The 72,089-nt window shown below is 47.1% G+C and overlaps 2 protein-coding genes and 1 pseudogene across 2 annotated transcripts; 1 reads left to right on the top strand and 2 right to left on the bottom strand.

The window, feature by feature from the left end:
• Positions 1-5,539: 5,539 nt before the first annotated feature.
• Positions 5,540-6,537, bottom strand: LOC149325797 (uncharacterized; annotated as a pseudogene).
• Positions 6,538-16,017: 9,480 nt separating this feature from the next.
• On the bottom strand, positions 16,018-44,184 carry LOC149325798 (putative transporter B0285.6). The gene is made up of 5 exons (XM_089564388.1): positions 44,156-44,184; positions 39,123-39,306; positions 38,514-38,681; positions 29,783-29,917; positions 16,018-16,173 (listed from the first exon to the last, which is right to left on the bottom strand). The coding sequence occupies exons 1-5, from the start codon at positions 44,182-44,184 to the stop codon at positions 16,018-16,020; spliced, it is 672 nt and encodes a 223-aa protein (XP_089420514.1).
• A 13,300-nt stretch (positions 44,185-57,484) lies between these two features.
• Positions 57,485-58,348, top strand: LOC149325799 (uncharacterized). The gene has a single exon (XM_089564389.1). It carries the CDS (start codon positions 57,485-57,487, stop codon positions 58,346-58,348), a length of 864 nt encoding a protein of 287 aa, XP_089420515.1.
• Positions 58,349-72,089: the final 13,741 nt, after the last annotated feature.

Consider the following 72,089-nt stretch of genomic DNA (forward strand, 5'->3'; position numbering starts at 1 on the left):
TACTTTTACGACCCAAAACAGTGTTTATTCCTTTCCATGCAGCATCCGGGCGTTGTCGAGCGTAATCTGCAAATAACTGCTCATAGTATAAAGATTTGGCTCTCCGAAGCTCAGCGTTTAGCTTATTCCGCAATATTTTAAATTCCTTAGAGTTTCTTTTGAACGTGTACGCAAGAAAGAATGAAAGTGACGATTTTTATTTTTGATCATTTGTAAGTGTTCTCGAGTGACCCATGATTTCTTAGTCTTTTTTGTTGGCACGATAGTTTGCAAAGGGAAATATTTAGCATAGATGCACACAAAACGATTAATGAATTCGTTATACGCGTCATTCGCATCCACATTCTTTAGCACGGCGGACCAATTTTGGTTCATGATTTCATTCTTGAACGAGTATAGCTTTCCTTCGGTAAAGCGCTGAACAAAAAATGTTTCCCTTTTCACATTCCTGTCCAGTGAATCAATGCGATATGTTAAGAAAGTAGGACAGTGATCACTAACGTCGCAGGCAACTGTGCCTGCATTGTAAATTTCAGTGTCAAAATTTGTAACAATGAGATCTAGCATGGATGATGTAGAACATGTAATTCGAGTTGGTGTGTTAATCACATTTATGAAACCAGATGAAACGAGTTTTGTGCTGAAGTAACGAACACAATTACTTTCTTCTAACATATTTATGTTAAAATCACCACGACTGATGAACCTAAGGTTGTTTTTAGAAATAAATTCCAAGAAGCCTTCATAAAATTCTAACAAACGTGCAGCATTCCCAGTTGGTGGACGATACAAGACAGAATTTATTTCTTGTTTATTTTTCAGCGTTAAGATTTCATAATCCACAGTGGTCTTACTGAATTCCGGCAAAATTTCATATTTCTTGTGCTTTGCAACTAGAATTGCGACGCCACCACCCCTGAAATTTTTACGATTAAGAAAGAAGTTATTTTAACCATCTAGTTCCAACATTTTGCTGCTGTTTGTATACGAAGTTTCCGACAGCATTAGGACAGAAAATTGAGAGCAAAATTGCTGCAGTAAAAGGACAATGTCATCTTCTTTACAGTTCACTGAACGTGCATTGATATGCATAACTGATTCGCATGATAAATAGTCAAACTTCACATCAGATGGCAGAGTAAGCTCCTGATAATCCATCTTTCAAGGCTTAGAAAACACGAAGCAGATAGGCAGATGAGCACAATATCGGCAATCACACGTTATCGGCATCACGAGCTGTGTCGCCCGCTTGAGTAGAAAAAATCTTGTCGACAACGCCCTCACCTGTCACATGCACAGTGGGCGTGTTATCTGCCTGCTTGGCAAAGATTTTCCCGTTGTAGGACCACACCGATTTCCAGTTGCACTCGTATTTTTTTTCACAGCCATTGAGTAGTTCCTTCAATTCGGGACCGAGGTGCTCATTAACATATATTGCATCTGATTTGTCTAGGCCGATGTCTTTGCTTGTCAGCCGTGTTTTTTTCGCCTTTGTCAGGACAATGTCTCGCTTCATGCGGGATTTGAATTGGACGAGGATGTGCGATTTCTCAGCAGTTCGCTTCGGCACGCGATGGCAGACTTCAATGTCCGCTTCTTCTATCGTTTCTGGGATGGTGTTGGCAATTTTAGAGAGAATGTCACTCAGGGATTCGCCTTCAGTCTCTGCTATTCCTTGTATTTCAATGTTACACTTCTTTGAATATTGTTCAGCATGAGTAAGCCTGCTTTCTGCATTTTGCAATTTACTCTCGAGAGATGTGCATCTGGCACACAGAGCCTCATTATCAGTTGATAGTTGCACTTTTTGGAAACCTCATCATCCAGTTGTTTTTTGATGTCCTCTATTGTTCCATGCGCGAACTCAATGCTCTCGGTCAAGCTTTTTTGCTCGTTTTTTAGCTCACGAATTTCGTTTCGCAAGTCTCTTTCCATAGCCTCTAGAAAGGCCTTCAGTTCATGTTTTACTTCGTCTTTAAGTTTAAGAAATTCAGCCCACATTTCTTCCTTCAGCTTATTTAATTCTTTAGACATTTGAAAGCAAGCAGCCTTTCGGGTGCAACAAGATGATGATAGAGCACTGCAGCTTGAGACAACACACAAGCACAAGTCCAAACCAGGCAGCAGCAACGACACACAATACAGGAGATAAGTCAAGGAATCGGTCCGGCGATAACACTAACCTGTGACAAGAGCGTAAAACTGTTAACACAGTGCGCACGTGAAACGTCGCTGCTGCCAAGTGAGGCTAGCTGCGGTGATGTGGCTCCTTTTGTAGCTCCTGGCGCTGGCGTAGGGCAGCGCAGTAGTTCTGCGCAGCTGACGATCAAAGTCAAAGTGTTTATTTAGACAACTCAATGGTACAGTTGCCTAGGGCGCAGACTAAAAGGCAAAAGGATGCCTGACAAAGAGTCCACGCCCTTCTTGCTCCCATTCGAGAGCACAAGACATTCAGCGCATAAAATAGACACAAAAACGAAATGGAAATACAGAAAGGATTGGTTAACAGTGAACTGCAGTAATTTTATCTTGAACATTTATCTACAGTTGGAGAAATACTATGAGAGACAACAGAATAAAAAAAAGAAAAAAAAAGAGTGGTTATGCCTGGAGTGACAATAGATACATGGTGATGCAATTTTTGAAAGCTTTCAATGATTTGCTTTCTTGAATAATGTTTACAGCAGGATGGTGATCGTTTAAAAAACTGGAAATTCTGTAGCTAAGTTTCTGGGCGCCGTAGTTAGTACGTATTTTTTCCTTATTATAACTTATGTGCCGTATGTTGTAGCTGTGTGGTTTCGTAAGATACTTATGACAAAAGGCGGCAGGATCAGAATGCATTTGTTGGTAAGTGGCTAACGCTATCTTTTTGTTTATAACATTCCACAGTGTAAGCAATTGGTGTTTTCTAAACAATGGGGCAGTGTGGCTAAGGTATGGTGCATTATCCATTAGTCGCAGAAATTTCTTTTGTAATAAGTATATGTTTTCTATGCTTGTTTTAGGTGCTGTGCCCCAAACAAGAAGACAATAGTGGAAACGCGAATGTACCAGTGTATAGTATAGTTGTTTCTTTAGACACATAGGCAAAAGGTCCTCTAATTTATACATGATACCAATGGACCTAGAGATACCTGTGCGAACTTTTTCAATGTGAGGGGACCAGTCGAGATGTTCGTGAAATATGAAGCCAAGAAATTTATGAGATATTGCACGTTCAATAGATTCATCACAAAATTGAATCAGTATTTATTGTTTAATGCAATTGTTACGTGCGCGGAATATAATGTACTTAGTTTTTTTAGTGTTTAACTGCAGTTCGTTAGTGCGGAGCCATGTGAATAAGTTTTGGAGCCATATATTGGTTTCTACTTGGAGGGCTTCCAGATCTTGTCCGCAGAATAATACATTGGTATCGTCAGCGTACAGTACTATTTCTGGTGTAGAGGGCACGTTAATTACATCATTTATATAAAGAAGAAATAACAGCGGCCCAAGGATTGATCCTTGCGGAACTCCATAATGTATCAGACCTAAGCTGGACTTCGCATTCGGAATGTTCGTGTACTGTTGACGATTTGAGAGGTAATTCTTCATTAATGTGAGATCCGTTCCTCTAATGCCATATTTATATAACTTGTACAACAATATCGGGTGCTTGATAGAATCGAATGCCTTCCTAAAGTCAAGAAAAACACCTATTGTATATATTTTCTGCTCAAAATTGTCTATTATCTTATCCTTATTTTTTATTAGCGCCATTTCAGTAGATTTCTCTTTCTGAAATCCATATTGCTGTTCTGCGATGATATCGTTTCGCTTGCAGAAGTTTAGTAGTCTGATGTTTATAACCTGTTCAACTACTTTCGAGAGGACTGGTAGTACCGAAATTGGCCTATAGTTATTTATATCATTTCTATCGCCTCCCTTGTGTATGACGGAGACTTTTGCAATTTTTAGTTTGCCTGGAAATATTCCGCTACTCAAAATCAGGTTGCATATATGCGTAAGTGGCTCACTAATCATGTGACTAACGGATTTTATAGGTTGAACTTTAATATCATCAGCACCACATGCACTGCTACTTTTTAAGTTTTTGATTACTGTGCAGATTTCCAATTCTGTAGTTGGAAACATGAACATTGAGCTTTCGATGTTGGATGTGAGATACGATGTAAAATCACAGTTACTTGCCTGAGATTTACTTGAAGCCCCTGATATGAGAAAATGCTCATTAAGTTTGTCAGCCAGCGACGCCCCTGTGTAAGGCACACCATTTATAACGAGTTCAGAGATGCCGTCTCTTTCATTTTTGGACATTAGCGTGTTTACGGTATTCCATACCTGTTTAGGGTTGTTGCAGATATCAGTAAACTTATGTTCGTAATAACTGGTCCTGGCTTTTTTAATATCAGAGCTTAACTTGTTACGAATTCGTTTATACTCAATCAAACTGTCTATATTTTTCGTTCTGATAAAAGAGGCAAATAGTCTGCCACGATTTCTAATTATTTTCAGAAGTTCAGCATTTATCCATGGTTTTCTGGCTTTATCACACTTTTTGAATTGCACTGTAGGAAAGGCTTGATTATAGAGCTCGGTAACTGTTTTAATAAAGATGTCATATGCTGTAACGGGGTCAGATAGTTGAAAAACCTCTGCCCAACTTGTTTCTGCTACTAAGTTTCTAAATATTGTGGTGTTTGCTTCATTAATGATTCTATATGTAATCGGTGCACTGATTTGGGAATGACTCTGTGTTGTAAAGTATGGTTTAAATGACATGAAAATCGGCAAATGGTCACTAACATCAGCTATCAGTACACCTGCTTGCACATCATCCTTTTTGTAGCTTGTGAAGCACACATCTAGTAAAGTACGGCACATATCAGTCACTCTAGTTGGCAGATGTATCACATTTTCACAACCAAACGAGAAAAAAATATCAAGCATCCTTTGCTGATTAGATTCAGGCAATAAGAGATCGATATTGAAATCACCACAAAAAACTACAGGCGACTTAAACTGCATGCACTGTTCTAACATATTTTCAAGAAATACTAAAAACATTGCCTGTGATCCAGAAGGCGGCCTGTATATAACGGCAAATATGGTACCAACACATTTTAACATGACACACTCAAAGTGCTGATCTATGACACAGAAATCTTCAATGGTGACATAGTTTAGGTAGTTCATTACATAAATGGCCACACCTCCCCCTCTCTTATTACTCCATGAAACTGATGCGCATTTGTATCCTGGAAATTGTATGACATCATAATCATTGGTAAACCAAGTTTCAGTGAAAGCTAAAAACTCAAATTTATGGTCTAGTGCATTTAGGAGGGTTTCTACAGAATCCTGTTTATTCCGAAGGCTTTGCGCATTGAGATGGAGTAAGGAAAGTTGATTTTTTTCTCGTAGACGCTTGGAATGTTTAAACGAATCAGCATCATGATAAGAATATGCGAACGGGGCTGTCATTTTCAAGGGTGCTGCTATCAGTTACCGTGGTGTGCATCCGGCCTGTTACTCAACGTATCTTATCCAGATCGTTAGTCGTCCTAATCCCGATAACTCGGCTGCGGGGGCCACGACGAACAAACATTTTTCCATTCTCCAACCAGGCAAACTCATACTCTTTTTCTTTGGCCGTTTTTTTCATTTTCCAAAAGAGCGCCCTGTTCTGTGCTGTCAGGTTTTCATTGAAGAAGATTTTAGATTTCGCTTCCTTTAGCTGTCCCTTTTTTGCAAGCCATGCGTCTCTGGTTGAACGGGATACGAAGCGTACAAGAACAGGTGTAACCTTCTTAGAACTCTCCCCGACCTCACTGTCACTACTAGCACTCGCTTTGTTAGTGCTCTCCTTGATAGACCGTGAGGGCAATCGATGAACAGCCTCAACATCTGCCTCGGAAAGCAGCGGAAGTTCGAGATCAATGGCCAAGACATTAAGCTTTTCCAGTAGGTTTTCATTTTCATGATGGGGCAGCCCAAGTATTTCTAAATTTTGGCGTCTGCTGTACTGCTCTAGTTCGTTAACTTGTTGCCTTAATTCCTGGTTTTCTTGTTCTGCTACCAGAACCTCGAGTTTTTCCACTCGCTTTCCGAGGGCAGATATATCTGCATCCTCTTGCTTCATTTTCGACAAAACTTCGTCGTATTTTGTGGAAATTTCCTCCATAAACTGCTCAATACCATCCACAGTGGCCTTTATCTCTCCTAGTGCGTCGATTTTCGATTTGATCTCAAGTACTTCTGTGAGCACTAGACGAACATCTGTAATTTCACTTGCAAGATTCATTTCCGGTTCCTCGCTTGTTTTCTTGCCACTATGGTTGCTTCGAGCCTTAGCTGTTTTGCATGTTGGGCATTTCCATGCTTTTTTGCAGTTTATGCCTTTTTCTTGTATGTGGCTTCACTTACCCCAGAACATGTGCCAAGATGATACACATAACAACACTCTGAGCATGTCAGAAACGCTTCATCCTCAGAAAGCTGTTCGTTGCATGCAAGACATGTGTCAGCCATTTTTCACTTGTCACGACAGACCGAGCAGTCAGCAGCAGCGGCTACCAGAAAAAAAATAGCTAAAGTTGCATTTCAAGGGGAAAAGGAGGAAAAAAAACCAACCTGTAAATTAAGGTGATGTTTTTAGGGCACGGATAGTAGGTCCTGCGGTGCCACTGCTGCTGAATGCTTGTGAAGCATTCCTGGTACACCTTGCGGAAAATCCGGCGTAACAATCTGAAGTCTGGCGCAGAGAGCTGACTTGGTCCGGTACGGGCGCTGAGTGCAGCCAGACTGTTGGTGCCTGTGACAAGAGCGTACAACTGTTAACACAGTGCGCACGTGGCACGTCGCTGCTGCCAAGTGAGGCTAGCTGCGATGATGTGGCTCCTTTTTTAGAAGAACTTGTTGTTGGGCTAGTTGGTAGTTATTCATAATTAAATTCAAAGGCGCCAAACCATAAGCACACACACACACAGGTGAAGAAAGACGAGACAGAGCGCCACTCACAACTGATTTAATGTGCATTTTTAGCTCCTGGCACTGGCGTAGGGCAGCGCAGTAGTTCTGCGCAGCTGACGGTCACGCCTCCTGGTACACCTTGCGGAAAATCCGGCGTAACAATCTGAAGTCCGGCGCGGAGAGCTGGCTTGTCCGGTACGGGCGCTGGGTGCAGCCAAGCGGTTGGTGCCTGTGACAAGAGCGTACAACTGTTAAAACAGTGCGCACGTGGCACGTCGCTGCTGCCAAGTGAGGCTAGCTGCTGTGATGTGGCTCCTTTTGTAGCTCCTGGCGCTGGCGTAAGGCAGCGCAGTAGTTCTGCGCAGCTGATGGTCACGCCTCCTGGTACACCTTGCGGAAAATCCGGCGTAACAATCTGAAGTCCGGCGTGGAGAGATGGCTTGGTCCGGTACGGGGGCTGAGTGCAGCCAGACTGTTGGTGCCTGTGACAAGAGCGTACAACTGTTAAAACAGTGCGCACGTGGCACGTCGCTGCTTCCAAGTGAGGCTAGCTGCGGTGATGTGGCTCCTTTTGCAGCTCCTGGCGCTGGCGTAGGGCAGCGCAGTAGTTCTGCGCAGGACAGGACTGGCGCCTGTTGTCTCCGTTTTTTAGCGCCAGTACGCCTTTTGCGTAAACATGTCATGCTACAACCAACTAGCTCAAATCAAAGTATTGCTCCTGGTACACCTTGCGGAAAATCCGGCGTAACAATCTGAAGTCCGGCGCGCAGAGCTGGCTTGGTCCAGTACGGGCGCTGAGTGCAGTCAAGCGGTTGGTGCCTGTGACAAGAGTGTACAACTGTTAACGCAGTGCGCACGTGGCACGTCGCTGCTGCCAAGTGCCAGGTGGCTCCGATGTCCTACCCGCGCCATGCGCAGACTACACGGCTTTTCAACCCTGTCTATCACATTACATTTTATAGTTTCTGGCCTCAAACCAGCAGCTCCTGGATGCGACGTGGTTACTGCCGGAATGTTGAAAACTCTTATGTAAGACTATACCTCTGATGTTTTGCATACTGCTAACTTATCCCTCGAGACAGCTTGGCTGCCTCCCGACAGAAAAATCGCGAAAATAATCTTATTGCTAAAGAATCGTAGGAATGGTTTTGATATCGATTATATTCGGCCCTTTTCCCTGATAACAAATTTAGTTAAACTTATTGAGCGCATGGTTCACAGTTGCCTTACCAATCACCTTACGGCACTAAAAGTCTTAAACGCCGCTCAGAGTGGATTTCGTCGAGGGCGCTCGATCTGGACAGCACATTTAGACTTGGGAAGCGGTATTAGGGTTGCAATAAAGAAAAAAAAGTTGCAATATTTTTAACGGCGCGAAAAGGCACACATACGAAAAGACAGCAAGAAACGGACAGTAAGAGCGCTAACTACCAACAGAGTTTATTGGGGAAAACAGCTTGCGGAAGTTGCGGCTTTATTCACTCCAGATATTACCGAAACACATGACAGTGTAGAACACTGTTCAACAAGCTAGACAAAAATGGGCTGCTTTTTTACATCTTTCCATGGTTACAGGAAATCCCAAACGATGTAAGTTTTTTGTGCGCCGACGAATCCTTTGCTTTCGAAATCTTTTTCCAGACTGGGGGTGTGCCTCGAGGATTGCTCCCGTCACCTTTACCCTTTAACATATTCATGGTATCAAAGTGTATCTGTATGCGGATAACATAGCCTTTTATTTTGCATTTGCTGAATATATTAAGTCACTGCTCCAGTTATTGCAAGCCTACCTCAATGCCCTAGTAGTTAGGCTGTGTAAGTTACCTTTAATTGTCAACGAGAACAAATCTTTCGTTCTCGTTTTCCCGCCAGTGCCCCCTCTTTGTATCTTTCTATGGTAGCGAGATGCCCAAATCCCACCAGTTGAGTCCTTAAAATACCTCGGTGTAAATATGACTGTCAAATGGACTGAGGAGTTCATCTGAAAATGATTGCCCTGAATGGTTAGCGCGCCCTCGGTCGCCTGACGTGAATCTGCAATTAGAAATTCGGTATGCGCAGATAAACTCTTTTATTTCTGCATAAGACGAGGGTAAGACCAATTCTGGTGTTCGGTTGTGTACTGTTCTCCTTTTGTCCTAGATACAAAACTAACCCTCTGCTGCTTCTCGGGAGGCGAGCTCTTCGCTTTGCCTTGGTTCGCGAAAATCAGTTGCAAATGTGGTCCTCTTTCTGGAGACCCACGTTCGGGAGTCGAACTGTCCCGTTCAGCTGGAGCGGGGACCACTCTCCTAAGGACTCACCTACTATCTGTCCCTTTCAACTGACCAGCGATACTTTAGTGGTGCGGAGAGTCTACTCTGATTAGACTCATCTATATTCTGTCCCTTTCAGCTTCTCAAAGAGCGAACCTTCTTGCTGAACTTGAGCTTAGGCCTGAAGTGGCTCCGCCCATTTTTCTTACCGACCATTGTTTAAAGATCAAAACTGGCCTCAATACGAGCTGTTTCAATTTGAATATACAGGGTCCTAGTTGTCTAAAGTTGTGGTCTCACTTAGGTCCGCGCCATGCGTTAGCTATATGCAGTCTCCTCCTGCACTTTGCTTTGATCATACACAGCCGCAAAATGCAAAGAACTTTACTGCCAATGCGTTGAATGGTCTCCTGGAAGATTATCCCTTCCATTATCCTAGCCGCGCAGTTTTTTTCACAGGTGCTTCTCAGCATGGCGGCAAAGCGGCAGTAGGTATGTATTTCCATGCACTAGATTAGGGTTATTCTGTCCGATTACGCTCCAATTTTGATGTCGAATTTCTCACTATCGGTATTGCCCTTCAAATAGAGCCCCGCTATATTTCTCATATAATCATTCTTTCTCTGACGTCACTGGGTGCATGCGCACAGCTGGCGGAGCGGTGGCTCCACGGCTCAGCGCGCAGCCACGCCCAACGTTGCTAGAACCAGATTGCCCGGTTCTAGTAACGTTGGTTAGTAACGTAGTGTACCTATCACTACGAAATCGTTCGATTATAAAAAAAAATTCCTGGTGGTTTAGCTCCGGATAAACGTAGTGTCTACGCGATAGCTTGATACACATAGTTACACGTGCTCTACGATTCGGTTTACACCGACTGACCCGATGAACGCATGGCTTCGCTCGCGGCTTATCGCCGTCGTCTCTCCGCTTCTGGACAGCATCGCTTAGCGAGCCGTTCCTCTCGTTGTTCCGGCGTCTCGGTCGCGCGCTTGGCATTCCTGGCCTCTTGGGCTCGTTGCTGACTCGCTGATCCGTTGCTGGTCTGTCGATGGGGTTTGCCGCAGTCGCCGTTGATGTCTGTCGCAGTGTACACGCGGACTTTCCGCTTCTTCACCCATCGTCCATCTTAAGAACGAGTGCTTCACGCTCTCTGTTTATAAAGTTGCCGAGCAATGACGCATCTGTACTACTGCGCATGCGCAAAGTGCGCAGCGAAGAAGCGGAGTCGGCGGCGGCAGCGGCTGAGCGTCATCTGTAGCTACTGCGCATGCGCGAAGCGAGGCGGCGGAGTCAGCGGCGGCGCACCTGTGACGTCACGAGCAGTGGCCTGTGGTGCTGCGCATGCGCAGTAGGGGCTTCGGCTTGGCTCGATGTCCTTGACTTGACGTGGCGTAGTGAAGCCATTGCTTCAGTAATCATACTACGCTTCTTCAGAAGTTGGCTCATGTTATGCGAGGCATAGCCTTCAACACCGATCACAATCTGTTGCGATCACACAGTTGTAAATTATGTTACCCTACGTGGTCAGCAAGAGATTATGGGATCCTAATTTGTTTATTTCAGCTTGTTCTGGTGCCGATTTCTCTTGTCATGCTAACTGAACACTTTTCCTAGTTGGAACTTCTGCAGCAAAAACGAATTAAAGCTTATTAGGGATAAAACTAAGACTGTTCTGTACAAAAGTAAATTTGTCCTACTATGAGCAATAGTAATTGACCGCATAGATATCGAGGTTGTACAAAGTTTCATGTTTCTCGGTTCCATTTTTGAATAGAATTTCTTCTGGGATGTCCACAGAAATGACCTTAATAAGAACGGAAAACTGGGCGAGTTGGTGGGAGTTCATACTTTCAACTGCGCAAAAAAACACGGACACAAGGTAAAAGGCACGACACGAGCGCAGACTATCAACTAAATTTTTATTTCAGGAATCAGGTGCTAATAAATGCTCAAAAAACCCGGGGCACAGACACATAGAAACAAACGCAACACAATCACGAACTTTGGCGCGTGCACTGTCAATTCATTCAACAAAACAAAAACCCAAAAACAAGGAAAAACCAACAGGTGGCATCCGGTCAGGCCAACGTTCCGTACTTCCTACTCGTGCAGAGATAATTGCGTAGAAAAGGTATCTCCTCATCCAGCAGGCCGACGGAAGGCGAAGCGACGCATGTATCTCCTTTTTTCTTGATGAGATATGCTTCCACTAACTCCCTGCATATCTGGTCTCGGTGTCTGAATAAGATTGTGGTTTTATTCAGATGTGGAAAGCATCCCTGGCAATTCCTGCAGTGCAATGCAAGGTTAGACGAGACCGCACCCTTCAAAGACCTACGGTGCTCCGCCATCCGCTCATTAATACATCGGCCCGTGTGGCCGATGTGTGACCTACCACACTTTAGGGGGACTTCATAAACCACCCCCGTGCCACAATCCGTGAATCTGTTTTCCTTCCTGTGCGCTACCGTGCATCCAACCTTTCTTCTGTGGCCCTCTGGCTCAAGCTTGTTGCGTACAGCGCTACAGACCCCCGCCAGCTTATTCCTTGCGGTGAAAATGACGGTTGCTCCGTATCCAGCCCCCACTTTCTTTATCCTGTGCGAAATTCCGAGAACGTATGGAATTCCTACAATTCGTCCTTTTATGTTCTCTTTTTGAACACCCGCCCTCCCTGTCTCGGCTAAGATCCTTTCAGTGATCTGGCCGAGAACAAGCTCAGGATGGCCGGCTTCCTTCAACCTCCTTATTTGTGCTTGGAAGCTGGCCTGAACCCTATGCTCACAGGATTTTTCCAGGGAAGCTTTCAGACAGGAGGTCACTATGCCAGCCTTAATCAGTTTGGAGTGCCCAGAACCATAGTTCAGGAGTGGTTTTGTGGTCCGAGGGTGGTACTTCCAACATACTACTTTTTCAAGGCACTCGATACTCAGGTCCAGGAACTGAACAGTACTCAGGCTTGGTAGTTCAAAGGTGAACTTCAAGCCGTCGCCCCTTTCCCTGAAAATTTTGACGACGTCCGGAACCACCCTAGGAGAACTCCACAGCGGGAAAACCAAAAAATCATCCACATAACGAAATACCTTTCCTGTAAGATCAACAAGATCCTCCGCCAGTTCCTGATCCATTCTACTTAAGAAAATGTCACTCAAAATGAGCGCAACTCTAGAGCCTATGCACACTCCCGACCTCTGGACAAAGACTTTCCCACCCCAACCAACGAAAGTAGAATCTAGGTAAAAAGAAAGCAGCTCAAGGAAACTTTCCACCGATATGCCACATTTGGCCACAAAAGCCACCTCGTCGTTGTCCAAGACAACGCAGTCTTTCACTTTCTTCATGAGCTGAGTGTGGGGTAGAGAGTAAAATAAGTCCTCTGCGTCTATGCTGAAGGCAAAGTACTTTTTTCTTCCAGCTCGGAAAGGAACTTGACAACGCTTGCAGAATTTTTCACCAAGAAAGGGTCCGAAAGCGTAAGTGAACCCAATTGTCGCTGTAGGAACCCTGAAATGACATGCTGCCAAGTGTTCCGCTCTGACGCAATAGCCCTATGGAACGGTCGGCTTATACGTTTTTGCCGTGAAGAACAGATCAAGAACATTACCTCTACTGTTATTGACAGCAGCAGCCAAACCGTCAAGGTTCATTCCCTGCAGCAAAACTATGGCTTGTTTTTCGATAGCAGCTGTCTTCAGAGTCACCCCTTTGAAGTTTTTCTTCAGTGCTTCTCCCGCTTTTTTGCCGAAAATCACTTCTGGCGCAAGGACGAAGAACCCTTCTTTATCTGACAAGAGAGGGCGCAGTTCCTAAGCTACTAAATAGTCCACCAACCTTTTTATCGTGGTAGGTGTCTTCCTGTCCCTTCTTTGGTCTTATCACACAGGCCGAGCATTCCTTCAGGCATCTTGCCGTGTCTTCATCTGGCACAACCTTGGACACCGAACGCGACAGCGCTAATCTCTCTAGCGATGTCATGGCAGGTTCAAGGCAGAACTTAGGTCCCAGTTCCAGTGTCCGTTCATGTCTTTCTTCAATCGCTGTGTTGTCTAGAACTGTGACGCTTCCCGTGGTCGCTGACACTTTCTTCTTGGTGGGCAGCGTGGGGCGAATGGTATTCCACAGGAACTCGGTGAGGCTTTCAGCTGTCTTGTGCCACTCATCCCAGACCTGGGGTTGACGTCGATTCCCACCCACAAGGCCGCAGTGAACACGAAGGCAAAGCTTGTAAAACCTTGCCTGTCAGCGCTCGTGTCGTGCCTTCTACCTTGTGTCCGTGTTTTTTTTTGCGCAGTTGAACGTACGAAATGACCTTATAAAAAAAAAACTTCCAAAAACTATGGCCATCATGAGGCGTCAGTCTTTCAAATTTCGAAGACCTGTTCAGGCTTTACCATTGCTAATTGTCATCAGCGCTCAACTGCGGGGCGCTTCGAGAACTGAAAACAAATAAAATACTAATAAGGGTTTTTTGAACGAAATCTCGGTATCCGCAGAAGTTGCACAGCGCTCTCTTTAACCCATAATAAGAACATGCACTGTCGTCCACACACGTGTATGGGGCGCCCTAGCGGCACGCTCTGTAACAAATCTGTTTATTCCGGCTGACTGGCGCCCACAAAGGACTGGATCACTCGACGGCGGCGTAGCATCAAGCGTGCTTGGTGGTCGCCGTACAGAATGCCGGCCGCTCCCGGCCATGCTCTTTTTAAAGCTGATAGCGAACTTTCGAGATAAAGCTTGGAAAGTTACTAGAACATTCTGGCCCAAAGTAGAATCAGCTCCGCCTGGATGCAATCAATCGAGATAAATCTAGGCGCGTCTTGCATCACAAACAAAGCGATGAAGTGGCGTTCCGGCAGCTATGATGAATGGACAAACACTGCAAGCATTCGCGGCAATATACGTAGCGAGAGCTACAGTTCCCCACTGGTTACGCATGTTTTCGTAACACCTCAGCTTTATACACATAGCCACACATACCCAGTTTATCCACATGACCCACACGCGGCCGCGGCGGCGGCAGCGTTCTGATGTCATGAGCCGCGCACCTGCTGCCGTTCTCCAGCTGCCGCGCATGCGCATTCATGCGCGGCAATGGCGGCCGGCGTAGACGGGCCGGTGCGGCTCCAAGCGCGGCGCCGGCGAACTCCGACGTCATGCGCCGCGCACCTGCTGCTCCTCTTTGGGCTCGCGCATGCGCACTATCGGCCTCCCAGCTCACGTTGAGGTGCTCGACTGGGTAGCGCAGTGTAGCTCTCGCTACAAAAACACACTGCTGTGTACCTGATGCGCAACTCAGAAAAATGACATGTTAACAAATGCCCTGCAGGCTGCAGAAATCAGACGTTGAAAGTTCTACTTCCAACTTTGTTAAATGAATTGGCGAAGAATTATAATTCAGGCATAGACTCTATTTCAGTGAAGAGCCTGCTAAATAATTTTCCATGCTTTCCTTATTCTTTATAACTATTGTGAGCCGTTCCTTTTCGCTCTTTTCATTATTCCCGATCGCAATTCTGCAGGTTAAGTAATATTTTCTTTAATACATGCTTTGCATGATAATAAATGTAAACGTATGACTTCTGTATATTTCCCTAGCTCTTTTTTGCACACATTGTTCATTACCAATGCAGCATGTGCCTGCCCATTTGGTGATGGAGATAATCTCATTGCGATCGCTTTTTGCAGTCATTAGTTTATGCACTTACTTTGCCGTGTATTGGCACACGGGTCTACTGAACCTTTTCTGATTTCTTCCGTGCTCTCAACACCATTTAATGTTGAATATAGACTGTACCATTACACATGTCTTAATCTCAATAAAATATAAGTTGGGATGGAGCGCTTGTGCTGTATCTCCTCGTCCTCACTTGTGCGGATTCGCTCACGGTGTGCGCAACTCCCACAACAGGCCGCCGAGTGTTCGAGTGCAAGTACACAATTTAGGACATGCCGGCATCAACACCTCCAGGATTCCTACCTTGTTCAAGTGTGTTAGTATGTAACCTGTGGAAGCGAGATGTCTTTGAAATAATAAAATTACAGCTCTTATAAATCATCCAACGAACGCTAAACGAACAGAATTAGGGTTATAAAAGCTGCCCCGCCAATAGGCGAACAAATTAGAGGCAAATTCTAGAGTGCTCGGAACGATCTCGAAGTAGCGTTTTTGAACAGCCAAACAATGACACAATGAAGAAAAGGCGTCTAGAAATCCTGGAAATAAGAACTATATGTCTGCTCAGTTATTCTACTTAGCGTAGAGAAAAAGCACATATACTGCTGGTGTCCACCGTTCATTTTGAGTCCTTGAGCTGGAGAACCAGAGTGGAAAATTGCTTCGAGACTGAACGGGCATTAAGTTTTTGTTAAGCAGGCCATAATCTCAGAAAGCGTCTAAGAGCAAACAAGGAAGATTTAAAATATGTCTTATGGCACTTGAGCGAATCTTAGGTATTTCTTTAATGATGAGAGCAGCACTAAACTGTACAGAGCTACTCCTGACATTTAAGACGAGGTTTTAAGAGCACTGTTCGTGCAACGAGTCGGCGCAAATCACACGCTACAGCAATAAAGCGGATAGATTACAAGTAACCAGTCCAACACGAGTTTAAGGCCGATGGCTGCATCGCTTAACAGCAGTTTGCGTGTGCACAAATGGTTCACTGCACACATTAAATGTCCAGCGAGGCTGGGTATCAAACTGTGCTGGTGTGCACCGCGCGTGTGGTGCTGAGGACACACCCACGAGGCTTGGCTGCCAGCCACACCGCCGACCGCGTCACTCAAGCAGGGCGAAGCTCGCGTTCGACGTGGTGTGAACAGCAGGCGGCAGGTCGTGCGCCAATTCTGCGCGGAATAGGAAGTGACCCACGGTGTTGGTGGAGAGCACCACGGACAGCACCAGCACGGCCTTCAGCGCCAGACCAAGCGCCACCTGCGAGCAAGTATAGCGAACTCTGAGAGTGATGCGGCCGAATGTAAGACCAAATGAGGCACCGCTTTCGAAAGACTGCACTATGCTGACTGAAGTTGCGCGACCACACAAAGTGAAACCCTAAGGTCAGCCACCCCTTTGCATAGGATTCTCTTTCGCTCTGAAATGCTATGCCGTACGCGGCAACGTCCTTTAGACGGAATTAAGTAGTGCCGCTGCGGTCGTTTTGAGCAGTAGAATCACACGCGCGGCAGCAGTAGAATGATGTCTGCCATCCGCAGAAAGGTGCCTACGTTTAGAGTCTGTGTTTTTCTCTAGTGACTATGATTGCATTTGCAGCGGTTCCTTTCTTAGGAGAAGTAAGCGCAGGCATGTCTTAAGTCTGTAGTCAAGAAACAAAGCTTATCCACATGAAAAATAATTCAGCGCGTTTGTGCAGCCGTAACAGCAAAACCAACGGACAGACGCCAGAGATCTCAGAATTTTTTTGTATCGTCGTCAGCACGCTTAACACAATGCGCGAAAGCGTGGCTCGACTGACGACGCGAAACGTCGGCCGCCAAGGCAATGTTTGGGGCGGTTGGCGACAGCTGGAAGGTAGCTCGATCGGGCGTCTCTGTCTGGCCGACGCAGGAAGCGCGCGCTGATTTGAGTGCCCTTTTAATGCGCGCTTGGCTGTAGATGCGGTCTCACGCGCGCACAGGTAACGCCTTGCAGTTTGCTTATCTCAGCAAGACGACGAAGTGGGGCCGCTCGCGCGCCTTTCGGATTTGACCTTGAAGCTGCCACTTGAAAGAAATAGATTTCAAGAAGCAGAGAAAACGCAGGTTCGTGGTTTTGCTCGCAAAGGACAAATGCAGCTCTTTTTGTTTTGAAGCGAAAAGTTTCAATAGGGTAGTCAACACCGGGTCTGGCGTGCGCCGTGATAAATTTTAGCCACAGCTGCGCATGCGCGAGTTCGCCGCGTCAAGTCACTGGAGAGGAGCACGTGGTCGGCGGAGCCGCCGACAAGCGCGGCTCCGTCGGTCCACCTTCGCCGTCGTGCGCGTGCTCTGCACGTGTTTACCGAGTGTGCATCGGGGCGCGCTCGGCTTCCTCGTATGACGCTCACCGAAGCTTTTCGTTGATATTCAGGCTTAACCTAAGCTAAGCCAAGCCATTTTTTTTTGCCTCGACACGTCAGTATATATGCCCTCCCGAGTAGCATCGACAAAGCGGTAAGCAGGGCACTAACCTACGAGAACACTAATATGTGCGCTGTCAGAGAATGAAGAAATCAGTAACAAGCTCAACAACCCTAACCGGCAGCTCTATGTGTTATCCCGCCTTGCAAATACCACGCACCCGGCGTTTTTTCTGCTTTTCCTAATATGTATTTCTTACGCGGTAGATTTGAGCGAAAACTCGAAAGGCGCAAGAACTGCTCCACGCCATGTCGATTTGTGGAGAGAGGCAAGCTTCAACGTACGTACTTTCTGTGAGACTGCGGTCACCGCAGTCACAAGTGAAACGTCAAGAAGCGGGTCCGTCAAGACCTTGGCCCCGTCGGCTAAACTAGGGCGAAGCTGTGCTCCAGCTATCGTTTGCCCTTTTAACGGGACAGAGTTAGGGGCCCCGTGTTTCAGAAAATCCGGTGTCGTCGTCGGCGGCGTTCGCCATGAGCGGAAAATTCCAGATGCATTAATTAATAAATAAAACCGAGTAGGATATTGGTTGAGTTGGGGAATCGAACCGGGCCTCCGGAGTGCGAGCACGGTAACCAGTCCGCCACGCCAGCTTTTTTTTTTGTCTTTATTGCCTATTTTTACAGATTACCACAGATCACAAAAAGACGTTCTGCGCTACACTCTCAAACATCAAGAGCGGACATGTGTTTAACTGACATGAGAAAATCAAAACTGTTTCAAGGATCACAATTCTCCCATCAAGACAATAACTTCATCACCAAAACATAGCTCCTTCTACACTTCACGTGGCTTAAATATGTTTTCTTTAAAGTAATCTCGAACAGACCGCGCATCTTCATCGCAGTGGCGTACAGCCATCCTGCTTCGCCAAATACTGTGCAGTCCAAGAAGGAAAATTACATGATATTTAAAAAGATCCGGCTCAACGTCCAGGAATCGTATTCCATACGACGTCAAGGCTGTCTTTCTTTACTGTATGCTGGAGCACGCCCCAAAAGAGCAGCGCATCCCAGCAATCAATAAAGACGTGTTCTATTGACTCTGGTTTGTGATACAACATGCAGTCAGCACCACATAGTAAAAACAATCTCTTCTCCTCCATCCATGTTTTAACTGGCAAAGTAACAGTGTGCAACTTGAAGAAAAACGTCTTCACACCCGCTGGCACCATCATTTTGCTTACTTTGTTTAAAACATTTCTTCCTCGATCTCCACTGTAAAGAAATCAATATATTGGCTTGGGGAAGACGGAGTCGGGCAAATCTTTTAAAAATTTCTGACGCGTGACATTTGACAGGTATTCCAAACTGAAGCGAGCGTTAAGAAACCGCAAAGCAAGGATCACTTCTTTCAAAAATCTACTTGCATTGTATCTCATCCATCTACAGTGGAAATTACATACTTTGGCAAAGCCAAAGAAAGCCTCACTTGAATAAAAGTCCGCACGAAAGGGTCGCGTTGACCTCGAAGAAACATAAATCTTGACGCCACCTGCCTCAGGTACAAGTATGGCAAGGAAATATCCCCTTTTTTCAAATGCAGAAATAAATTATCACGTTTAGTCCTCTCCCATGAGGACTGCCAAACAAAAACTGTGAAGAGACAATGGAACTTTTGAATGCTAAGCCGAGAGCATGAAACAACCTGCAACAAATAGCACACTTTTCAAACCAGGTATACATTACATATGTCTGCGCGCGCGAATAAAAACAGTTCCTTTCCCGACCATTTCTGTGTACGCGTGGAGAGTTCTTGAATTTTCTCCTTCGACAAGTCATCGTTATCTCGATGCTCATCAAGAGGAACTCCTAGGTATTTCAAATGGACATATGACCATTTTACTTTTGCATGAAACAAAAGCGCTGATGCCCAGTTCCCATGCCAAAGGGCCGCACATTTGTCCAGATTAACAACTCTATTGATTACATCACAAAACTTGCGAACAACCGACATCGCATGTTCTGTGCTGCTGTGGTCGCTACAGGAAAATGCCACATCATTGGCCTAAGCCAATACTTTCATTTCTCATGCTTCTAGTTAAAAACCACGAATATAGCTGTTATTTATTACATTCTGACAAAGCGGCTCTATGTACTATCGTGCGCAAAAGTGGAGAGACCACTGCTTCGACGGCAGGAGCGGCTGCGGGGCCGCAACCACGGCGCTCCTATCTCGCGCTGCGCGCTCGCTGCGAGATTGCCTCGCGTGACGCAAAACTTTTCCCTCGCTCTCAGGCTAGTGCTTATCATGACTGACAAACTTCTAGTGCGTCGTTCGGCTCTTCTGCTGCTGACGATCGCGTCGAAGGAAAGCGCGCATCGCGAGGAATTCAAGAATAGCGCAGTGGCGCTTAAGCTAAGCAAGCGGGCGGTGACGTTGCGTCCACTCACTTCACTCCGCAGCGGCAAAGGCCATTCTACTTGTAGTTGCAGCGACGTTTCGTATTTTCTCCCCACAAAAACAAGAGTTGTGTGTTTTTATGTTGGTTTGCGAACACGACTGCACGATATTTTCCCCTTCTAATCGAGGTGCTAGCGTAGTCAAATCGGCGATGTGGAACAAGCTTTTTCTCCATGAAGCGGAAAGCGCATTTCAAAAGATGATTTCTATTAGGGTCTTCAGTCATGAATGGCTACCGTGAGGCAGTGTTGCATTTTGCGCTGTGTCATTCGGTGGGTGAGTTCCTCCAGGTCGGAAGTACGGAAAAGTGGAGAGATCCCACGCGCTGTGATCAGGTCTTTTGTCAGCGCCATAGGACGGCGTGTGCCTGAATGTGCAATGCGGCTGTCCTAAACTTGCTGGCCTGTTCACCAAAGCGTCGTCATATGGCAATAACAAACAGTTAATCACAATTCGCGTGGTCTCCATTTTTTCGTACCTGCGCTCTGGAGGAGCTCGGTGGCTGAATACAGCACAAAATACATCACGGCGTCGCGGTTGCCAATCAAAACTAAGCATCTTAATCCAGATCATCCTTTGAACTGCGCTCTCCTGTTTATGGAGCAAGAAATCTTGTTCCGAATCTTCGATAGGAATGAGCTATCAGCTCCTTTAAAAGGGGAAACTATCGTGGAGATGACTTCTCAAATTAAGGAAAAAATTATCAGACTATCAATTGCATTCATATTAGGCATACGCGAGAGCGCTACTTTTCTGTATCATGCTACATGGATACGTTATCCCCTATGCAAGGAAATGACAGCGAAGTTATTGCTTGTTTCTGACTCATTTCGTGTGTGGTGGAGATTTCTTTTTGGGTGACCTAGACCACATGGGATATCCTGTCACCGTCGAAATTTAAGGTGAAGCTTTCGAGCTGAAAGGGGTCATCATAACCTTTTGGTAACAGAAGTGGGGATTTCCATGCCATCTCCCAAAGTCATGCTGGTGATTTTACGAGGCTGCGACGCTTTGAACAGGGGACGTGGGGTTGCAAAGGTACCAGGGTTGGTAAATTTTTGAAGGCTGCGAGGATTGAAACGCTCGACGCGACCCACGCCGATAACCATTATTTTCGACGTGCGGTTATTAACTCTGTTGCTTTAAAATAAACCATTCTTCTTTCTGTGGGAAGGAAATACGAAACGTCGCTGCAACTACAATTAGAATGGCCTTTGCCGCTGCGGAGTGCAGTGAGTGGACGCAACGTCACCGCCCGCTTGCTTCACTAAAGCGCCACTTCGCTATTCCTGAATTCCTTGCGATGCGCGCTTTCCTTCGACGCGATCGTGAGCAGCAGAAGAGCCGAACGACGCACTAGAAGTTTGTCAGTCATGATAAGCACCAGCCCGAGAGCGAGGGAAAAGTTTTGCGTCACGCGAGGGAATCGCGCAGCGAGCGCGCAGCGCGAGACAACAGCGCCGCGGTGTGGCCCCGCAGCCGCTACTGCCGTCGAAGCCGTGGTCTCTCCACTTTTGCGCACGATAGTACTATCGGGGACAAAAGTCTCCGGACCGCCACGCACGGTCGCCGGAGCAGCGGGGAGCGCATCGCCGCGCGTTCTCGCGGTGACGCACCTGGTGACGAGACCGACACTGCGCGCATGCGCGTCCTTCCTTATCTGCGAGCATGCCGTTTACTCGCTCAGAGCCGCCGCTCGTCGGTCGTCGGGGCGCGCCGCTAGGCGCCGCTGCCGCAGTGGCACGCTGCTGACTCATCGGCGCTGTCGGGCGCCTGTCGCTCGCTTGCCCATGCTCTGGCACACGCCTATGATAACGCTCGTCTTCTCCACTTTTCAGCGCAGCGCATGAGAATTCCGTGCTAAATAAAACAATAATTACAACGCCGCAAAAAATGAATGATCAATAGTGCCTTTCGCACTATGCGGCCTCTTCACATTTGAACGGTCAGACAAGACGCTGTAAACTTGAGAGCGCACAGACGAGTATGAAGCAGTCGAATGTTGTAGGGCGAAGAAAAATATAAAAAACAAGCTGTGCGGGCATAACTTAGGTCTACGTGAGCTGTGAAATAATCGTGTATGAGTGAATGCTAGCGCCAACATTTGATACCGTATCGGCTGAGGTGATGCGCGTTTTGTATTAGCCCTTTATAAGGCGGGCCAGAAGTACTAACTAGGTTTCTTTGTTCGTAGAGGATGTATTATGTAGCGCTGTGGGGAACTTTCATTGAAAAGAACGTTTTCAAATTGTCTGTTACACAGTGCAAAAAAGACACAGACCAAGGAAACACAACTCGGTTGTCCCTATTATAGTTGGTGGGGACTTCAGCGCCGCGCACACTTCTTGGGGATACCAATCTGATTCCTTCAGGAATGCACAGATCCAAGGAAGCTTTAAAGATCATTCCTTTCTACCCCGATCCGATCCTTTTTACAAATAAATGTTTATTCTCTCTCTTTCAACTTTTAAACCAAATGCAGGCCTCTAACCGCCAATGAGGTGCCAATCAGGTGGCCCGTATTCACCTGACTTGGCTTGGTGGTTAGGCCCCGGTAACCCTCGTAGGGCTGTTAAATCACATACTTGGAGCGGTGATCATACCCTATTTTTACCTCCTCCGCTTCTTCGCGTCTACGGAAAATACGCCGCAGCGTACTCATAACGTCATGAGACTCTGTACGCGCAGGCAATCGTTTATCTACACTCAACCCATCTTCAGCAGTTTACTCTCTCTGCTGTTCCCGCGACTCAAACTGTTACCACTGCTGTAAATGAAGATGACCCAAACCCGGAGATAGACCTCCTGAATCTGTGGGCTCTTCGTCGCCAGGCCGATCATTATGCTTGTCGTCACCCCGAGGAAGCCTCGTCTCTTCCCTCTCTTCACAGAGGTACCGCACGTGCGCGGCGCTATGCAGAGCGACTAGGCAGGCGACTCTGGGCTGCATGGTGCGCCCGCCTGCTCTCTACGTAGGGTAATCGGCATCTTTGGAGAGTGTTCCACGCCATGGAGCGTCCTTCTCAGGTTGCAGATTAGACAGATAGCATTCGCCTCGCGTTCAATATGGATGAGGATACAGTTGCACAATAATTTGCAAGATACATTTAAGTTAAAGGTGTCTTGACTGACCATTCTACTGCAGGCAGGCAGCAGCGCACAACTGGCGCTCTAAATGCGCTGTTTGCGGCTTAATCGCTTCTTTATTGCTTTATTACGGCCGAAAATTGGCGACCACAAGCGACGAGCGTTATCACAGGCGTGTGCCAGAGCATGGGCAAGCGAGCGACAGGCGCCCGACAGCGCCGATGAGTCAGCAGCGTGGCACTGCGGCAGCGGCGCCTAGCGGCGCGCCCCGACGACCGACAAGTGGTGGCTCCGAGCGAGTAAATCAGCATGCTCGCAGATAAGGAAGGACGCGCATGCGCGCAGCGTCGGTCTCGTCACCAGGTGCGTCACCGCGAGAGCGCGCGGCGATGCGCTCCCCGCTGCTCCGGCGACCGTGCGTGGCGGTCCGGAGACTTTTGTCGCCGATAGTACATAGAGTAATAGCGGTGACAATAGGCAGCCTTGCCGCACGGATGCTCTAATGGCATTTCTATCTGTGAACTCTCGGTTAACAACCAGATTCATGGTACAGTTACTAAAGCCATTTGAACTCCTTTTAAAATAACTTCTCCAACACAGACATGTTCGAGGATGTTAATAAGGATGTCATGACATACAAGGTCAATTTGCAACATTGCGGCTCGCCTAAAGTCAGCGTCACAGCAATCCAGTATACTTCGAGTGAAATGAAAAATTGTGAAGATGGTTCACCCTTGAATTCCACACGTCTGGTGGGGGCCAACCAAGATGTCTATAACTGACTGTAAACGTCTGGCTAATATTTTCATAAAAATTTTATAATCAAAATTAGTAAGCGTTATTGGCCGATAACCAGTAAATTGCTTAAGCTGAGCAGGATTGTCAGTTTTCGGTATAGGTACTGTATGTGCACGGGAAAACGAGAGTAAAAAACAACCTCTAAATCATTCTTAATAAACGCCTTGTAAAATGAGAGTGGTTTCGCGTTTGAACGCCTTATAAAATTCCGTTGTTATCCCGTCAGCACCTGGCGATTTCCCCAAGTGGAGCTCATCAATAGCGCATTCCAATTACACTGTTGTAAAGTCGGCAGACAGGATGTCATTGTCTTCACTGGTCAGTCGAGGTAATGGACTTAAAAACTCATGTTCAAAGGCCTGTACATCCGCCGATCTAGAAGCGAACAAATGATGGTAATATTGACTGAAAGCCTTCCTTATCGCCTTCGGATCGTCCGTCAGAATACCTTTGTTTTCCATTTCTACAATATCTTTCCTTCTAGCGTATCTTTTTCTCCGTCGTCAAATTTCGCCTACTGGGCATATCATCTGCCAGCAAGCGATCTGTTCGTGCACGGATTGCTGCTCCCTGAAATCTTGTCACATCGATAACCTCAAGCTTTGCTTTAACTTCGCTGATAAGATCAGTGTATAGTCCCGGAGCTCTATTTTCCTCTATAATTGATTCCTTCAACATCTGTATTACGTTCTTGTGTTCAGTTTTTTCAGCGTGTTTAATTTCTACGGACCTTTCCATAACCCACATTTTGACATCAACTTTACATTGTTCCCACTTTTCTGCCCAACTTTTTCCACAATTCAACCAAACTTTTCCTAACACGTTCTTTGTTTCTAAAAGAAACGTATCATTTTTGAATCATTTTGCACTGAGCTTCCACCAGTCCCAGCTGAATTTCCCTTCAGGTGTCACGTTCTTTTCCATGGTTAGTATGACACAACAGTGATCGCTAAACGTAACCGGTTCGACGATGTGGTTACCACAAATCGCCGCTAGCTCAAGGGAAACGTAAGCTCTATCTAGCCTAGCATGACTACGCCCTTGAAAATGTGTGTAATGACGCCTAATTCCTCCCTCTGCAAACTGGGCTACGTCTTGAAGTGAGTACTTTTCAATGTTTTCTTTCAAGAAAATAGCACTTTCGCTTTCGGTAACCGCTGAGCCTGCTCGGTCATCTGCGCTGAGAACGCAATTAAAATCCCCCAAAAGAAGGAGTGACAAGTGTATTGCATTCGATGTACGCACATAGTTCCTGGAAAAACAAAATACGTTCACGCGGTTTTGTAGGAGCACACACACAGATAACTCTGAAATATTCCTCCCCGCACAAAAGATCACAAAGCACCAACCTTCCCCTCGTCCAACACACCACTGCTTGTTCACCGACACCGAGACTGTTCTTAATAAACAGAACACAGTCCGCTGATGTCCCCACTGCATGACTAGCACGCACGTTATACCGCGGCTTGAACTGCGCAACCATAGCGTCCGTCGGGCTCTCCCTCTCTAATTTTGTTTCTTGTACTGCAAAAATGTCAAGGTCTTTCTCATGCAGAAGATGCCTTAGCTGACATTGTATATGCCTAGCTACTAGTCCACGCAGGTTTAACGTGCCGCATTTTAAATTTGACGGAAGACAAGCCATGCTGGGAATTCGGAGCACGAAAAGATACAGGTGTCTTACCAGGCGTACGCCTGACCCCATGAGAAGGGGCGGTATGGCAGACGCCGTAGTGGAGGGCTCCGGATTAATTTTGACCGCTTGTGCGTTGACTTTCGCGCAGCGCATGGGCATATTTTGCATTCCGCCATCATCGGCACTCGGCTGCCCGGCCTGCTTTCGGTCTGTTTCTTTAGCTTTGCCAGGGAAAGAAATGACATTGCTGCACAAAGGGTAGCTTGGAAGGCAGGTACAACACGTGCGAATATTGTGGAATTTTGTAGTTTCTGTCTGAACACCGATGCATGACTGTGCGCATATGTGCCCATTTTTGTAGGCATAAGTTGATATCTTTCAAACAAATCATCTGTAAGTTCAGCGCCGTGTTTGTCTCCTCTTCCTGGTCCAGTTGTCTAGCTCTGTTTGAATGTTCTTGCCACCCTGCGTTCGACCCAGCGTAATAGTGTAGTGACCACGCTAGAATAAATAAATTTATGTACGCATGACAGGAACATTGAAAGTAGCTGTGGCGTGACAAGAGAGGAACTGATACGAACAGGTGGCGAAAAAAAAAGAAAAAGTGGGGCCAGTCCTTTTGGAACGGGCGTCCGCCTGTCCAAAAGCAACGAAATGAAAGAATGAAAAGATATGAAGCGCCACCTGCTAGAGGTAGAAAGAAGCGAACTACTAGTAAGCCTTGTTTCACATTTATGGAGCCACCTGTCAGTGATTGGCGGGAAAGCACGCGCGTAGGAATACACTAATGTAGTGCGCGCCATCCTTATTGGACGAGATAGCTCTACCTTTCGTAGTGCTGCAAACATCTTCTGAGATGGAGTATAGGTTTGATGTAGTAGTAGAACTTTTTGACGGGTTGGTTGGTACATTGTCTTAAAAGAAGGTCCTACGCCAAAAAAGGAAGAAACAGGAAAAAAACATAGAACAGGAAAGAGGCGTAACTTCTAACTTTAATAACATGAAAGGTAACCAGGCGCTCTTTTATAGCCGCTGAGCTGCATGAGGGTGCGTGAACACGAGGATAGCCAATAAAAAACTAAAAACAAATGCGGTGGTGGACGAGTGATAACAGCACAAGTCATAGGGAGGTCGCTATCACAAAAAGCAGGGTTGATAAAACTTGCGAGTGTGAATGACAGAACAGGTTGAACGATTATGAATAAGGATAAGAACCAACGCTAACCCCCGTATTCACAAACCAATCTTCACCTTTCCTTACGAGGTCCTTACCTTCGCGGCTCCTTTCCGAGTTTCAGAAACCAACCTTACCCTTAAACCGATTGAAGGAAGCGGACTTTGCAAAGGGCATCTAAACGAAACCGTCCAAAAAATCTAGTAGTTTTTTTCTGGTGAGGAGAACAGAAGGCGTGCTAAAGCAGTTGTCTTTTCTTTGATGACTATAAAAAGCCTAAATTACTTCTATTTCGATTTTTTCTTTTGCCCTGGCTAGAAACCTGGTCTCGTTAAATTTCGGACAACAATCTTTACACCTGCTGCACTGTATAGCTAGGTTGCTCCCCGTCTTGCTTTTAGGGTCACATTGTGTTGTCGAGCACGCTCATTGAAACACTGTCCCGTTTGCCCCACATAAACTTTGCCACACGTCAAAGGGATCTCGTATACCACATTAGTGGTGCATTTTGTGAACACTGTTTGGTGTTTGACAGTACAGGCCTTTTTGACCCGCTTTCCTGACACCATCGGGCTTAAACTTGCCAGTTTGCAGGGGGCTGAAAAAACCAGCTTCACTCCGTGCCTGGAAGCCACCTTTTTCAAATTGTGAAGAAACCGATGCAGGTAAGGTATGACCTGCACAGGTTTGTTTCCAATGTCACGCTTGTAGCCCGGTTTCTTCATTTTTTGAAGGAGGCTTTCGGACACGCTGGTGACCAGTTGCAATGGGCAACCTGCTGACATAACTCTTCCGATCTGATACTCGAAGCTTTCACTTATCTTGTGTGGACAAGATTTTTCTAGGGCCGACCTAATGCAAAGAGAAACTATTCCTCCTTTTTCTAATTTGGAATGGGCGATATGGTAGGCTAACAGAGACTTCTTTGAGCGCGGTTGATACGTCCAACACACGTGGTCGTTGGTAAAGGAAAGCTGTAAATCCAAGAACTGTATACAATCATGATCTGCCTTTTCATGCGTGAACTTGAGGTTTGAGGTTGTGCCCAACCCACAGGGGCTGTGGCGACTGTATAATAAAATTTGATTGCTTAGCGAAGTCTTGGGCGGGCCTAGGAGCATGACCGCTTTTCTTTATTTATGAAACATATAAAATGCAAGAAAAAGCATTAGATACCAGTCCTGTCTAGTCTAGCTAGAGGTTCCGTGCTTGGTACGTACTTCTACAAGTATGTAGGCTTTAACCCTTGGTCGATAAGTAAGGTCATGTAGAGTGTCTTTCTGTGTGAGATCAATTCTTTTAAGTTACAGTTATTGAATTTGTCTGTGTGAATTCGTTTCTGTAACTCGAAGTTTTCTACCCTGTAAATTTCTTGAAATATATTTCCTCCCCTTCATCATCTCTATCACCGAACGTCTCCTCCGTCGCCGCCGTGTAGCCGCGTTTGCCGTGGCCTGTGCCCTCCGAAGAAAGAAGGCAATGAACTATCTTGAATATACTGGCGAGTTTTTAATTTCCGTCGAATTTCGCCTTTTTTCGAATTGCAGTTCAACGCATTGTTAAAAATCATTAGAGGGGTCTACAAGTACAGATTTTGTCCGGAAATAGTAGAAAAGACTGATTAAGACTTAGGAAAAATTTCAGCTTCGAGTACTTGTTCTTGTCCGATTATCATAATTGCCCTTATTGGAATGCATTGCGTTTAGGCCTCAGCCCTTATGGGTTCAGCCACGTCGCTGGTGTAATCAAGCGCTCCCCGAGACCGGCCGCTCGCCCATATAGACGGCGCCAGGTTGGTACCCGCCGTCGTTCACCACCGGGGGAGGGAAGGCGGTGGTATACACACCCACGGGCGGTGCTGCGAACTGAGCTGCATGCGATAGACTGTCCGTGTCGGCCACGCAACTCACAGCCTTGTCTTACTTCTATAAACCATCTGCTTGTGAACGAGGCATTGGTACATATCTGCATTCATTTCTCCGACCACAAAGCCACCTTCGTGACAATCAAAGACTGGGGAGTAGTGTCAGTGGATAATAAATAATAATTTGCAACTGTTCATACATACACCGGTATCAAATTCTTTGCCACAGTATATCGTAAACCGAAAAACGTACATACCTGTGCTGAAATTTAGCATTAGTGGGTATCGAAATCGGCCTTCCAGTGTTTTTCAACAATACTTATGATTTGTTTTGCTGCAAAACTGCTGCCTGCGTACAATTTCTGGAAAAATATTTCGGGTCTTCAGAAAATTATTATTTTTTTTTATGCGGGGGTGCGAAGTATTGATTTTGCGAAGTCACAAAAGCGAGGTGTTCCACTTCTTGCGATGCAGGCAATTTTTCGAAAAAAAAAATCTTTATTCTAAGTGACTTTCTTTTGTGTGGGTACGTTTTCCCATTACGTACAAAATTTCATTGAAAAACAAAATGGTCATGGGACTTTGATTACCGTTCTTACCTGAACACACGTATACAGATACATATACTACAGGGTGTTTCTCCTGAGACTTTACACAAATTTAAAAAATAGTCTTTTTCATTTAGAACAGTGGTTTTTCGGTACACCACTGTAAGTTGTGTGGCCCATCAGATACAAGACGTGCTAACTGGCAGGTTGGTTAACTAATATTGAATAGTTAACTTTATAAGTACCAAGTTAGGCTTCCTCATTATTTAAAGGCCCACCGTAAGTAATAACCGTATCAGTTTTAAGCATTTCGAAAACGCGGTTACCTTCAGCGCTGTGGCCCAACAAATTTTGGCTGTTTCGACAAGTTAAGTGCACTGGCGGGGTTGCTCTGCCTGCAAGGGTCTTGAAAGTACATGCATTTTGATGCGGTGTAGTCATCAATTGTTGAGCCATAGGGCCGAGGGTAAATGTGCTTTCGAAAGTCTGAAAACTGATACGGATACTACTTACAGTGGGCGTCGAGACTAAGAGGAATTAAAAAGTTAAATATTCAGTATTAGTTAACCAGCCTGCTACTTAGCACATCTTAGTTGTAATTTGATGTAACACACAGCTGACATTGCTATACCAAAAAAAGCGATGCTCTAGCTCAAAAACCCGATTTTTAAAAACAGTGTAAACTTTTGGGTGAAACGCCATGTATATATCGTCATACAATAAAATCCATAACAGGGTTGCTTATTGCTTGATGTTTCGGTTGGGACGCCTTTTAGGAGTGCCAGCCGAAACGTTCGGTAATGTTCTTAATTGTTTGGTGATTTATGCATATATTTATTAATCAGCTGCAAGAAAGCACCTTTTGCTACGAAGTCAACAAACAACGACGGCAAGAAGAGGTCTGTATCAGCTCACCGCTTCACTGGTGGGCATCTCCAGGGAATTCCTCAGGATCACCACCGGGATGCTCGACGGGAAGATGAGGTTCGACGAGGCGGCGGCCGCCACCGGAATCGCGTACAGCACCGGGTTGGTGGTGGACACCGACGCCTGGGATGAGCCATGCGTATGGGCGCAGTAAGCACGTTGTGTAGTGCAGGTGCCAACGGGAGCACAGGATAAGAACTGACTTCCCTTTTTTTACGAGTCTTGGGAATTTCTTGCGCCCCGTGCGACATTCTTAGGCCCCTTATGAAGCGTAACGGGAGCGAGGCCTTTGATGTTGGCACAATAACGTACTCACGTCTCTGAGCTGCATCTCGTGCACTACGAGAAGCACTCACGCTGCTTTTGGTTCATATGTTAAAGCCCACACGGGAACAAAGAAGCCGTGGCAAGTAGTCAGCATAAACATTTGGCCACTGCGGCAGCCGTGGAAGCTTGAATGCCCCAGCGCTCGTAGTCTGAGAAGCTCAAACGCCTTTCACCTTGGTGGGTGCAGCGTTCAGGGCGCTCGAATCGAGCCGTCTTTCGGCCTGGTGCAGCTAATTACGGGTCTTCTGTTTACTCCTCCCAGCAACCATTTGGGAAAACGTGAAGCACCTCGTCGCGTCTGAGTGCGCTAGAAGATAACACCCCGTGGGCAGGCCAAGCACCGTTGACACCAGTACGCGACAGTCGTCATGTATTTTGAACAAATACGTTGCCTTTTCCTTTCTTTTTAATTTATAATAAGGACCTGACTGAATCTTTGGCTTCTATTTGGTTGAGGATTAGTATACAATTTGTCATGAAATAAGCAGCCATAGTGAGGTGTCAGTATTACAGGCTTGCGTTAACAATATAGGTCAATGGTGTCATACACAGCCTATGAATTAAACATCATCATCAGTATCATCACCCCGCCTACGCCCTCTGCAGGGTGAAGGCCTCTCCCATGTCTCTCCAATTAACCCAGTCCGTGCCAGTTGCCGCCATCGTATTCCCGCAAATTTCTTAATCTCATCCGCCCACCTTACTTTCTGCCGTCCCCTGCTACATTTGCCTTCTCTTGGAATCCACTCCGTTACGCTTAAGGGCCAGCGGTTATCTTGCCTTCCCATTACATGCCCTGCCCAAGCCCATTTCTTCCCCTTGATTTCGACTAGGATATATTAACCCGCGTTTGTTCCCTCACCCACTCCGCCCTCTTCCGATCTCTTAACGTTACACCTATCATTTTTCTTTCCAGAGCTCACTGCGTTGTGCTTAACTTAAGCTGAACCCTCTTTGTTAGCCTTCACGTTTCTGCCTTGTAGGTGACTACCGGTACGATACAGCTGTTGTAGACTTTTTTCTTGAGGGATATTGGCAAACTGCCATTCATGACCTGATAGAACCTGCGATATGCGCTCCACCCCATTGTTATTCTTCTAGTTATTTACCTCTCATGATCCCGATCTGCGGTCACTACCTGCCCTAAGTAGACATATTCTCTTACTACTTCCAGCACCGCGCTACCAACGGCGAACTGCTATTTCCTTGCTAGACTGTTGAACATTACTTTGGTTGTATGCATGCTAATTTTTAGCCCCACCGTACTGCCCTGCATGTCTAAGTCATTGATCATGCTTTGCAGCTCACCTCCCAAGTGACTTAGCAAGGCAATGTTATCAGCGAATCGCAGATTGCTTAGGTATTCTCCGTTAACTCTTATCCCCAATCAACTTGGAGGTATGCAGCATGGCGAATCGAGACCACAGCTCCTGGCATTAAAAGAAAAACAAACACGCCCCATCCTGCGTTTAAATACTTTGATCTTGAGCACATTTATTACTGCTACAGTGCGTACCGCCACATCTGCATTGATGACTTTGTCACATCCATCTCATCGGCGATTGGCGTGTGGCTTCCGTCAACGCGCACCACAATTTTGGCGACACTCAGTCACCACACCTCGACTACTGCTACCGAGCTACCGAGCTGGTTGCTATGCGAGCAGCATTATATCACCTTCTACAACAATCGCCAACAGCGTGGGTTACCTTCAGTGACTCTCGCGCTGCGCTACAATCGATAAAGTCATCAGGAAGCCTTCAAGAGCAGATCGTCGATGGCTTGAACAGAGTACACAACGAGGCCAGTGAGCTACGTCACCGTCTTGTGCTTTAGTGGCTGCCCGCTCACTGCAGTCTCGCAGGCAACGATCGTGCTGACGGTGCAGCGACGAGGTCGGCGCATGGCACCTCCGTGCTCCTACCCATACCCTTTCTCGTAGTGGTGACACGAGACTTCTGGCTGTTAAATCCTGGCAGGTGCAACGCTCTTTGTGGTGTGATCCGTGGTGTCAATACGGACCCCTCCTTCGCACCGACCCCACTTGTGAAATTCGCATTCCACGCCATTTAGGTAGACGTGATCGCAATTGCCTGCATTGGTCAAATGTTTAGGGGAATCCCCCAAGGTGGAGTAGATTTGTAACAAGGGAGTAATTACTCATTGACATCCACCCAAGAGCAGCCATATGGTTACAAAGAAAAGCTATACAGCTTTCACAGAAACTTTGTAGTTAAACAAGAATTCGTCCTGGCCCGGGGTTCGAGCCCGGGACCACCGCTTCACCGGAGCAGTCGCTCTACCAATTGAGCTAACCGGGACGGCTAGCTTATGGTAGGGCGAGAGCGAATTGATGTATAACTCGAAGTGGGAACTGTGTTGGTCAAATCGAGTTATTGATCAATTCGCTCTCGCCCTACCATAAGCTTGCCGTCCCGGTTAGCTCAATTGGTAGAGCGACTGCTCCGGTGAAGCGGTAGTCCCGGGTTCGAACCCCGGACCAGGACGAATTATTTAACTATGAAGTTTCTGACAAAGCTGTATAGCTTTCCTTCGTAGCCGTATCGCTGTGCTCGCGTGGATGCCAAAGAGTAATTACTCCCTTATTATAATTGTCTGTATCGAATTCGTCTGGACGTTACATTTACTAAATTGGTTTTTTTTTTGTAAAATTGGTGCATCAAGTCGATCTCAGTGCTCGATATGTGGTGTGTGCGAGAATCTTCAACACTTTATCTGCCGCTGCCAAATCTTTATTCCCCATCGCAAGGCACTGTTAAGCGCCTTAGGACTCCGTCAGAAAGGCCCCGTGCACCTGGAGCATTTCTTTGGACCCTGGAGTGATGCGACTTCGACTGCGCGAGGGACAAAGGCATTCTTAGTTTTTTCTTGGGGACACGGGATTAGTAGACATCTTTTGATAATCATGTGTGTTGATGAGTGCGTGAGCGTTTAGTATGGTTGATGTCATCTTTCTTTTTCACTTTTTATCTTTTTTCACCAATTTCTATCACCCTCATCTGGAGTAGCGTGCTAGGTGCATAATCAGGCATACCTGTCCTTTATTGATTGAAGTTTTTCTCTCTCCCTTATCCCCAACTGTTCCCATTTCAGGCCTCGGAATACCTCCTGTAAACAGGCAGTGAATAGCATAGGCGAAATCGTGTCTCTCTGCCTGACACCTTTCCTTATTGGAATTTCATTGATGACTTTATGGAGGACTATCGTAGCTGTGCAATCGTTATAAATATCTTCCAATATGTTCACATCACATTCTTCTACACCCTGAGACAAAAAAGCAAAAGCGGCCGCAACCATGCTAAAATAGCGTATTTATTAGTAACAATTTCAATTATACATTTGCTTTCAAGGAACATCATCATCGTCATCAGCCTGACTACACCCACTGCAGGGCAAAGGCCTCTCCCATGTCTCTCCAATTAACCCTGTCCTTTGCCAGTTGCGGCCACTGTATCCCCGTAAACTTCTGAATCTCATCCGCCCACCTAACTTTCTGCCGTCCCCTGCTACATTTGCCTTCTCTTGGAATCCACTCCGTTACCCTTAAGGGCCAGCGGTTATCTTGCCTTCCCATTACATGCCCTGCCCAAGCCCATTTCTTCCTCTTGATTTCAACTAGGATGTCGTTAACCCGCGTTTGTTCCCTCACCCACTCCACCCTCTACCGATATCTTAACGTTACACCTATCATTTTTCTTTCCAGAGCTCGCTGCGTTGTCCTTAAGTTAAGCTGAACCCTCTTTGATAGCCTCCACGTTTCTGCCTCATAGGTGAGTACCGGTAAGATACAACGGTTCTATACTTTTCTCTTGAGGGATATTGGCAAACTGCCATTCATGATCTCAGAGTACCTGCCATATGCGCTCCAACCCATTCTTATTCTTCTAGTTATTTCCCTCTCGTGATCCGTATCTGCGGTCACTACCTGCCCTAAGTAGACATATTCTCTTACTACTTCCAGCACCTCGCTACCAACTGCGAACTGCTATCCCCTTGCTACGTTGTTGAACATTACTTTGGTTTTCTGCATGTTAATTTTTAGCCCCACCGTTCTGCTCTGCCTGTCTAACTCATTGATCATACTTTGTAGTTCTTGTCCTGAGTAGCTTAGCAAGGCAATGTCATCAGCTAATCGCAAATTACTAAGGTATTCTCCCTTAACACTTATCCTCAACTCTTCTCACTTCAGGCCCCGAAATACCTCCTGTAATTAAAGGCATTTAAGGCAGACAGCTGGGCTAGTTGGTGTCTAGTTGGGCTAGTTGGTATGTCCTCTCAACCTCCTGTAAGCAGGCAGTGAAGAGCATCGGCGAGATCGTGTCTCCCTGCCTGACACCTTTCCGTATTGGAATTTTATTCCTGACTTTATGGAGAACTGTTGTAGCTGTGCAATCGTTATAAATATCTTCCAATATATTCACATAACACTCCTCCGCACCCGGATTGCGCAATGCCTGCATGACAGCTGAGGTTTCCACTGAGCCAAATGCTTTCTCGCAATAAATGAAGGCTATATGTAGGGGTTGAATTTGAAGTTGAAGCTGAAAGTTTATTGAGGAATTCAATCAAAGTTACAGTTGTATACAATTATATATTCTACGCATTTCTCTATCACATTGAGTGGCAGTGCCTTACAGTTGGCGGTGTCAATGGCGTTGATGCAGATATTTATTTAAAAAAAAGTTCTTAAACTTTCAAGAGGCTGCAAAAGAAAAAAATTAACAAGGAGGCAAAGAAACAGAGTGTGGAAACCAGCGTGTGGAAGCATGTTGTGTCAATATACTGGAAGATATATAGAACGATAACACAGCTACTATGGTTCTCCATAAAGTCAGCAATAAAATTCCAATACGGAAAGGTGTCGGGGCAGGGAGACACGATCTCGCCAAAGCTATTCACCGCCTGCTTACAGGAGGTATTTCGGGGCCTCAAGTGGGAAGAGTTGGGGATAGGAGTTAATGGAGAATACCTGAGTAATTTGCGATTCGCTGATGACATTACCTTGCTAAGCCACTCAGGACAAGAACTACAAAGTATGATCAATGAGTTAGACAGGCAGAGCAGAACGGTGGGGCTAAAAATTAAAATGCAGGAAACCAAAGTAATGTTCAACAACCTAGCAAGGGGACAGCAGTTCGCAGTTGGTAGCGAGGTGCTGGAAGTAGTAAGAGAATATGTCTACTTAGGGCAGGTAGTGACCGCAGATCCGGATCATGAGAGGGAAATAACTAGAAGAATAAGAATGGGTTGGAACGCATATGGCAGGTTCTCTCAGATCATGTATGGCAGTTTGCCAATATCCCTCAAGAGAAAAGTATACAACCGCTGTATCTTACAGGTAGTCACCTATGGGGCAGAAACGTGGAGGCTAACAAAGAAGGTTCAGATAAGTTAAGAACAACGCAGCGAGCTGTGGAAAGAAAAATGATAGGTATAACGTTAAGAGATCGGAAGAGCGCGGAGTGGGTGAAGGAACAAACGCGGGTTAATTATATCCTAGTTGAACTCAAGAGGAAGAAATGGGCTTGGACAGGGCATGTAATGCGAAGGCAAGATAACCGCTGGTCCTTAAGGGTAACGGAGTGGATTCCAAGAGAAGGGAAACGTAGCAGGGGATGGCACAAAGTTAGGTGGGCGGATGTGATTAATAAGTTTGCGGGGATACGGTAGCCGCAACTGGCAAAGGACAGGGTTAATTGGAGAGACATGGGAGAGGCCTTTGCCCTGCAATGGGTGTATTCAGGCTGATGATGATGATGATGATGATTATGTTCCTTGAAAGTAAATGGGTAATTGAAATTATTATTAATAAATATACTATTTCAGCATGGTTGCGGCCGCTTTTGCTATTTTGTCTGGAATCGCTATGTGTTATTGCTGCACCATGCGTCCAGAAGTCCACGCCGTATTGCCTAATTTCTGTTCCAAACGGACCGTCGCCACACTGCTCCAGAGTGTACAGCTTAGGACACGTCTGAAGCCAAGGTGTTCATACTCTCTCACCTGCTTCCCTCAGTGGCTTGTTCTGCAATAAAATCATGCAGGAGGTTCAGGTTCCTTGGGAACGGTGTTGACTGCATGCAGACTAGTGATACGATGTGAAGAAGTCTTGCTGATTCGTATTTGCTAAGCAGCCGTATTCGAGAACAAACTTAACTATAGTGTTATTTGATAAAAAAAACACCAAGAGCGACTTATTCACAGAAAAAGCTCACAAAGTGATCCATTGATAACAACTTTGTTTCAACCGCATTATTCCTGCTAGGTTATACAAAAGAACGAGTGTCGGAGAAACGCAGGCCGCCTTCCTGGCTTCCGCGGAACCGTCTGCTCCGCGGTGGTGCAACACAGCGATTCCCAAACCGATTCCAAGCTATTTCTGAATTTCCCGCCGTTCACCTGAATCGACGTCGTGCCCTGGGCTTCATTGAATAACCAAGAGCGAACGTAGATCAAGGCATCCAACGGCGAAGGGCGGGAACCTCAAAATTGGAATCGAATAAAGAAGGAGGCGTCATATTATAGTTTCCAAGACACGACGGCTTGCCGCCTCTCTCGGTAGCCGTCGTGCGTGGCAATAGATATCTCATTAGGTCCCAGCTAGTTCGAAAACCACGTTCGGCGTAAAGCCCACAGAAAGACATGGATGACCGAACACAACTGTTGTGTTCCCGAGTGTTCTGCCTCCACTAGAAAAGGCAGCGGCTATTTCGCTGAGGTCGGGACCGCGCGGGCGGAAAAGTGGGATTTGCAGGTCAATCGAGAAGGCTGGCAACAAACAACTTCAAAATGTGCGAGCTAAGGGATGCGAAACGATTGCATTCTAGGACACCTTTTGCTGACGTGGAGGTGTAACGAACAACGTTGCTTCCTGATAGTTGCTGATATTAGCAGCCGTCCAAGACTAGCTCTCGCACTTGATTTCATGGCCAAGGAGGAGCTGTCTGAAAGGCAGTATTTGGAGAGTGGGCAAATGTAGCTTCAATTAAGCTATCCTATTATTTGGAAAAGTAGTGAAATGTAGACTGCTGGGGTGAACAGATAGCACTGAAGTATGCTGCACCCGTTCTGAGAATGTAACGACTCACAAGGCGCCGAGTTTCTCGGCAGATTGGCTGCAAAAAGTGGCATAGTTTAGCCTAACTTAAGCAATCTCTGGTACCACCCCGTCTTGGCAGAAACCGAATTTGCGGAATTGCATGCGGTAGCGGCAGATTTCGCTTCGAAACGGTCCGCCGCCGCATTGTGCTCAGTGCAGCCGAACGGGAGAGTGGGACACAACAAGCAGCCTTCGAGAGCGGTGTCTTCACAACGAAAGCGGCCCTGGCCATCCAGCCATCCTATTTGCGGCGGAAATCTGGCGCCGCTCTGCGTATGGGTCACACCAGCGACACCGGCACCCAGAAATTTAGCGAACCGACGAGCTCCATAGTTATCGCTAGAGGGCGCCACCACGCCCGCTAAATCTGGCGGCAGAGTTTTGGCGTAGCTGTACGTGCTGCCAGACTAAGCGTCACTGCGCACATCTACCTGACGATCTGAAGAGAACCTTGATCTATCGCTCATAACTAGCACGATTCATTCCGTTTGCAAGTAGCATTACTTCCTTGGAACTTAACCTTTGTTCGTCACCTTCTTGAGCTCCATGAAAAAAATATTCTTGGCATTCTGGAAAAGGATGCTCCCACAATGGCGACACTATGCATGCATTAAACTGCTGACTTAGCGTTGGCGGGGGGATCCACTGTCCATTGAGGTAGTAGCGCCCGTACAACGCTCAATTCGCGTTTATTTTGCAGCAGCTTCTGCAGCGCATGAAAAGCGATAGCAAGAAACTGGTATTACATTTAATCTCCTAATTTCGCTCAGATTTCCGGTGCGTCATCATCGAATAAAAAAGAACACGTTCTGTGCGCGTCGTTCAGATAAAGGAGATTTTGCAATGTCACACTAAATTAGGTTATTGGCTCATTATTGCGATGAATATATGCTCGCCCGAATTCCTCAAGTAAATGATAGCTACATTTATCCATGCAGAAGAAAAGACTGGGCGCTTTCGAAGCATAACATTTAGAAGTTTTCCCAAGACTAAAAATTCCAGAGGACCCGCACAATTTTCGAAGTAGGGCTCCCCAAGAAAATCGATTATGGTGGTGGGTGAATTTGGGTGAATTACTGGATCGGATTATTATGTTCACATATGATGATCTAAATGAAGCTACTCGAGTCCTCAGATTTTCAAACTCGGTGGTTCTGATGACTGAAGCACCCTCTCTACCAGTCAGGGAACTTCTTTGCAAGACCAATACCTAATGGAAACGCATTAGCCTGCTTTTTTCTTGGAACATAACCTAGGACTGAAAAGGCGTACGATCTCGAAGACAACCGGCATGATGAGGTCGCAGAGGGCGAGGCTGTTGATGAGCTCCGCGAAGCCAGCCGCCGTGAAGGCCATCAGGAGCTGTATGGTGATGGGTGAGCGCGCCTTCCAGAAGGCCGTGTCCACGTTGTCGAAAACCACCTTCACCAGGTTGTGCCGCTGCGCGCGGTAGAAGCAAGAAACCACCGTCATTGCGAAGCCCCAGAGCCGTGAAACTTACAGGGGCACTACATAAGACCCTTCTTATTCCCTTCTTATTTTTATTGCCCTTCTTATTCCCAGAAAATTTTACTGAAGTCTCGAAGCGCCGTCAGTTCTCCCTGAGCGGCCAACCACTGACATTGAACACAGGTCGTCCGCCTGGATATGTTAAACCATGCTAACGTTTTGATTGAGGTCTTCAAAAGGTATTGGTCAGAACGTTCACAAAGATGGTTCCAAAGTGTAAGCTAGGTTTACTGAGCAGGCGTCGTGACTCATGTTTTCTTCGAGTTCGTGCTTAAGTTTCCATTCTGTGTTGCCACTGCCTTGCGTTATTTCAGATGCGACGAAGCATTGTGTGCGAACTGGCGGGTTTTCGCCGACGCCTGTGCCACGCACCACGGCCATCTGCGACAGCATGGAAGTGGATCCGCAGACGAGCAGCAGCGTCCACGACATGTGGCCGCGCAGCGCCTCCCAGTCCAGGAGGCGGCGGCCGGCGCCCCAGAAGCGCTGCTCCTCTTCGCCCGACAGCGCGCTGAGCAGCACCACCGTGCCGCACAGAGCCGGAAGCGTCGCGTACCTGCTGCCGGAGAGAAGGGGTGAAAATCAGGGACGCTGGTCGGAACGGAGAGGAAACTTGGCAGTGATTACTTCCTGACACGCTTCCACTTTCTGCTCAAAATACAACGCGGGATAGTTTTTTTGGCCCAAGCAGAAGTGAGGCTGCGTTTGTTTCACATCGCCAACAGATCAGGAGCGCATTTATGCCGCAGAACGCTAGCGAGTTCATGTTGAAAGTTTGTTTGTGGATCCAAAACAAGTTACAAGAATATACAGCGAGAGGTACCATGGTACAAGGTCGCAGGCGGGACCTCCTATGAAAATAAACTTCAATAGAGAAGTAATCAATAAAATGCGAAACAAAAGCTCTAAAGGATATAAATGTACACATATTATATTTCGACGCAATAGACAATTAATGGCGAACATAATGCAAAGCACGGAACGGACAGATTTAAGTATAAGAAACTGAATACAGAAGAAAGTGCAATGACCCACCTCCAGGATGACGTGATAGGATAAACAATAATAATGTAATGACAATCGCATATCACGAAGGGAAATTGTTGATTTGTAGTTTAAGGAAAAAGCGCAGAAAGGTGAAGAAGTTGGTTGAAATGCATCCCCGAAAGAAGAGGACGAAAAAAAAAAACAAATGCAAGGATAGGCGCCAGCTCGCCACTCACCTTCATTCGAGAAAAGTACGTGTATAATCAGAAATACAAACAGCACAAAAAACACAAAGCCAGCAATCATCACATTAGACACCTCTCGCAGAAGCCAAAACACTAAGAATATCATTGGAGCCCATGCGATGAGCTATTATAATAAAAACATTTTCAGGCAGTCCTACGGAAGTTTGGTTGATAAAATAGAACAATAATAACGCATGTAAAGTGCTTCCAGGAAGCACGTGTGGTACTAAGGACAAAAAGAAGACGAAACAATGCACGCCGTTGTCCGGCAGCAAAACCATAGTTTTTGGGCACAGTGGCCATTCGGTTCGCGAACTCATGGAAGCCCTTTACACGCGCTTGAATAGGACTAACTCTATCAAACTTCCGTAGGATTGCCTGATAAAGAGTTTGAGTTTGTAGTCTCATCACTTGGATGGCAATAATAATCTTAGTGCTTTGGTTTCTACGCGTGGTGTTGAATGGGACGATCACTTTTTTTGTTTTTGTGCTGTTTCTGTTCCTATTTACACGCGTACATTTTGAAAATAAACTTATCTGCGAGTTAGCCTCTGCCCTTTTACTTGTTTTCTTCGTGCCTGTAATACCGTCGCGCTTTCTTCCGCAATGCATTTAAATGAAGAAAGTGTATTACTTTGGTCTTGTCCAGATATAAAGAGATCAATGTCGTGCGGCAAAGTGAAGGCATTGATTCCCGTAGTTAGTTCTGACCTCAGGTAGAAGAAAGTTATTACGTAGCGCTGTTTATAATTTATGATCGTTGTTCATGATCGTGTTGGTAAAGAAGATGAATAGGGGGAGTTGGTGCTGAATCTTAAAGAAATAAAATACTCATATTATAGAAATAAACGGCTCAGATGGGCAGAATGTTTAAATGCCTAAACAACATGCGCGAGGGTAAGGTTCTAGGGGAAGAGTTCTGATGCGTGTGGCTTGCTTTCGGAGTTTTAGTAAGGCCTAGAGTTGAATACGATAAGCGTTACCCCCGAATGAGACCCCATTGTTTAGGCGCCTATGGACGAAAAAGTGGTTTGGTTTGGTTTGGCTTATGGGGGTTTAACGTCCCAGAGTGACTCAGGCTATGAGGGACGCCGTAGTGGAGGGCTCCGGAAATTTCGACCACCTGGGGGTCTTTAACGTGCACTGACATCGCACAGCACACGGGCCTCTAGAATTTCGCCTTCATCGAAATTCAGCCACTGCGGCCGGCTGAAAAATTAGCAAAGGGATAACAATGTATGGATAGGGATATTTCGACCTCTGATCAGAGCGTGTTATACATACGAAAATGTCTTGCACGTTTCTGCTTTATTGAATGCCAACAGCGCAAACGACGCAGACAAAGTAGAAGAAAACACAGGACAAGCGCTGTCCTGCTTTATGTCTTAGAATTTTTTGCGAGGTTCAATAACAGCACCCAGAAATGAAACTCGGCCTTGCGACCAGATGACAGTGGATTTGAAGTTTAGTGGTAGTGTGACAGGAAATGGCTTCTGAGAGGGACGGAAAATGAGAAAACAAGTATTAGTAATATCCACAGCCAGCGAGTTAATATAGCATCAATGCTCAAGAGAATTAAGGTCATTTAGTAAGTTTAATATCAGCTGGTTAACGTCGTCGTGCTATGATAAGATGCCATGGCAATGGCTAGAACAGGAAGGCAAGCCGTTAATATAGAGTAGAAACAATAGAGGGCATGCAATAGGACCGTGTGGAACACATTTGTTTATGATGCCTGTGTTAGATGTTTGGTTAATAATAAGACTTTGTGCCCTCTGTCACGAAGCAGGGTCTTAAGAAGCATTACTGGAGGCGCAGTGATCTTTCGTAATTACAGTTTCCTAAACAAGATGGACTGGCAGCGCCTTTGCTGCAGCGTTCAAAAGATGGTGGCAAGAAAACGAGAAGAACAAGAATTGGATGGGCACTCGGAGGGTACGGCAAGAATTGGAGGGGTTCGGCGCGAGAGCGTTTTGGGTTAGTTGCTAGATATGCAGGTCATTCTCTGCTTAGCATTCATAGATCCCTGAGAGTCCTCATACCCCTCCTGGCGCATTGGTGCCGCGGTTAAGCGATGCGCCACTGCCCTGCGACGGCAGTCTCTTCCAGCGGTGGGCCTTGTGTAGCCCAGGTTGCTCTTCCCGAGCGACCAGTCATTATTTAACTTCCACCTGCCATGGTGGGTAGTTTGCTCACTACCCGGTGAGCAGGCTGTGATTAGGCCGCAAAGTGAGGGGACCTACGTGGCCCACCTGCCTCCTATGTTGCTGTCTGGGAGCCACCTGACAGAGTAATGCGCGTGATTATTCGGTCACAACGCCGACATCAGATTTACAAAACTGTCCTTAGGGGGGAGGCACCTTCCAGCAGTAGTTTCAACTACACCGGCCCGATACAAAAGAGCTGTCACTTCGTACCTGAGCAGGAGAATAGACGAATTGACCGCTACATACGTGATATTTCATCTTAGAATGCAAGCATTGTTATAAGCAGATGTCCCGAGTTATCAGCGCGCTTTCTTCGGTGTGCTATTTTAAGCCATGCACTGCATTAGAGCACAGCTTATACTCTTGACTAACGAGCTGGTTAGTACCAGCAGTTATCTAACCATTCATATCAAACCACTGAATTTGTAGATATTTCAGTCACTCTCTTCGTGTACTGTGAGTTGTTGGCAGCATTTGCGGCATCCGGACATCGACTGAGCCTACTCTGTTACCGCGACGGTGTTTCCGGCACAAGATGAGCAGCTCAGTACATCAGAAGCATCAAAGAAAGCCTGGGTAAGACGTGCACACCCAATCATCGCACATGATCACGGGACGAGGAAGGCAACAAATTCGCCTGTTCGTGCAGCGGCGCGATCCCCTGGAACGGCGATACAAAAGCGCTTCTTCGAGGGCTTCGCCTCGCCCTTCAGTTGTTGGCAGCATTTGCGGCATCCGGACATCGACTGAGGCTACTCTGTTACCGCGCAGGTGTTTCCGGCACAAGGTGAGCAGCTCAGTACATCAGAAGCATCAAAGAAAGCCTGGGTAAGACGTGCACACCCAATCATCGCACATGATCACGGGACGAGGAAGGCAACAAATTTGCCTGTTCGTGCGGCGGCGCGATCCCCTGGAACGGCGATACAAAAGCGCTTCTTCGAGGGCTTCGCCTCGCCCTTCAGTTGTTGGCAGCATTTGCGGCATCCGGACATCGACTGAGCCTACTCTGTTACCGCGCAGGTGTTTCCGGCACAAGCTGAGCAGCTCAGTACATCAGAAGCATCCAAGAAAGCCTGGGTAAGACGTGCACACCCAATCATCGCACATGATCACGGGACGAGGAAGGCAACAAATTTGCCTGTTCGTGCGGCGGCGCGATCCCCTGGAACGGCGACACAAAAGCGCTTCTTCGAGGGCTTCGCCTCGTCCTTCAGTTGTTGGCAGCATTTGCGGCATCCGGACATCGACTGAGCCTACTCTGTTACCGCGCAGGTGTTTCCGGCACAAGCTGAGCAGCTCAGTACATCAGAAGCATCAAAGAAAGCCTGGGTAAGACGTGCACACCCAATCATCGCACATGATCACGGGACGAGGAAGGCAACAAATTCGCCTGTTCGTGCGGCAGCGCGATCCCCTGGAACGGCGATACAAAAGCGCATCTTCGAGGGCTTCGCCTCGCCCTTCAGTTGTTGGCAGCATTTGCGGCATCCGGACATCGACTGAGCCTACTCTGTTACCGCGCAGGTGTTTCCGGCACAAGCTGAGCAGCTCAGTACATCAGAAGCATCCAAGAAAGCCTGGGTAAGACGTGCACACCCAATCATCGCACATGATCACGGGACGAGGAAGGCAACAAATTCGCCTGTTCGTGCGGCGGCGCGATCCCCTGGAACGGCGATACAAAAGCGCTTCTTCGAGGGCTTCGCCTCGTCCTTCAGTTGTTGGCAGCATTTGCGGCATCCGGACATCGACTGAGCCTACTCTGTTACCGCGCAGGTGTTTCCGGCACAAGCTGAGCAGCTCAGTACATCAGAAGCATCAAAGAAAGCCTGGGTAAGACGTGCACACCCAATCATCGCACATGATCACGGGACGAGGAAGGCAACAAATTCGCCTGTTCGTGCGGCGGCGCGATTCCCTGGAACGGCGATACAAAAGCGCTTCTTCGAGGGCTTCGCCTCACCCTTCAGTTGTTGGCAGCATTTGCGACATCCGGACATCGACTGAGCCTACTCTCTTACCGCGCAGGTGTTTCCGGCACAAGCTGAGCAGCTCAGTACATCAGAAGCATCAAAGAAAGCCTGGGTAAGACGTGCACACCCAATCATCGCACATGATCACGGGACGAGGAAGGCAACAAATTTGCCTGTTCGTGCGGCGGCGCGATCCCCTGGAACGGCGATACAAAAGCGCTTCTTCGAGGGCTTCGCCTCGTCCTTCAGTTGTTGGCAGCATTTGCGGCATCCGGACATCGACTGAGCCTACTCTGTTACAGCGCAGGTGTTTCCGGCACAAGCTGAGCAGCTCAGTACATCAGAAGCATCAAAGAAAGCCTGGGTAAGACGTGCACACCCAATCATCGCACATGATCACGGGACGGGGAAGGCAACAAATTCGCCTGTTCGTGCGGCGGCGCGATCCCCTGGAACGGCGATACAAAAGCGCTTCTTCGAGGGCTTCGCCTCGCCCTTCAGTTGTTGGCAGCATTTGCGGCATCCGGACATCGACTGAGCCTACTCTGTTACCGCGCAGGTGTTTCCGGCACAAGCTGAGCAGCTCAGTACATCAGAAGCATCAAAGAAAGCCTGGGTAAGACGTGCACACCCAATCATCGCACATGATCACGGGACGAGGAAGGCAACAAATTCGCCTGTTCGTGCGGCGGCGCGATCCCCTGGAACGGCGATACAAAAGCGCTTCTTCGAGGGCTTCGCCTCGCCCTTCAGTTGTTGGCAGCATTTGCGGCATCCGGACATCGACTGAGCCTACTCTGTTACCGCGCAGGTGTTTCCGGCACAAGCTGAGCAGCTCAGTACAACAGAAGCATCAAAGAAAGCCTGGGTAAGACGTGCACACCCAATCATCGCACATGATCACGGGACGAGGAAGGCAACAAATTCGCCTGTTCGTGCGGCGGCGCGATCCCCTGGAACGGCGATACAAAAGCGCTTCTTCGAGGGCTTCGCCTCGTCCTTCAGTTGTTGGCAGCATTTGCGGCATCCGGACATCGACTGAGCCTACTCTGTTACCGCGCAGGTGTTTCCGGCACAAGCTGAGCAGCTCAGTACATCAGAAGCATCAAAGAAAGCCTGGGTAAGACGTGCACATCCAATCATCGCACATGATCACGGGACGAGGAAGGCAACAAATTCGCCTGTTCGTGCGGCGGCGCGATCCCCTGGAACGGCGATACAAAAGCGCTTCTTCGAGGGCTTCGCCTCGCCCTTCAGTTGTTGGCAGCATTTGCGGCATCCGGACATCGACTGAGCCTACTCTGTTACCGCGCAGGTGTTTCCGGCACAAGCTGAGCAGCTCAGTACATCAGAAGCATCAAAGAAAGCCTGGGTAAGACGTGCACACCCAATCATCGCACATGATCACGGGACGGGGAAGGCAACAAATTCGCCTGTTCGTGCGGCGGCGCGATCCCCTGGAACGGCGATACAAAAGCGCTTCTTCGAGGGCTTCGCCTCGCCCTTCAGTTGTTGGCAGCATTTGCGGCATCCGGACATCGACTGAGCCTACTCTGTTACCGCGCAGGTGTTTCCGGCACAAGCTGAGCAGCTCAGTACATCAGAAGCATCAAAGAAAGCCTGGGTAAGACGTGCACACCCAATCATCGCACATGATCACGGGACGAGGAAGGCAACAAATTCGCCTGTTCGTGCGGCGGCGCGATCCCCTGGAACGGCGATACAAAAGCGCTTCTTCGAGGGCTTCGCCTCGTCCTTCAGTTGTTGGCAGCATTTGCGGCATCCGGACATCGACTGAGCCTACTCTGTTACCGCGCAGGTGTTTCCGGCACAAGCTGAGCAGCTCAGTACATCAGAAGCATCAAAGATAGCCTGGGTAAGACGTGCACACCCAATCATCGCACATGATCACGGGACGAGGAAGGCAACAAATTCGCCTGTTCGTGCGGCGGCGCGATCCCCTGGAACGGCGATACAAAAGCGCTTCTTCGAGGGCTTCGCCTCGTCCTTCAGTTGTTGGCAGCATTTGCGGCATCCGGACATCGACTGAGCCTACTCTGTTACCGCGCAGGTGTTTCCGGCACAAGCTGAGCAGCTCAGTACATCAGAAGCATCAAAGAAAGCCTGGGTAAGACGTGCACACCCAATCATCGCACATGATCACGGGACGAGGAAGGCAACAAATTCGCCTGTTCGTGCGGCGGCGCGATCCCCTGGAACGGCGATACAAAAGCGCTTCTTCGAGGGCTTCGCCTCGTCCTTCAGTTGTTGGCAGCATTTGCGGCATCCGGACATCGACTGAGCCTACTCTGTTACCCGCCGCGCGCGCCGCGCCTAGCGGTGTGACGTCACAGCTGCAAGAGCAGGGGCGCGATTACGAGTTTTTGTCGCAATTTTGAGACTCTGACGTCAAAATGACGACACCGCTAGTCGTCGACCGCGGAATCAACCAATTAGCAGCGAGGTTGTGGAGTCTAATAGTAGGGTTCCACCCAGGAAGCATTTAGTTGCGCAATAAGGGACCGTATGCTAAAGTTTTGCTGTAAACACGCCGTTAATAATTTGAAGAATGTTTTATTTCGCTAACAAACTATGTTTCAAACTCAACGACATGAAGCAAAAGAAGAAGCGTCCTCAATTTTGCAATTAAGTTTGCTCTTCACTCACTTTTGCTGCCGCGATGGTGCGCTGACGCTGGAAAAGCGTTGGTAGCGTCGGCTAGGTGGCGTGAGCTGTCGCCTGATTCAAAGGATTCAGCCATGGATTCAGCCTTATCTCTCCACGCACATACTCAGCCATCGTAAACATGGCAGCCAGAAAAAAAATCAGCTGATTGACGGCTGTCCTTTTTTTTTACACACTACATAGAATCAAGGTACTGTGCGGACGTCTTAAGTGCGCGGAAAAATCTATTTAAAGGCAGTGATTGCTACGGGGCTGCCGAGATCAATTTGCAAGGAGCGCTTGGCTCGAAAACCGGCGAACGCAGCTTTAAGGCAAGTTCACACTGGCAAGTTGCAAACGTCGCGCTAGTATTCTAGGCGACCGATTTCGGTCAATTAGTTACGGTTCGCGAAGCACATGTAAAGCGGGGAGGGAGCGTAACAAATCGATTTAAGCCTGTCGCGCGACCTCCGCGACTCGCCAGTGTGAACTCACCTAGCCTGCTATCGTTGGCAAATGTGCTCCAAAGGCGATGCGTGATTCTATTTATTTTTGTTTAGAAAATACAAGGCGACCATGAATAATCACACTGCAGCAACTGCCGACATACGGAAGCAGACTGGTGCAGCTGCTGGGAGCTTGCAATGTCACTGCGGGAATAGCCGGCACGCCCGGTCACTGCGCCAACAATCACTCATGCCGCCTCGTAACCAACTCATGCCGCCCGCTTCGGGTTAAGCACTTGGCATTCGTGTTGGTGTTTTTGACGTTCCGTTCGGATGATGCTCGGATGACGCCGCCGGGGATACTGCGGTGGCGAAAGTTTATGCAAACGAAGTCCACCTTCGCCGCCGCCTTGTCTTGAGGGGTCTCGCCGGAAAGCGCGCACCTTCTGCGACTTAACTTCGACAGTGGTCTCCGCAACTCACCGCAAACACTTGCACAGTCGGTTGGGCTACGCCGACGTTTAGTTCATTTCCTACGGTGTCTTGAAACCCACCGGCGGCGAAGGCACGCTCAGGCACTTGCCGCTCCACTGACCGCGCACTCACCCGCACACCTCCAAGTTCAACGGCGAGTTCGTCGCACAGCCATTGTGCTCCTTCCTATGTCAAAACGTTGAAACAACTCGTCCGGCACGTCAAAACCGTCTTCATGCACCCTCTTACACCGCTGCTCGCGCGGCCACCGGCCTTGTAAACAACCGCCATTTTCTGTCTCAAGCGGTTTGAGACCACTCGTTCCAATCCCGAAAAATCGTCTCAATCGGCTTGCATAATTAGGTAAGCAACTTCAACACTTCTGCCCGTTTTATGACGTCGGCCGGTGACGCAAAAAAACAATATGGCCGCTGGTCACGACCGACAAATAGGAACGGGGCAAATGAGACACTTTTTGAGACACTTTCCGATTGAGACGATTTTGAGCGACTCGTAATCGCGCCCCAGGGCTACAACTTGTGCCGTCGCGAGGCGAGGCCGCGCTTGGTAGCTGCTGCCTAACTCCTGCGCCCGCCGCGCGCGGCGCGCTATTCGATGGGATTGGATTGGATTGGATAGGATAACCGATGCATCACCACAAGTATAACCACAAGCACCACCACCAGCTACACCACCAGCTGAACCATGGCGTAGCTACGGATATTGCCTTCGCAATTACCGGGCTTAACCAAGCTAAGCCACAGCCATTTTTATTGAATTAACCTTTTTTACATCTTTCTTGCTTTCATGATTCTTTTGTTATCAGTTTGCTCAGCGTGCCAACGAAGTTCCTTTCTTTGTCCTCTTGCAACAGGGACAGACCGCTATCCTTTATTTATTTATTTATTTGAATTTTCTGCAGCGCCGTGACAGCATAATTGCAGTTGGTATACATAATACATACATGTCAAACAAACAACATCGGCTACCCAGTAATTGATACACGGTAACGAAGAAGAAAATAGAAAGAAAGTAGTGGCATCAACTGTGTGCACACATGTCAGGTTTACCGGGGGTACCAATGCAAAACAGAGAAAAGGCGATAAAGTATAAGCGAGCATTCACGCACGCCTCAGGCTCGACAACAGCGTACGAAAAGCATTCTCAGACCGACATTCAACCACAGCATGAGGCTTCTTGTTCCATTTATTGATGGTATGCGGAAAGAAAGAGTGCTTGAAAGCATCAGTACGACATTTTATCTCGCGTATTTTCCATTCATAATCGCACCGTTTCGATGTAAAATAGGGTGGCAGCAAATATGTTTTAGGGTTTATGCCAGTTTTATTAAAATAAATGCGGTAGAGAAATTCTAGTTTAATCTGTAGTCGGCGCTCCTTAAGGGACTCCAAATCCTGCATAATGCTGATACTACGAACATCGAAACTATAGCTGTTAGTAACAAACCGCGCTGCACGATTCTGAAGGAACAAACAGCGCGACGAAACACGGACACACGAAGAAACGACACACACACGAGCGCAGACTCACAATTGAAAGTTTATTCTCGTGGAAAGACCCTTAAATATAAAACATGAGGGGCTGGGTAACAGGGCTGCTCCCGCGATAACCGGCAGTCAGTGTGGTCGCGTCACAAGATGACACAAAAACACAACAGGGAACAAAAGAAAGTTATAAGCGATAAAAAGACGGTGTAAAGGGCCGCGTAACAGGGGTTAGGTTGGCAACATTAACAAAAACTATGAAAAAGCACATAAAAGGACGGGGAAAGGTAAAACATATGAAGGACAGATGAAAATTATAGAGGTGAAAACAAAAATATAAACAATGTAAAAACGTGAAGAAGGTAAAAGTTAAAAAAAAACGTGCCCAAAAAGGGGTGTGGAACCAAAAGCAAGATAAAAGCGGTAGCAACGAGGATTCCGTGAATTAATCAGCTGTGTGTGGTGCACCAGAAACCTTATGCGTTAGTCAACGCACCTAGAAAATCTAGCTCTTTTTTTGACAAGGAGAGGGATGGAGTACTGACGCAGTCTTGACCGGCATAATGGATTTGGAGGGCTTCAACGATTTCCCTTGTCAACCTATCTCTTCCTCGTCCAATAGTGGTCAACGATTAAAGTCAGGGGTGCAGATTCTTTCAGGGGTGTTTTCTCCGATTTTGCACTTCTAACAGTGCTTAGCTACGTCGACGACTACCTCGTTCTTTTAAATTGCAGCCACGAATCTTTTACCTCAGCAGTATCGCAGGCCCTTTCCTTACTTGAAAGAAGCATACCTCTCCCTTTGACGCATGAAACACCCAACGAGCTGTCAATCAGATTTCTTGACCTAAGCCTCCGATTTTCTGATAACCACACCTGCTGGTCTTACCAACCTAGAGGCAAGAAGGCACTCCTGCCGTTCGCGTCAGCCCTCACAAAACTTGTCACAAAACTTGTCATAGTAAAACTGGGCTTCCAAAACGCGCTGCAAAAATCATGTGAGCATTTCTTCCTGGACAGCTTCAATAACCAGACCGATCGCCTTATAGCAGCAGGCTACCCTTTACACCTGCTAGTCTCCGTAGTTGGCTCCATGATCAAGAAGTCCTGGCAGCACATCGAACCTGATACTTGAAACAATAAGCGCAGAAATGTTGTGGTAATGCCCTACCTCCACAAACTCAGTCATCATCTAAAAAAAGTCGCACAGCGCGCCGGTGTGGATCTCGTCTTCACGGCCCCCAACAAGCTTTCCGCCCTCTGTTCCAAAGTGAATAACCCACAGGAACCCCGAGGGTGCAGAGTGTCACACTCTGAACAATATGTCCCCTGTGATTCAGGAATAATTTACTCTGTGCCAGTGTCATGTGGGAAGAGGTACATTGGTCAAATGGGAAGGTGTGTCAATATCAGACTCCAAGAACATCAAAACAATGTTAAAAGTATACCCATTTCTGGGCACCTGTCTAAGCACTGTAAGAAGTGCAAGATCGGAGAAAACACCCCTGAAAGAATCAGCACCCCTGATTTTAATCGTTGCACCACTATTGGGCGAGGACGAGGTAGGCTGACAAGGGAAATCGTTGAAGCCCTCCAAATCCATTATGCCGGTCAAGACTGCGTCAGTACTCCATCCCTCTCCTTATCAAAAAAAGAGCTACATTTTCTGGGTGCGTTGACTAACGCCTAAGGTTTCTGGTGCGCCACACACAGCTGAAGAAATCACGGAATCCTCGTTGCTACGGCTTTTATCTTGCTTTTAGATCCACTTCCCCTTTTGAGTACGTTTTTTTAAACTTTTACCTTCTTCACGTTTTTACATTGTTTATATTTTTGTTTTCACCTGTATAAATTTCATCTGTGTCCTTCATAGTTTTTACCTTTCCCCGCCCTTTTGGGTACTTTTTCATAGTTTTTGTTAATGTTACCTACCTGACCACCGTTACGCGGCCCTTTACACCGTCTTTTTATCGCTTATAACTTTATTTTGTTCCATGTTGTGTTTTTGTGTCATCTTGTGACGCGACCAAACTGACTGCCGGTTATCGCGGGAGCAGCCCTGTTACCCAGCCCCTCATGTTTTATATTTAAGGGTCTTTCCACCAGAATAAACTTTCAGTTGTGAGTCAGCGCTCGTGTGTGTGCCGTTTCTTCGTGTGTCCGTGTTTCGTCGCGCTGTTTCTTCCTTTAAATGCATTGCCAACTAGCCCAGAACCTTGCTCTTCTGGACGATTCTGAACTCGCTCCAGAATAGCACAGTGGGTTCCGGCTTGAGGGTCCCATACAGCACAGGCATAGCGTGGCTTTTTGGGCTTGTTGGTACATTGTTCCAATACACTGTAGCGCAGCAAAAGACGAGGACACAAGAGACGAGAGACGAACACCACGAGCGCTATTTTGGGTTTGTTGGTACATTGTTCCAATACACTGTAGCGCAGCAAAAGACGAGGACACAAGAGACGAGAGACGAACACCACGAGCGCTATTTTGGGTTTGTTGGTACATTGTTCCAATACACTGTAGCGCAGCAAAAGACGAGGACACAACAGACGAGAGACGAACACCACGAGCGCTATTTTGGGTTTGTTGGTACATTGTTCCAATACACTGTAGCGCAGCAAAAGACGAGGACACAAGAGACGAGAGACGAACACCACGAGCGCTATTTTGGGTTTGTTGGTACATTGTTCCAATACACTGTAGCGCAGCAAAAGACGAGGACACAAGAGACGAGAGACGAACACCACGAGCGCTAAGGACACAAGAGACGAGAGACGAACACCACGAGCGCTAAAAGAAGTTTTCGGCCTGCCAAAACAGCCTCCCCCGGCCATACACAGACTAGGCCAGGGCCAGACCACTTCATGATTGATCATAGTTCATGATTGATCTGATGTTAGTAAAATATAAAAGCTCCTTAACCTCTTGAGGAGCATCCCTAAAATTTCTTTTTAAAAGAATTAACATTCTCGACGCCTTTGTTCCTGTGTAATCAACCTATTTTCTCCAGGTAAGGTCAGCCGAAAAGTGAATACCAAGATATTTATAGTCCGACACTTTAGATAAAAGCTGCTCATTTAAAACATGCTCCGAGTGAATTGGAGTGCGCCTGCGCGTAGAGGAAACACACTAGCATTTAGCCCCATTCAAAGACATGCTCCATTTTTTGCACCATTGTTGAATGCGGTCTAGGTTTTGTTGAAGGTAATCTATGTCACATGGCGCTTTAACTGAGTAATACAAAACGCATTCATCGGCGTACGACCGCACCCGGCAATTAAGATTTTCTACTATGTCACTGACATAAATTAAGAACAGCAATGGCCCTAACACAGACCCCTGCGCGACTCCCGAAGTTACTGTCGCCATATCTGAAAAAAAAAAAAAACCGTTGACCAAGACGCGTTGCTTGCGCCCTTCAAGATTATTTTTAATCCATTGATATACATCGTTTGTTACACAAAGAAAGGAAAGTTTATGGAGCAACAGGAAGTGAGGAACTGTATCAAATGCGTTTTTTGAAATTTAGGAAAACGCACTCTGTCTGCTCGAGGCAGTCGAAGGCTGAGAAAAGGTCATGGCTAAATTCAACTAACTGTGTTGTGCATGGACGGCCAGCCCTAAAACCATGTTGGCAGTCTGTAAAGAATTTATTATATTCGAGGTGCTTAATCAGTGAACTGTAGATTGTGTGCTCCATTATTTTGCAACAAATACACGTGATCGAGATAGGCCTGTAATTCGCGACACTATTTCTTGAGCCACCTTTGTGAGTCGGGACTACGTTAGTTAGTTTCCACTCATCAGGAACAATGCTGGTCCTTAGTGATTTATTAAAGAAAATAACCAAATAATGAAATAATGGGCAAACATATCGGAGCATGCCCGCAGGACATAGGAAGAAATTCCATCAGGCCCACCGGCAGAGCGAGGTTTAATATCTTGAAGCAGTTTTGCGACGCCATTGTGCGTAATAACCAGATCATGCATGCGTGTGGTTAGTGCCACTGACACTGAGGGAAGCTCGCCTGAGTAGGGCACAGGGAAAACAGACTGGAAGTAACTATTAAATGAACAGGCCGTCTGATAATTTTCATCTACCACGGCACCACGACTGTCTACCAAGTTCGGAATTCCTATGGGCTCTTTTTCATGAGATTTTAAAAATTTCCACATTTCCTTAGAATTAGTTTGCAGCTTGGCGCCCAATTCGTTAAAGTAGTTAAGCTTTGCTATCCTGTTCTTAATCTTTATTTCTTTGCCAAGACGGTTTAGGGACTCACAGACGGTAGGATGTTTATTTCTTTTGTACCTGTTTAGGAGGCGGTGTCATTTCTTGATAAGTAATCGGGTCTCACGAGTTACCCAAGCATTATCCGCTCGTCTTTTACGAGTTATGCATTTGCTTGGAATGCACTGGTTAGTTAGGTTTTCAAATTTATTTTTGAACATTACTCCCTTAAACATTATCCATAGCCCATTGTAATCTAAAATTCGGCTGGCCGCATCAAATTCTGGTAAGAATGATTGGAGCCTAGTGCAGATGGAAACATAATCACCCTTTTCATAGAAGTAAACTGTTTTCGACCCGGCATATGCTATTCTGGGAATAACAGGCGCGAGTTGTGCAACAACGCAGTCATGGTCGCTTATACCGGGAATCATTACAACGTCTCCAATGATGGATGGTCTGTTATAAAAAAAATTTAGGAAAACACTTTGTTGACCTAAAGTGCGGTGAGCCGAAAGCCATAAGCGCGGTGTTGCTGCTTGTGTCACTGATGTGTGGTTAAGATGTTAAGCTTTGCCTCTGAGTGTGGAACGCGACAGCGTTTTGCAACGCCGTCAGGGAGTCCACAGAATGCCATCGCCCGTTCGGCTCTACGCCTTGCTCGTCGGTAAATTGGTTTTTGAGGAAAGGAAATGTATCTGTCTCTCATATCTCGGTGGACACCTGAGGAGCCTCGCCGTAGGGGAAGGGAGTAAGATGGGAGTGAACGAAGACTCCGTATTCACAAGACACGCCTTTGTTCATTCAAAACCATCGAGGTGGCATGGCGGAGTGGTAGCGTGCTCGTCTCGCACTCCGGAGACCGGGGTTCGTTCCCCAACTCGACCAATTTCCTACTCGGTTGTATTTATCTTTCTGGTCTGACTAGAAATGTTAATTAGGCTAATTGGTTAATTAACTAATTAACAAACTCAGTCCCACTTACTTGGAGCACCATTATACCATCCCGTTAATTGGTTGCATGGTTACTAGCCAAAGTACAATTGCTTTGTTTGAAATTCGCGCCCTGTGACGTCACGACCATTTCGACCAATTGAAAAGCGTGATATTTCTGTCGACAACTCCTGCTTACAACGATGAGGCATTAAAGGCTTCTGCCTTAAAAATTAAGTCCTGGATAGAAGCCCCGCTACTTCCCTGTCTAGTTGGTTCCGTAACAAATTGATACAGGTCATTAGATGATACGAACTCATAAAACCCGGCCGATAAGGCACTGGAATCAGTCAAAATGCATTTATTGTTGTCCCATTGGATAGTTGACATATTAAAATCGCCCCCTGTGACAAAATCTTGTTTAAATGAAGATGTGAAATTCGACAGGTGCTTAAACACGTCAGGATTAGCACATGCTGGTGAACGGTAAAACAAGCCAACAGCTAAAAGGCGACCATTATCTAGATGCAGATTGCACCAAACTGACTCTCCGAATTACGAAGGTGATGATAACACGGAAGATCGCAGGGCAGCATCAAGTAGAATGAACACGCCCCCAGCTTGGGTATTCCTGTCGCGACGATATATTTCAATACCAGCAGGGAGGACTTCACTGCTTAGAATAGAATCGTGAAGTCAAGATTCTGTGCCGATTACAACAAGTGGATTTACGGCAGGCGCAAAGTCATCTGTTTTGTTTTTCATACTTCGGCAGTTTACAACGAGTATTGTCAAGGCCTGCGATGCACTTAGTGAACTATTATGCCGCCCTTCCATAGATTTACTCCATCGAGTCGCATGTCTTGTTTCTTGCTGTCTGTTAATCTCGACAACTCGGTCTTTCTCTGTGTCATAGTAAAAGGATTTCTCATGCATCAACACTTTATTATGCCATAGTTTAAAAGATTTTTACAAAGAACGGGCGTACTGCACAAGTCTTGAAAGGCTTGTCTCACTGCAAAAGTGAAATCCTCACGAATAGCATCAGCGGTTTGCTTCAATGTAGGGGCGTGTGAAAGCACTCGTTCCTTATCTTTGTAACTGCAGAATCTGACCACAATCGGACGGTTTTTATTAGGCTTGCATTATCCTAATTGATGTACACGCTCGATACTGCTTGCGCTAATAAGTTCACCAGGCTTGACTGGAAAAATGATCGCTCCTTATCTTCAGATTCCACCCAGCCCACTTCTGCAGAGTAGAGTAAGCCGAAAAGAACCAAATTATTTCGACGTGATTGGTTATTAAAAACCTCTAATGACAATTTGTGAACCGCATCAGCATCTAATATGTTGATATGCTAATATGCTAATATGTGAAACAGTGAACCGCATCAGCATCTAATATGCGACCACCTTGTCAACCAAGGCTCTCCCTTGACTGACATGGAGCCATGGAACGACACCCTCTTTCTCGTCTCTAACCCCTGCCTTATTGATTACAAACAATGAAAATGTGCCTAACATGACATGATGACCGATCACACATTCTGCTGGCCAACAGCAATGTCGGAAGCAGAGCCATGCAACAGCAGTCATGCACAAGGAAGGAGTGGGGAGATGGGGCGAAGCAGTGCATCTGGAGGGAAGTGCAAGTCGCATGCTACAAATGGACACTCCCGCTGGATGTAACGCTCGGCGCTGAAGCAGCTGCCGGTTGCTCACTGCATTAAGGGAGGAATTTAATGAACAGAGAGCTTGCTCTCCACAGTTGCTAATCCCTCTGCGACTGCACAAATAATAAAATTTAAGGGTTATTCGCTTTCACTAGTGTCCGATGAGGTTATCTCTAATACAGGTGGAATATCTAAGCATTTTTTTTACAAGCAGACTCGAAATGATTGTGTTAACCATGGGGCAAAAGAAGTAATTCAAGTTTATCCTATTTCTCCTCCTTGATTTACACCGCCAGTTTACTACCTATATCAAGACTGAGCCCACGCACCATATATTTCACAATTTAAATGCGGTATGCACGTCCCTCTATCTGCATTGTATGGGAAACACTCCTCTCAGCGCCGCAGGATAAGAAGATGGGTGGAGGACGAGTTGGGGGAACGTATGATGCACTGCTAACACCGCTGCAGTCGTATATCGGAAGGCACTTCTCTGCTTATTTCCAAGGCCGGAAGCACACAAAGCCCTACGTAAGGGTCTATGAGATCCCCATTACATGTAGCAAGGCGTACGCCGGTCAGACTGGACGCAGCGTAAAAAAAAAACTGCTGGGGAACATACAAGATCGTCAGGAAGCGCATCAGATTCGTTTGAAAATCTACCAGGCCATTGCCGCTCTTTTATTGACAAAAATAAAAAAACACTGAACCATGACTGGGTGAGATGAAAATTCTATAGATTAGCGCGCAAAATGGGAGAAGCCTCTTTTATCAGAGAGAGGCGACGCGTGCGTCAGCACCACTTCCATCTGCTTGCGATGAAGTGAATAGAGACATACTGGGCGTTTACATGAGCCCGACAAAAGTCGGGTTAAGGGGGCTGTCGGGCCGAGAACCGGTTGTCGGGCTCATGTATACGCTAGGGGTCGAGGAAAGGGACCGTCGAGTCGAGCTGGGCGAGCCCGACTGCAGGGGGTGGGTTGACTCTAGCGCCTCCTCTCCTGCCTCCTCTCTTTCCTCCTCTCTGGTCTGGCTGGCGCTGATCAGGAACTCGGAGATATTTTTTCCAGATGTGCGCCGAACACCGCCATGTTGCTTTCCTCCTCTCTAGCTGGTTCGGAAAGGCGGTATCCGTGCGTCCCGTGTGTATCGTACATGATACGCATGCGCTGTGCGTGCCAGCCCATCCCGAACCGACCGCTGCCGTTGTCGCCTACACACGTGCCTACATCGACCTGCCCCTATAAAACCGAGCAGCTGCTATCAATAAACGTTCGTTCTGTTCTTGCTTGACCTGGTCGTTACATGGTGTCAGCAGTGGGCCGACTGTCTGCCTCTCAAGCAGTGGCTTGAACAAGAAACGCAAAGGCGTCGCCTACAAGCCAGGAAAAATGGAGCTACTCAAGCCGCGCGACCAGCTACTTCCGACCGGGAACATCGCAAAGAAGTGGGCGTTGTTTAAGCAGAAGTTCGAGCTCTTTTTGGAAGCAACAGCATCGACCAAGGAGCCAAGGACGGAAGCTGCTAAGACTGCGCTGCTGCTAAGTGTTACCGGCGATGACGCTCTTGAGGTATTTAATAACTTCACTTTTTCGGCGGAAGAAAGCAAGAATGACTATGCAACGGTTGTGAGCAAGTTTGAAGCGTACTGTCAGGAGCAGCAGAATGAGGTCTACGAGAGGTACGTGTTTCGCTCAAGGATTCAAGCGGAAGTCGAACCTTTTGAACAATTTCTACGCGACCTGCGAAAGCTAGCCCAGAGTTGCAACTTCTCAACACTGAGCGACGGAATGATCCGTGACCAGATTGTGTTCGGCACAAATAATCCGAAGCTACGGGAGACACTGCTCAAAGTTAAAGACCTAACGCTGCTTAAAGCAGAACAGAGCTGCAAAGCTGCCGAAGTGTCTGCTCACCAAAATGAGACCTGGGGCCAAATGGAAAGGCAAGTGGCGTCGGTAAGACGGCGTGAACGATTCAGATGCAGCCGATGCAACCGATTGCACGAGCGGAACAAGTGTCCGGCGTTCGGGAAGACATGTTTTGCGTGCAAAGGGGCCAATCATTTCGCGGCCTGCTGCCAGAAAGAGCCTGCAGTCAGTGCAGTCGCTCACGACGGGGACAACTTCGACATCCTCAATGTGAGGGTATGCACAGTTGATAGGACCGCTGACTGGACAGTTGAAGCCAAGGTGTCGAACCAGAATGTTGTTTTTAAAGTAGACACTGGGTCCCAGGCAAACTTGCTGCCTTAATCAGTCTTTCGCAAGTTCAAAGCTACGCCATGCTTGACTCCAAGCAGCTCCGTTCTTCGGTCTTACAGTGGTGACATAATTAAGCACTTCGGCGTGGCGACCCTACCAGTGGTCATTAACGACAAGTCCGGCACCTTCACCTTCTTCATAGGGAAGAAAAGCAAACAGGCGATACTTGGACAACATGCAACGGAGGCGCTGGGACTCTTAGTTCGTTCAGTCAACGCAGTGGATACAGCAGAGTCTGACAAAATACTGCAAGAATTCTCGCCGCTTTTTCAAGGTACCGGCTGTGTAGCCCGCCCATACCGGATGGTCCTGCGCGAAGACGCCATACCAGTGATACAGCCGGCGCGACGCGTCCCCTTGGCACTGCAAGAACCACTGCGAGAGGAGCTGCAGCGCATGGAAGAGGCCCATATCATTGAAAGGGTCAATGAACCAACAGAATGGGTGAGTCCGCTGGTCATTGTCAGGAAAAAGGATGGCAAACTTCGGGTCTGCATGGATCCTAGAAACATTAACGAATGCCTGAAACGGGAGCACTATCAGATGCCTAAACGTGACGATATTGAGGCAGAGCTGGCAGGCGCTAAATACTTCTCGCGCCTAGATGCAAACTCCGGGTTCCATCAGATTCCATTGGATCAGGCCACATCCACCATTTGCACGTTTGCGACACCTTTTGGGCGTTATCGTTTTTTGAGACTGCCGTTTGGGATTGCGTCAGCGCCTGAAGTGTTTCAAAAAACGTTGAGCTCAGTTTTTGATCGAGCACCAGGCGTGCGCGTGTATGTCGATGACGTCCTGATATGGGGTGCTACCCGGGAAGAACACGACAAGCGCCTTCGTAGAGCGCTGGAGCTAGCAAAGCAAGCAGGCTTGACGTTCAATCCAGCCAAATGCAAGTTCACGTGCACCGAGGTTGAGTTCTTGGGCGACCTCATCAGCCAAGACGGGATAAAGCCGAATCTTTCATTCAGTGCATCGATTGCTGAAATGCCGCAACCGGCTGATAAGACGGCGGTTCAGCGAATGCTTGGTGTGGCCAATTACTTTGGGAAGTATATCCCGCATCTTGCTGAAAAGACTAAGTTGTTACGAGGTCTTATCAAAACAGAAAGTCTTCGAGTGGACAGACAAGCATGCCGCTGAGTGGACAGCTATTTGCGCACTTCTAAGCAGCGCACCGGTGCTGGCAATTTTTGATCCAGGAAGAGAGACAAAAATTAGCTCTGATGCATCAAAAAATGGGCTAGGAGCTGCACTGTTGCAGCGACACGGACATAGCTGGCGACCTGTCGCCTACGCATCACGCGTCATGAGTGAGGCTGAGCAAAGGTACTCACAAATAGAGAAAGAAACAATGGGAATAACTTTTGGATGTGAAAAATTTCACTATTTCGTTTACGGCCGAAGAATTGTTATCGAGACGGACCACCGCCCCCTCCTAGCAATTGCGTCGAAAGGAATCGGCGATATGCCACCACGGCTTCAGCGGTTTTTCTTGCGCTTGTGCAAGTACGATTATTCCCTTCAATTCGTACCAGGGAAAGAGCTGCTGCTGGCCGATATGCTGTCAAGGGCGTCACCCAAGAAACCACTGGACATCACAGCCTCTGAAGACGAAGTAGAAGTTCATGCGGTTGGAGCGGTCACGGACATGGTGAGCAGAAAAACACTTAATCGACTTGTGGAGGCCACGGCAAACGATCCGGATCTACAGTCGGTTATACGGTACATAACAGCCGGCGGTAACCTGAGTGGCAGCATGAAACCATTTGCGGCGGAATTGTCCCTGATTTAAGGTATTGTGTTTAAAGGCACTAAAGTAGTCATCCCAAAGTGTATGAGGGCGGAAATGCTTCAACGAATACATGAGGGACATTGGGGCCTGTATAAGTGTAAAGCAAGAGCTCGACAGCTAGTGTTCTGGCCCGGACTCAACTCCGATATCGAAACGATGTTAAAAGGTTGCACAGTCTGCCGGAAATATGCCTACCAACTTCAACGCGAGCCATTTCTGATGCGCCCAACACCACATTACGCGTGGTACAGAGTCGGCGTCGACATCTTCCAGCACGGCGGTAGTTCCTACTTGGGCGTGTATGATGCCCTATCGAACTTCCCAGAGGTTGAACGACTAAGCGACACAACAGCCCGCACTGTCATTGACAAATTGAGTGGGATCTTCGCCCGTTACGGGATCCCTGTGGAAGTTTGCAGCGACAACGGTCCCCAGTTCTCCTCTCACGAATTTGCTGTTTTTGCATCCAGGTACGAGTTCAAGCACATTACGTCGAGCCCTGCATTTCCACAGTCTAATGGACTTGCCGAGAAGGGTGTTCAAATCGTAAAGAAAATCCTGAAAAAAACGCAAGAGACACGGGAAGACTTCTGGCTTGGACTGCTTTCCTACCGTTCGACTCCGTTGGAGGACGGTCGTTCGCCGGGTGAGCTCCTGCAAGGCAGAAGACTGCGTACGCGACTTCCCGACTTCAGCCAACAGCCAAAAACAACAGTCTTCAAACGCAAGCCGCTCGACACCGGCGCAAAATCTCTACCGGCCCTCCGGAAAGGAGAAGTGGTTAGGATCCGTCACAAACAGTGGACTCGCAAAGCGCAAGTACTGGGGCCGGTAGCGCCGCGGTCATACCGGGTGCTTACCGAAGATAACAAGCTGCTTCGCCGCAACCGCAAGCATCTAAGTGCGACGTTGGAACCCTTCGAGAGCAACGCACTCGGAAGTGGCGAGTCCGAGAGTGAGTGCGAGCTCGTCGACGAGCAGGGGCCCAGTCCAAGAAGAGTAGCTGCTGCGCCATCTACGGACGGACACTCTACACCAGCGGTGAGGCGGTCCACCAGAAACAGGAGGCCGCCAAACAGGCTTTACTACATCACAACTTCAACCAAGTGAATTCGTGACGCATTCCCAAGATTCAATAAACAAGTGAAGATGTATCGTACATGATACGCATGCGCTGTGCGTGCCAGCCCATCCCGAACCGACCGCTGCCGTTGTCGCCTACACACGTGCCTACATCGACCTGCCCCTATAAAACTGAGCAGCTGCTATCAATAAACGTTCATTCTGTTCTTGCTTGACCTGGTCGTTACACCGTGCGTCCCGTGCGTCCCGCGCGTTCTCTGCGGTTCTCCGTGTTTATTGTATGCGGTTGCTTAGCTGTAGTAGCCCGATTTGGGTGTATGCGCGATTTAAGCTGAAACGAGGTCTTCAGGAAACCACCGCGTAGTCGTCTGCTGTTCAAACAACTACAGGAAGCGAAGGCGGCTTGAAGCGGAGCAGTGTGAAGAACACAGAGAGCCACGGCGGCAGTGCGTTTGCGGGCTGTTTCAGGTATACACATACCTTACACGCGAGCACCTACTGCTGATGTCGCTAAGATATGTGTCGTCTGTGGCCCTTGCCAAATCAAAACATAAGTAATAATTCGGGGAAATGATGCAGCAGCACTGCGGGTTGCGTGAAACATTTCTGTTATAGCTCTTCTGTAAAAGTTTTTCTACGGTTCAATGAGATTTTTAATACATACCAAGAAATTCTAAATCATTACAAATTAGGCAGAGCGACATTTCCAAAACCGAATAGACAACTCACTAAAAGTGAAGAGGTCGTGTGGCGCAAGCTTCAAACTGGAGTTTTCCCGAACCCGCAGCTCTATAGTAAGTGGCACCCGGAGATTTTCAGCCCCAGGTGCAAGCGTTGCGAGGGCATAGCGGACATGGTCCATATGATATGGACATGTCCTAGCTTTGGAGAGCCTTACAGAACTGCTGAGTCCGGGGAGGCACTGCTTCTGAAAGAGGACGAAAAAGAACAACGCACTGTCATCCGTCTCGCCCTGGCCGCTGCCGAGATCCAGGAGATTCCGGTCGACGGTTAAGGGGGAGGACATGGCTGGGACCGAGCTGCGACTCGGATCCGGGTCAACCTTTTGACGGGTGTCAATAAATGTTATTTCTCTCTCTCTCTCTTGTGCACGCTTGTTTGTTTTTCATCAGTCCTCCCTATGTAATACCCTGCCGGGCCCTTAGGGTATTCTGAACAAATAAATAACTGCCGACACTGGCGACTGATTATTAGCGACAGCGGCACTGTAAACATAGCTATTTGACAGTACTTGAAAGCCATGGTGCATTGCGCAAATGCCACAGCTGTTTGCTTGCAGTAAATATCCGATAAACCAGCAGGACTTAAAAAAACTCAAGGCCACAGCTTTGACGTGTCCGCCTTGCATCGTGACACCTCATGCTTCGACCAAATACTATTTTCAACTGACGCCATAATGCAAAGTGCCGATTGTTTAAAAAGAAAATGTGCCTATTAGGGATGTGCAATCAACAGGCACGCAGTGCCCACCCGACCACACGCACGCACTTTTTCGCTCTTTCGGCATTAATCAGAGGCCGCACCCGAGACGGACCAAACAGATACACCCCTCAGGAACTGTCACAACATGTGCACCAGTTTCGAGTGTATAAATTACATCGCGTTCGAAGGCCAGGTGCCTCTCTACTACATCCTTTTCCGAGTTTAGCGAAATGTCAGATGACGCGAAGCTCCACATCCCGTTTCCTCTGTTCCTGCGACACTTTACTTCGACGCGCGGCGCCGACGGATGCACTGGCGCTCCGAAGAGCGCTGCCACACACTCGCATGTTCACGCTGAGAGTGGACCACCCTAAATTTGCAAGCTTCACCAGTTATTTTGCCGTTAGTACGAAGTAATCAAGAAATTTATGCAAAGCCCGCTACAGAATTCTGTGCGCTTATGCGCTCCAGCGGTGCCTTCTCCATGTAGCACTACAGAAAGTACCGTTTTTTAGGACAGTGCAGAGGGAAAATGTAGTGAAAGACGCGGTCGAACGCAGTTTCAATCTGTTCGTGTCACCGGCGCAACGCAGGGCAGACCGCTTGAGCGCTTGACAGCAACACTGCTGTTAGCCCGAAACGGAGCGGTTTTTCTTTAATAATTATAACTACAACATAGAAGCGCTCTGCAAGTTTCGTGCTCGCATTGGTAAATGTCTCCTTTATAGGTACCAGAAAGCCGTTAAATGAATTTCGCACACTTGCGTAGAAGCGCACCTCCATTGCCGATTTTCGGCACAACTTGCAGGGGAACATCCGCGTTGCCGCTCGCCGAAGCACGGGCCATTTTGTTCACAGTTGCTGAGTGCATACAGTGCAACACTTTGCAGTTCAAAATCATAAAAAATCAACACTCGGATAAGGCTGAACAGCGCGGTGAGTACTCGCTGCCTGTATGGCAACGGTGGCTACCCAAGCCAACATGGCGGAGAAATCGGCCAGACGCAAGATGGCGCTGCTGTCGAAAGATGGAGCGCGCACCTGAGCGAAGCACTCGACAACAAGCGACAGCGAAATCGAGACGTATATAAAGAATTGGAGCGGGAGATGCGGGGTATGGGTAATAATTTTACATGGGAACAGCTGCGCACCTGCTGGAAGAACATGAAGAAAAAGTTTACGCTTATAAATATTGAAAAAGTCGTCCTTGTGTGACCTCCCGGGTAATTTATTCGCGGATTTTAGGAGCTGTTCGGATCGGACCAGTCGTCGCTCAGTCTTGAACGAGACCATTTTGACGTGAGGCTTCGGAAGCGGCGGAAGCGAACGTTTTGACGTTACATCGCCACTGCAAGTACCATGTTGTGCACATTCATCCATGAAACTAAAATCTCCATGAAATAGAGCTGATTCAAACATAACATGAAGCTCAACGCAGCAGCGGAGACACCCATTGTAAATCAAACCGAGCCGCTGCCGGCTTCGAAGAGAGCGCGCACGCGAGCGGGCGAACCAACCGACCGGAAAGAGCAGCAGTCGGGAAAGGGAAGTTTTCGTCCGCGCGTTCCTCCTCCTCTAGCATGCGTGTGGTTTGCTTGCTCGACGCTAGGGGTAGCGACGATCTCTGCCCGACCGAAAACCGGTTCATGTAAACGCGGTGGGGTCGAGCTGGTCAGCCCGACATCTGGCGCACCCCGACCCGACCCGCAACGTCGGGCTCCATGCATACGAGGCTATAATGGCAATGCGCATGCGTTCACCTTCTTCGGCATATGCAACATGTGGCCGTCAAACCTGTTCCTTGGTGAAGGTCTCGACGCGCTTAAGCGGCAGCTTGGTGACCCTGTCTTTGTGCGTTGCAGTATGTCGACTCCTTCAGAAGTGCAGCAGTCCTGTTCCAGCTGCGTTTCACGCTGCGACACTTGGCGTACCAATGAAACCAGTTGAAAGAGTTGTGTTGCCATAGCAAGAAGCAGAGACAGGTTAACACGAGAAATCATTGAAGCTGAGAAGACAAATAGCTCAGGTCACACAGGTGTTAGCACGCCTTCCATCTTTCTCAGTGATTAAGTGCTCGCTTTTTTGGGAATGCGATAATGTTATGCAAAACTGACTGCGTGTTTTTTCTGGCATATAAATGTGCTGGTTGAGAACAATAAAGTTTGTTGGAAGTTAGCGCTCGTGGTGTTCCTTCTGTTCATTTTTGTCCTTGTCTTTGGTTGCGCTACACTGTTTTGAAGCGAAGTAAATAAAGGTTTTATACAAGATTCTGAGCACAGAAGTTATAGCACGTAAACAACACAAGTGAAACACCATACGTGAGAAAATATTTCAAGAACGTGCAGCAACATTGTACAATCAATTAGTAGAAATGAAGAACAAGGACACAAAGAAAGAAAGAAGAAAACATAAAGTGCAACAAAACAAAAGCATTACCAGAACATAGCAATCACAAAAAAAGAGACCGTGAACCTCTTCTACCCAATCGTAAAATGTGTGTGTTTTTGTATAGTATAAATGGGAGGTTATGTGGCAGGGCTGGATATTTATAACATGTTTGGAACCTCAATTTTGTACCAATATCATGGTTTTTCTGCTGTGTCCTTTACTGCAGGGCCCAATTCATTGTGTTTCGCAATCTCTCACCACTGCAGCTCCTTTTCATATCCTGCAAAAGACGCCGACCAGTCTCTGCTCTCCCAAGGTAAACAGGGATTCTGCTCCAGGAAAGCAAGTAGCTGTGCTGCTCTTAATGGCAAACAGAAGCAATCCGTCCCTACCTAGGCGTCTCCGCGGGAGGTAGTGTGGGGCTAGGTTTGCTTTCCGCCAGGTTACTATTCGCCTATGAAAAATACCCACGGTGCAGGCGTGGCTTCTATTCGATGCACGGACTAACGTAGCACTTTAAATTTTCGCGGGCCCACTTGTACTGCGTTAAAGTTCGAAGGGACATATGTCTATTAACGTCTTCTGAACTAGCACGCTCAAATCGTTATTACGACAGTGACCTAGATCTTACAATCTCATAATGTTATAAATGAAACCTTACATATAAACCTACTTTCAGTTTGCTGACGCGTTGTTATGTTGCTATGCGGGATCCATCGCCAGCGCCACCTCCTTGCTGCATCGTAGTCGTTCAGGCTGACTCCCTTTTGTACACTCTATGTATATTCTACGATGCTCGCACTCTCACGGAATTGAACTTTGCACATTCAGAGATGTTACAAGCAGAAGTAAATAGTAAATCGCGAACTGCGAGTTTATTGACGCCCTTGGTTACGCCGTTTACACGGTCTACCTCGCCGCTGTGTTTGCCACCGACAGTCAGCTGATGACGCCACCTTAGCGTTCCCTCGCCATAGGACACAAAGAATAATAACTTACACATTATCCTAACGCGCACTCAATGCGCATCTTGCGCGTAAAGTTGCTTATAAAGTTGCGCTAAGTACTTAAGAAAAATAAACTAAACCATTGTTTCTATAATTACTTGCACAGATAATGCCTTCAATGAAACGCCACACAAACGAAAGACGCGCACCGGCAGTCGAATCACGCGACCCTTGCTTTGCCGACAGCCCATGAGGCGACGCCCATGTGATGATTACTCCGTAGTATATCCAGATAACCCAATGAAACCGGAGGCGGACCGAGGGTTGTATTTTGTGTTTTGATATCATTAGTTTTCTGATCTGACGGCGTTGTCAGAGCTTGGGAAGATCCTCAGTTTCGCCAAATTGAGGCCTTCCAGCATGGCGCCCGTGATATTTGTAGCGCTTCATCTCCTCAAGAAAGCGGGGTGGTTTTTCAGGAACTTCGTTGGCGTCATTATTTTTTCGTTACCATCAGTTTGTTTAAGTGGTGTAGTTTGTAACCATGCCGTGAGACACTTTAAGCAGCATTTGGTTGTTTAGGTAAGCCTGCGACATGCCAACAATACGGGGCTTTGCAGACTAATTGTGAAAGTGCTTTTGCAAGACTAAGTTTTGTTCATGTGCCCCTCTATTTATGAAGAATACATGAAACGTAGTTTAATAAAGGAGGTCACTGCGGCGACCCCATTGGGAGTATGAGAAAGCACTGATGCCTCCTCGGCACTCGTCGCCTCTCTATGCCTCTCTTTATCATTTGCTTTTTGTTTGTTAATATAAAAGCCGCCGCGGTGGCTCAGTGGCTATGGTGCTCGGCTGCTGACCCGACAGACGCGGGTTCGATCCCGGCCGCGGCGGTCGAACTTCGATGGAGGAGAAATTCTGGAGGCCCGTGTACTGTGCGATGTCAGTGCACGTTAAAGAACCCCTGGTGGCCGAAATTTCGGGAGCCCTTTACTACGGCCTATATCATATCCTCAGTCGCTTTGGGACGTTAAATCCCATAAACCAAACCAATCTTGTATCAAAAAGCGAAGATTTGTGTTAGATGCGTATATCCATAGTGGAGGCGACCTAAGGATCCCAGGTTTAATAGTTCAAAAATTAACTATTTGATTTTACTCAACCCAGGGGAAAGTAAATACGTTTTGAATGCATTCTGATGCGCAGCTTGCCTGCAATACTGTAGCGAGGAGAGCGTTTTTTCAACCTAGAAAAGACACTTTTCAAAATTGCTAGATGTCTTAGGTGGAACGCCCGGTTCGCCTATCGTTTATAAATCGACACCGGTTGAATGCTATACGGCAATGTGTGTATATGGACTGGTGTAATGGCACGAGGTTTGCATCTTTTTGGGTAGGCACCGAACGCGAACGAGGGCACCATGAGTAACCTACAGCGCTTTTCAGTGACTACCACCTTAATCCGCACCATCCTGCCAAGAATCGGAGCACCTGACTACTTTGTCGCTACCGACTCTTTTAGAGCGACGTGCTGAAAATTTTGCACCTCTAAAGCCGCTCACATAAGCTTAATGAGCGCCCTACTCTAAGCAGAGTAGGGCGTGGGGCCTTTCAGTGTGTGCCCACCTTTTATTTAGCGTACATAAGCGAAACGCAAGGATAAATTAGGCAATACTGGAGTTATATGGGGTTTGAAATATCTCATTCTTTCATAAATGATGCGCCTTGTCTGGCCTAAGAGGAGAAATTTCCCCCCAAAAAACGAAAAAGAGCAAATAATTTTAGGTCACTCATTGTGCTATAGGGAAGGTGAAACAAAACCAGAACGTGTGGTCATTAAGAGCGAACGCATCGACTAAGAACGCATTTAATAAGAAAAAAAAGGGTGCTATTATGCTGGCAACGCTATTCCTTTTTGCATACAGGCAATTAACACGAAAAAAAAAGCACCTGCGTAGTCGGAACGCAAGCAAGAACTAGGACACGCGTGAAGAGTGCAATACACGCGACTATTTAGCGTAACATATCAAGCTACGTGTGCCTTCGTGCTGCAAGATTTGCGTTTCACTCAGGAACCCATTTCTGCTATTCAAGAAAAAAAATACTACCGGCAAGACTCGTGGTATTGAAGGCGAGCACATGGTGGCTTACTGTGAGTCAACTACGATTGTGTATTCAGAGGCTTCCAAGTTCACTTACTCGGCGTATAAATTGGCGTAGGCCCAAATCACGTAGAAGATGCTGAAGACACTGAAGATATAGCAGAGCAAGAGGTCTGCGTAGCTGAAGAAAAAAAAAGAGGGGGCGTTGTTTGCTCGAATTCCATAAAAGAAGCCTCACACATATACAGTGTTGCGCGGCCGCAAGGCGATGCACATGATGGCATGGGCGATCACAGACATGCCATTTAATTCCCGGCGGACCTGCGATAATTCAAACAGCCTACTGGCGATAAGCTGTTTAGCTTTTCATTTGTAGCCGTATGAATGCGCTCGGGTGGATGTCAATGAGTAATTACTCCCGTATTACAAATCTACTCCACAATGGTGGATTCCCCTAAACGTTTCACCACAAATGCTTATTTAAAGCCATTTTGCGCCGCCACTGTGACGCTTGAAAGCGAAAGGGAAACACATCCCAACTGTCCTCGTTGAAGTACTCGCTGTTGCTCCTGCTGCTCACATTCACCATTTTATGATCATCAAATGTTCGGTACGGCGTTGTCAAGCTGTTTTCCTTGACTTTTTGTTGTTTCTGAAAATCTCTATGGTAAGCAGTATCCAACCTTATGCAGCTGTAAGACACGGCTTATACAGTCGGTTACATGTTTTCCTGATGACTTACTGTTTACGTTGCTGTGGTTTTGATAGTTCAGACTGCGACAGACCCAACTGGTGTTATTAAATTGAAACAGTGATATTTCTTCAAGACAGAAACTGAGAAACTTTGAAGCGAAAAGCTTTACTACCCGCACCACAGCCGCGCTTCGCGTGAGCCGCCGGAGCCAAGATTTGCTACCGCTGCGCATGCGCGAAACCGAGTGACGTCACGCGCGGAGCAGGTGGCCGCAACCGCCGCCGCGCCGACTCCGCCGGCTGACCTTTCGCCGCAGCCGCACGCTACTGCGCCTGTGCGCCGCCTCCTCACCGCCGCTACTACCGCGCGCTCGCCTCCTCGTAATCCTTCGATCTTTCGTTGCAACCGCGTGTCTACCACAGTTACTATGCATGCGCAAGGAGGGCTATATAACGCGCTTACCTACACCATTGTCGTGTTGCTCCTAGTGCAGTGCGCGCGAACTGCGACAGCCATGACGTCAAACAAAGCATAACTGCAGATTTTCGCTTGTATATCCAGGCTTAACGAGAGCTAAGCCACTGCCAATATTCTTGTTTGCAGTAGCCACAGCGTTTTCCAGGATATTATGTAGAGTGCTCAAAAAAGATAAATATTTGGTCCGTTTCGTTTTCATGGTTGTTCCAAAGGAAAGGTGCGTGGATTTCATCATCATCATCATCATCATCATTATCCTGACTACTCCCACCGCAGGGCAAATGCTTCTCCCATGTCTCTCCAATTAACTGTGTCCTTCGCCAGCCGGGGCCACCATATTCCCGCAAATTTCTTAATCTCATCCGCCGACCTAATTTTCGACCACCCCCTGCTACGCTTGCCTTCTCTTGGAATCCACTTCGTTACCCTTAAGGACCAGCGGTTATCTTGCCTTCGCATTACATGCCCTGTCCAAGCCCACTTCTTCCTCTTGATTTCAACAAGGATATTATTAACTCGCGTTTGTTCTCTCACCCACTCCGCCCACTTCCGATCTCTTAACGTTACACCTATCATTTTTCTTTCCATAGCTTGCTGCGTTGTCCTTAACTTAAGGTGAACCCTCTTTGTTAGCCTCCACGTTTCTGCCCCATAGGTGAGTACTGGTAAGATACACCTGTTGTATACTTTTCTCTTAAAGGATATTGGTAAACTGCCATTCGTGATCTGAGATAACCTGCCATATGCGCTCCACCCAATTCTTATTCTTCTAGTTATTTCCCTCTCGTGATCTGGATCAGCTGTCACTACCTGCCCTAAATAGACGTATTCTCTTACTACTTCCAGCACCTGGCTACCAATTGAGAACTACAGTTCCCTTGGTAGGCTGTTGAACATTACTTTGGCTTTCTGCATGTTAATTTCTAGCCCCACGGTTCTGCTCTGGCTGTCTAATTCATTGATCATGCTTTGCAGTTCATGTCCTGAGTGACTTAGCAAGGCAATGTCAACAGCGAATCGCAAATTACTTAGGTATTCTCCATTAACTCTTATCCCCAACTGTTCCCATTTCAGGCCCCGGAATACCTCCTGTAAACAGGCAGTGAATAGCATAGGCGAGGTCGTGTCTCCCTGCCTGACACCTTGCCTTATTGGAATTTGATTACTCACTTTATGGAGAACTATGGTAGCTGTGCAATCGTTATAAATATCTCCCAATATTTTCACACAGCACTCTTCTACACCCTGATTCCGCAATGCCTGCATGACTGCTGAGGTTTCTACTGAGTCGAATGCTTTCTCGTAATCAATGAACGCAATATATAGGGCCTGGTTATATTCTGCGCATTTCTCTAACACCTCACTGATTGCGTGAATATGGTCCATTGTCGAGTATCCTTTACGAAAGCCTGCCTGGTCCTTTGGTTGATTGAAGTCTAAGGTTGTCCAGACTATATTAGCGATTACCTTAGCAAATACCTTGTAGGCAACAGACAGTAAGCTGATCGGTATGTAATTCTTCAAGTCCTTGGCGTCTCCTTTCTTATGAATTAAGATAATATTAGCGTTTTTCCAAGCTCTAGGTACGCTCGAGGTCACAAGGCATTGCGTATACAGGGTGGCTAGTTTTTCTAGCACAATCTCTCCTCCATCCTTCAACAAATCTGCTGTTATCTGATCCTCACCAGCTGCTTTCCCCCTCTGCATTGCTCCCAAGGCTTTCTATACTTCCTCCTTCGTTACTGGCGGGATGTCCCATTGCTGTGTTCCACTGCCTCTCTCAGTAACATTCTTATTGCAATCGCTACTGTATAGATTTGTGTAAAACTCTTCGGCTACTTTAACTATCTTATCCATATTGCTAATGACATTGCCCTCTTTGTCTCTCGTTACTCGTTTTTAATAAAGTTTCCGTTGGCCTTAGTTTCTGAATTTCGCTCGCTTCGAAAAAAAAAAAATCTCCACTAGTTTCTTGTATCTGCCTCTTGCCTTCCAACAACAGCTCTACAGGAAGGCACGAATTCATGAACGGCGGAAACTCTGCTCAGGCTTTTTTGCATCGTTTTGCTCAGGCAGTGATTTCGCCTCTCTAGACCTGTTATGAGTGGGCAAAAAAAATTCGCAATAAGAGCATTGAAATTCCAAAAGTCTATAGCTGCTCGCAGCTGGATTCAGGAAATCGTAATTAATGACAGAGCAGTTCAGAAGATATCAATAGCGCAGGTAAAAGTTACCGAATAAAATAGTCTGCGAATGCTTCAAAAATAGCATGCACGACAAAGGAGCTTGCAGTAAAAATGAATATTCAACTTGTTGATTGCACGCGCATTTAGCACTTCTTATAGCTGTACACCCAGGGGGTTAATAACAGTATTTCGTCTTAGAGCTAGACTTCCTTTACTCGCAGTGGCCTTTGTTGAAGTGAAAAGTACTTCGAATTGTATTGAATAGAACTGCTATGAATTTTGTCTTCAACTGGTACAATATGCGACTGGTGCAATATGCTTCATATGTGATGCGCTGTGCCTCTGAGGTTTATTGACGTCACAAACATTTCCGGAAAGCAGCGCAGGCATGCAGCAAATGCTACGCCGCCATTGCTGGATCGATTCATTCTATTGAAAACGTCAGATTTCGGATATCGTGAAGTGAATGGCACAATCTGCGACACACACTAGGACTAAGAATAAGACGAACAGAGCTCTGACTAACAACTGAAGGTCTATTTCCGCGTCATCAAGTATCTATCACAAATTGCGTGGAAGTGATTGAGAGCATACGCGCAGAGAAGGAAAGAA

This window comes from Amblyomma mixtum, chromosome 10 (assembly GCF_055824585.1).
Source record: "Amblyomma mixtum isolate Tamu chromosome 10, ASM5582458v1, whole genome shotgun sequence".
NCBI lineage: Eukaryota > Metazoa > Arthropoda > Arachnida > Ixodida > Ixodidae > Amblyomma > Amblyomma mixtum.

What these genes read in the sequence shown, in the direction of transcription:
- LOC149325799 (XM_089564389.1), top strand. Translation starts at nt 57,485, where the DNA reads ATGGAGCTACTCAAGCCGCGCGACCAGCTACTTCCGACCGGGAACATC.
- LOC149325798 (XM_089564388.1), bottom strand. Translation starts at nt 44,184, where the DNA reads ATGTCGCAAATGCTGCCAACAACTGAAGG. An exon ending in TGCTGTCGCAGATGGCCGTG is followed by an intron (nt 38,682 to 39,122) that starts GTGCGTGGCACA and finishes TACCGCGCGCAG; the next exon opens with CGGCACAACCTGGTGAAGGT. An exon ending in TGCCGGTTGTCTTCGAGATC is followed by an intron (nt 29,918 to 38,513) that starts GTACGCCTTTTC and finishes GGCTCATCCCAG; the next exon opens with GCGTCGGTGTCCACCACCAA.